This window comes from Triticum aestivum, chromosome 4A (assembly GCF_018294505.1).
Source record: "Triticum aestivum cultivar Chinese Spring chromosome 4A, IWGSC CS RefSeq v2.1, whole genome shotgun sequence".
Classification (NCBI taxonomy): domain Eukaryota; kingdom Viridiplantae; phylum Streptophyta; class Magnoliopsida; order Poales; family Poaceae; genus Triticum; species Triticum aestivum.
In genome coordinates, this window is record NC_057803.1 from 707,829,138 (window position 1) to 707,901,226 (window position 72,089).

Here is a 72,089-nt window from a genome sequence, read left to right on the forward strand (position 1 = left end):
GAAGCTGGCTTGAGTTAGCAAGTTGGAAGAGGAGAATTCGAAGCTGAAGACCGCCATCTCTGAGGCCAATCGGGAGGTCGAGCAACTGAAGAAGGACAAGGAGAACTTAACCAATGGAGTCGGAAGTCTCAAAACCAAGACGGGCGAGCTGGACTCCTATCTGGGATAACTTGCAGCGAAACTGGTCCTAAAGCTTGAAGGTATCATCGTTCGACTGATTAGTTACCGTTGATTGGAACGTCTTGTCATACTATCGACTCACCATTTTTTCCAATTGTGCAGAACTTTGTCAGGACTTTGAGGCTAAGACTGGGCGGGTCGAGACGGGTCTCGACCCCATCAATTGTACTGTTAAAGATGATGTTGCGATGAACTTGCTGCGGTTGGAATCACGTATGCACAGTGTCGTTGCTTATCTCGCCCGACTGAAGGCGGCGATGACTCGGGTTGATGCTGAACTATCTCCCTAGGCGGAACTTTCACAAGATCTCGAGTCACTGATGGCTCGACTGAATCAGATCCCTAGCCGAGTGCAAGAATGGAAGAAATCATCTGCTCGCTGTGGTGCTGACGTTGCCCTGTCATTGGTCCGAGTGCATTGCAAAGACGCCAGAGAAGACAAGATGGCTGCCCTCAAGGTTGTGAACACCAAGATGCATACTTTCCAGTGCTTCATGGACACTTTCCTTCAAGCTGCCACTCGTATTGCAGACAGCATTGATCTTGACAGTTTCTATGATCCAGCCAGCCCTTCTCCTGACGAGTGACTGAAAAACATTATGCCTCACACTTATTTGCCTCGGAATGCCGAGTGATCGTGTAATCTTTAAACTCTTTCAGGCTTGATGTCTGAGTACTCTTGCCCGCTGCAGTTCTGAACTTTTGCAGGGTTTATCCGAACTTGGATTTCTTTGAATATCGTGGCTTTTGCTCTATTTCCTAAACTGTTTCTGATTGTCCCTCGGTTCCGAGTGGACTTGATCTTATCACCCTTTGCCGAATGAAAGTACATTGTACTTATGAAGGAGCTCAATCGCGGTATTCAGTCGACACCTCATCGTCCTTGTGAATAGGGACAGAACATTGTATTTGTGGCGTAGCTCAGAGGTAGTGCTCAGTCGACGCCTTGTCGCCCTTGCGGATAAGGACGGAACATTGTATTTGTGGCGTAGCTCAGAGGTAGAACTCAGTCGACGCCTTGTCGCCCTTGCGGATAAGGACGAAACATTGTATTTGTGGCATAGCTCAAAGGTAGAACTCAGTCGACGCCTTGTCGCCCTTGCGGATAAGGACGGAACATTGTATTTGTGGCGTAGCTCAGAGGTAGAACTTAGTCGATGATTTTGTGACTTAGGCGATTATAGGATCGCAGCTAAGTCTCTGAGTGGGAGGATTGCTCTCCACTCGGAGTGTTTTTTAACTTAGGCAATTACGGGGTCGTAGCTAAGTCCCCGAGTGGGAGGATTGCTCTCCTCTCGGATTGTTTTTTAACTTAGGCGATTACGGGGTCGCAGCGAAGCCTCCGAGTGGAAGGATTGCTCTCCACTCGGAGTGTTTTTTAACTTAGGCAGTTACGGGGTCGCGGCCAAGCCTCCGAGTGGGAGGATTGCTCTCCACTAGGAGTGTTTTTTAACTTAGGCGATTACAGGGTCGCAGCTAAGCCTCCGAGTGGGAGGATTGCTCTCCACTCAGACTGTTTTTAACTTAGGCGATTACAAGGTCGCAGCTAAGCCCCCGAGTGGGAGGATTGCTCTCCACTCGGAGTGTTTTTTAACTTAGGTGAATCGGGTTCGCAGCTAAGCCCCCGAGTGGGAGGATTGCTCTCCACTCAGACTGTTATTTAACTTAGGCGATTACGGGGTCGCAGCTAAGACCCCGAGTGGGAGGGTTGCTCTCCACTCTGAGTGTTTTTAACTTAGGCGATTACAGGGTCGCAGCTAAGCCCCCGATTGGGAGGATTTCTCTCCACTCAGAGTGTTTTTTAACTTAGGCAAATCGGGTTCGCAGCTAAGCCCTCGAGTGGAGGATTGCTCTCCACTCGAAGTGTTTTCTTTAACTTAGGCGAATCGGGTTCGCGGCTAAGTCACCCACTGGAGGATTTGGACACAAGTGATTATGGGAAACCAATCATTAAGATACTGTAACGATCTTATCTTTGTAAAATAATCTGAAATGCTTTTATTACAAATTGACGGGTCGAGTGATTCTAGGTGTAGAAAGGGCGAAGCAGCTCCGCGTTCCATGCACGTGGCTCGTCTATTTTCTTGGCTACGTTGTAGATGTGATACGCTCCATTGTGAAGCACCTTGGTGATGATGAAGGGACCTTCCCAAGCCGGAGAGAGCTTGTGAGGTCATTTCTGAACCACTCAGAGCACAAGGTCTCCCTCTTGAAACGCTCGACCTCTGACGTTGCGGGCATGGAATCGACGCAGATCTTGCTGATAAATGGTCGATCGGACCAAAGCCATCTCGAGTTCTTCCTCCAAGAGATCGACTGCGTCTTCACGTGCTTGCTCTGCTTCGGTTTCTGTGAATAGTTCAACTCTGGGAGCATTGTGCAGTAAGTCACTCGGAAGTACAGCCTCGGCGCCGTACACCAGGAAGAAGGGGGTTCGTTCAGTCGACCGGTTGGGTGTTGTCCTTAGCCCCCATAGGACTGATGGTAGTTCGGTCACCCATGCCTTAGGAGCATGCTTACGATCACGCATCAGACGAGGTTTTAACCCTTGAAGGATCAAATCATTCGCCCTTTCAGCCTGTCCATTCGACTACGGGTGCGTGACAGACGCGTAGTCGACCCGAGTGCCTTGAGATGCACGGAATGCCTTGAACTCATTAGAATCAAAGTTGGATCCGTTATCTGTGATGATGCTGTGAGGAACTCCATATCTGAATATCAACTCTTCGATGAAACTGATGGCAGTGCCTGCTCCAAGGTTCTTGATGGGCTTGGCTTCGATCCACTTGGTAAACTTGTCGACTGCTACGAGAAAATGGGTGAAGCCACTCGCGCCGGTTTTGAAGGGTCCGGCCATATCCAATCCCCAGACTGCAAACGGCCAAACGAGCGGAATAGTCTTCAGGGCAGATGCGGGCTTGTGAGACATGTTGGAGTAAAATGGCAACCTGCACACTTGTCGACTATATCCTTCGCCATCTCATTTGCTCAAGGCCAATAAAACCCTGGTCGATATGCTTTGGCCACGATGGTCCGAGAGGACGCATGATGGCCACAGGTCCCCGAGTGGATATCATTTAGGATCATCTGACCTTCTTCTGGGTGATGCAGCGTTGTGCAACTCCTGTGACACTCTATCTGTAAAGATGCCCTCTTATCACAGTGAAAGCTTTGAATCGACGAACTATCCGGCGAGCCTCGTCTTCGTCCTCTGGGAGCTCTTTTCTGAGAATGTACGCGATGTATGGGACCGTCCAATCAGGAGTGATCACTAAGACTTCCATGATCAGGTCGACCATGGCTGGAATCTCTACCTCAGTCGGGTCGGTTGGACTTATCGGCTACGGGGGCTCGTCTTTGAAGGGATCTTCTTGTACTGACGGGGTATGGAGATGCTCCAAGAACACATTGCTGGGGATAGGCTTCCGAGTGGAACCTATCTTCGCCAGATCATCAGCAGCTTGATTTTTGATTCGCGGTATGTGGTGGAGCTCCAATCCCTCAAACTTATTTTCTAGCTTCCTCACTGCGTTGCAGTAACCTGTCATTGCGGGACTCCTGACATCCCATTCCTTCGTCACTTGGTTAACCACCAAATCTGAGTCGCCATAAACCATTAGGCGTCGGACGCCAAGTGAAATGGCCATACACAACCCATATGAAAGTGTTTCATACTCTGATTCATTGTTTGAAGAGTCAAAGTGAATCTGAAGGACATAATTGAGCTTGTCTCCTCGTAGGGACACTAAAACCACTCCTGCACCAGAGCCATTCAACATCTTGGACCCATCAAAGAACATGGCCCAATGTTCCGACTGAATTTGAATCGGCTGTTGCTGTTCAGTCCACTCTGCGAGGAAGTCTGCAATTGCTTGAGACTTAATGGCCTTCTTTGCCTCAAATTGGATATCCAAAGGAAGAAGTTCAATCGCGCACTTTGCCACTCGACCAGTTGCATCTCTATTATTCAAGATCTCTGACAAAGGAGCATCACTGACGACTGATATTGAATGATCAGAGAAATAATGTGCAACTTTCTTCATGGTCAGGTAGATCCCATAAACAAGCTTCTGATAATGAGGATATCGCTGCTTGGACGGGGTTAAGACTTCTGAGATGTAATACACGGGGCGCTGAACTTTGAAGGCTTTGCCTTCTTCTTCCCGCTCAACCATGAGCACTGTGCTAGCAACTTGTCATGTGGCTACGATGTAAAGCAACAGAGGCTCCTTGCTAACCGGAGCAGCAAGCACCGGCTGGGTGGAAAGCAGGGCTTTGAGCTCTTTAAACGCTGCTTCAGCTTCGTCATTCCACTCGAATTTGTCAGACTTCTTCATCAATCAGTAAAGAGGCAGTGCCTTTTCACCGAGGCGTGAGATGAATTGGCTCAAAGGGGCCAAGCAACCGGTAAGCTTCTGAACATCATGCAGGCGCACTGGGCGCTTCATTCGGAGGATTGTGCCAATCTTCTCTGGGTTTGCATAGATCCCTCGTTCGGAAATAAGGAAACCGAGTAACTTTCCGCCTGGGACTCCAAATGTGCACTTAGATGGGTTAAGCTTGATATCGTACCTTTTCAGGTTGGCAAAGGTTTCAGCTAGGTCAGTCAGCAGGTCGGAACCTTTGCGTGACTTAACCACTATGTCATCCATATATGCTTCCACATTCCGACTGATTTGAGTGAGCAGGCACTTTTGAATCATGCGCATGAATGTGGCACCAGCATTCTTGAGGCCGAAGGGCAGAGTAACATAGCAAAAACACCCGAACGGGGTGATGAAAGTCGTTTTTATCTCATCGGGTCCATACAGTCGGATCTGATGGTACCCGGAATAAGCGTCCAGGAAGGACAGTCGCTCACATCTCGGAGTTGAGTCGACAATCTGGTCAATGCGGGGTAGAGGGAAATGATCTTTTGGGCAGGCCTGATTGATGTGTTTGAAGTCAATACAAATTCGAAGTGAATCGTCCTTCTTGGGAACCATAACGACGTTGGCGAGCCACTCGAAGTGGTATATCTCGCGGATAAACTCAGCAGCCAGGAGCCGAGCCACTTCCTCGCCAATGGCTTTTCTCTTCTCTGTGGCGGACCGATGGAGGTACTCTTTGATGGGTTTTACTTTTGGGTCGACTCGGAAACGGTGCTCAGCCAGTCCCCTGGGCACACCTGGCATGTCAGATGGTTTCCATGCAAAGATGTCCCAGTTCTCACGGAGGAACTGGATGAGTGCTTCTTCCTATTTGCTGTCGAGTGTCGACGAAATATGGGTCAGAGCAGCATTGGGATCGGTCGGGTGAACATGAACTGGCTTGGTCTCTCCGGCCGACTGAAATGCTGACTCTGAAGAAGGCCTCTTAGCACGCAGCAAATCACTCGGATCTGTTGTCTTCTGATACTCTTGGAACTCCACTGCTGCCATCTCCTCATCTGCTATTTGTGCTCCATCTTGAAGATAATCTTCTGCTCTCTGACGGTTACGGGAAACCGTTATCACGCCTCTGGGGCCAGGCATCCTCACCTTGAGATAAACATAACATGGTCGATCCATAAAGCTAGCATAAGCAGGTCTGCCCAGAATGGCATGATATGCACTCTGGAAATCCACTACCTCAAGCGTCAACTTCTCCTTGCGGAAATTCTTCTCGTCGCCGAAAACCACATCAAGAGTGATTTGGCCGAGTGATTCGGCTTTCTTTCCTGGAATGATGCCATGGAATCGCATGTTACTCTCACTGAGTTTGGACATCGGGATGCCCATTCCTTTGAGAACTTCAGCATATAGGATATTCAGGCCACTGCCACCATCCATCAGAACCTTAGTCAGTCGGGTGCCCCCCACGACTGGGTTGACCACCAGCACCTGCCGCCCAGGGGTAGCTACGCGTGCCGGGTGGTCGGACTGGTCGAATGTAATAGGGACCTTTGACCACTTCAGATATCTTGGTGTTGCCGGAGCAACCATGTTTACTTGTCTGTTAATGACCTTCTGTCGACTTTTGCTCTCTATATCGGCAAAAAATCACCAAGGTGGCATTAACATTGGGATAACCATCGTCATCGTCCTTATCCTCTTCTTCCTTATCAGGCTCTTTGTCCTTGCCACTAGGTTTACTTTCTTGGAAGCTCTGAATAAGTAGCCGGCATTGTCGAGTGGTATACTTGGGGAGAATCAGATTTCCCTCCTCGACCTTCTTGGTGTGAATGTGACACGGTAAATCCAACACATCATTTCCTTTCTGATCTTTCACCTTCTTTGAGGACCAGGGCCCTTTAAATTTCCCTTTGAACTTTCCTTGATTTAACACCGCTGCCTCGGCAGGACCTGCTGCCTCAGCCTTTCGCTTCTGCTTCCGACTGGAATTTCCTCCCCGGTGTCATGGGTGACTGTTTTGTGCTTTCCACTCCGGAGTCGGTCTTCCTCTTTGCCGTTAGCGTACTTAGTAGCAATCTCCATCATCCGAGTCAAGGACATATCTCCTGTCCGACCGAATTTTAGGACAAGCTCCCTGTAGCGAACGCCTTCCTTGAAAGCACAGACTGCTTGGTGATCAGACACATTTTCCACTATGTGGTGCAAAGTGATCCTGTTGGGGAACGTAGTAATTTCAAAAAAATTCCTACGCACACGCAAGATCATGGTGATGGAATAGCAACGAGAGGGGAGAGTGTTGTCCACGTACCGTCGTAGACCGTAAGCGGAAGCGTTAGCACAACGCGGTTGACGTAGTCGTACTTCTTCATGATCCGACCGATCCAAGTACCGAACATACGGCACCTCCGAGTTCAGCACACGTTCAGCTCGATGACGATCCCCGGGCTCCGATCCAGCAAAGCTTCGGGGATGAGTTCCGTCAGCACGACGGCGTGGTGATGATGATGATGTTCTACCGGCGCAGGGCTTCGCCTAAACTCCGCGACGATATGACCGAGGTGGAATATGGTGGAGGGGGCACCGCACACGGCTAAGGAACGATCCGTTGATCAACTTGTGTGTCATGGGGTGCCCCCCTGCCCCCGTATATAAAGGAGGGAGGGGGGAGGCCGGCCGGCCCTTGTGGGCGCACCAAGGAGGAGGAGTCCTCCTCCTAGTAGGAGTAGGACTCCCCCTTTCCTACTCCTACTAGGAGGGGAAAGGAAGGGGGAGAGGGGGGAAGGAAAGAGGGGGGTGCCGCCCCCCCCCCCTCCTAGTCCAATTCGGACCAGAGGGAGAGGGGGCGCGCGGCCCACCCTGGCCGCCCCTCTCTCTTCCCACCAAGGCCCATGTGGCCCATTAACTCTCCGGGGGGGTTCCGGTAACCCTCCGACACTCCGGTTTTCTCCGAAATCACCCGGAACACTTCCGGTGTCCGAATATAGTCGTCCAATATATCAATCTTTATGTCTCGACCATTTCGAGACTCCTCGTTATGTCCGTGATCACATCCAGGACTCCAAACAAACTTTGGTACATCAAAACTTATAAACTCATAATAAAACTGTCATCGTAACGTTAAGCGTGCGGACCCTACGGGTTCGAGAACTATGTAGACATGACCTAGAACTATTCTCGGTCAATAACCAATAGCGGAACCTGGATGCCCATATTGGTTCCTACCTATTCTACGAAGATCTTTATCGGTCAAACTGCATAACAACATACGTTGTTCCCTTTGTCATCGGTATGTTACTTGCCCGAGATATGATCGTCGGTATCCAATACCTAGTTCAATCTCGTTACCGTCAAGTCTCTTTACTCGTTCTGTAATGCATCATTCCGTAACCAACTCATTTGGTCACATTGCTTGCAAGTCTTATAAAGATGTGCATTACCGAGAGGGCCCAGAGATACCTCTCCGATAATCGGAGTGACAAAACCTAATCTCGAAATACGCCAACTCAACATTTACCTTCGGAGACACCTGTAGTACTCCTTTATAATCACCCAGTTACGTTGTGACGTTTGGTAGTACCCAAAGTGTTCCTCCGGTAAACGTGAGTTGCATATTTCTCATAGTTACAGGAACATGTATAAGTCATGAAGAAAGCAATAGAAATATACTAAACAATCAAGTGCTATGCTAACAGAATGGGTCATGTCAATCACATCATTCTTCTAATGATGTGATCCCATTACTCAAATGACAACACATGTCTATGGTTAGGAAACATAACCATCTTTGATTAACGAGCTAGTCAAGTAGAGGCATACTAGTGACTATATGTTTGTCTATGTATTCACACATGTATCATGTTTCCGGTTAATACAATTTTAGCATGAATAATAAACATTTATCATGATATGAGGAAATAAATAATAACTTTATTATTTCCTCTACGGCATATTTCCTTCAGTCTCCCACTTGCACTAGAGTCAATAATCTAGATTACATAGTAATGATTCTAACACCCATGGAGTCTTGGTGCTGATCAGGTTTTGCTCGTGAGAGTGGCTTAGTCAACGGGTCTGCAACATTCAGATCCGTATGTATCTTGCAAATCTCTATGTCTCCCACTTGGACTTGGTCCCGAATGGAATTGAAGCGTCTCTTGTTGTGCTTGGTCCTCTTGTGAAATCTGGATTCCTTTGCCAAGGCAATTGCACCAGTATTGTCACAGAAGATTTTCATCGGTCCCGATGCACTAGGTATGACACCTAGATCGTAAATGAACTCCTTCATCCAGACTCCTTCATTTGCTGCTTCCGAAGCAGCTATGTACTCCGCTTCACATGTAGATCCCGCCACGACGCTTTGTTTAGAACTGCACCAACTTACAGCTCCACCGTTTAATAAAAACACGTATCCGGTTTGCGATTTAGAATTGTCCGGATCAGTGTCAAAGCTTGCATCGACGTAACCATTTACGACTAGCTCTTTGTCACCTCCATATACGAGAAACATATCCTTAGTCCTTTTCAGGTATTTCATGATGTTCTTGACCGCTGTCCAGTGATCCATTCCTGGATTACTTTCGTACCTACCTGCCAAGCCTATTGCTAAGCATACGTCAGGTCTGGTACACAGCATTGCATACATGATAGAGCCTATGGCTGAAGCATAGGGAACATCTTTCATTTTCTCTCTATCTTCTGCTGTGGTCGGGCATTGAGTTTGACTCAACTTTACACCTTGTAGTACGGGCAAGAACCCTTTCTTTGCCTGATCCATTTTGAACTTTTTCAAGATTTTATCAAGGTATGTGCTTTGTGAAAGTCCTATTAAGCGTCTTGATCTATCTCTATAGATCTTGATGCCCAATATGTAAGCAGCTTCACCGAGGTCTTTCATTGAAAAACTTTTATTCAAGTATCCCTGTATGCTATCCAGAAATTCTATATCATTTCCAATTAATAATATGTCATCTACATATAATATCAGAAATGCTACAGAGCTCCCACTCACTTTCTTGTAAATACAGGCTTCTCCAAAAGTCTGTATAAAACCATATGCTTTGATCACACTATCAAAGCGTTTATTCCAACTCCGAGATGCTTGCACCAGTCCATAAATGGAATGCTGGAGCTTGCACACTTTGTTAGCACCTTTTGGATCTACAAAACCTTCTGGCTGCATCATATACAACTCTTTTCCCAGAAATCCATTCAAGAATGCAGTTTTGACATCCATTTGCCAAATTTCATAATTATGAAATGCAGCAATAGCTAACATGATTCGGGCAGACTTAAGCATCGCTACGGGTGAGAAAGTCTCATCATAGTCAACCCCTTGAACTTGTCGAAAACCTTTCGCAACAAGTCGAGCTTTATAGACAGTTATATTACCATCAGCGTCAGTCTTCTTCTTAAAGATCCATTTATTCTCAATGGCTTGCCAATCATCGGGCAAGTCAACCAAAGTCCATACTTTGTTTTCATACATGGATCCCATCTCAGATTTCATGGCCTCTAGCCATTTTGCGGAATCTGGGCTCATCATCGCTTCCTCATAGTTCGTAGGTTCATCATGATCAAGCAACATGACTTCCAGAATTGGATTACCGTACCACTCTGGTGCAGATCTTACTCTGGTAGACCTACGAGGTTCAGTAGAAACTTGATCTGAAGTTTCATGATCAATATCATTAGCTTCCTCACTAATCGGTGTAGTTGTCACAGGAACCGGTTCTTCTGATGAACTACTTTCCAATAAGGGAGTAGATACAGTTATCTCATCAAGTTCTACTTTCCTCCCACTCACTTCTTTCGAGAGAGACTCCTTCTCTAGAAAGGATCCGATTTTAGCAACGAAAATCTTGCCCTCAGATCTGTGATAGAAGGTGTACCCAATAGTCTCTTTTGGGTATCCTATGAAGACACATTTCTCCGATTTGGGTTCGAGCTTATCTGGTTGAAGTTTCTTCACATAAGCATCGCAGCCCCAAACTGTAAGAAACGATAACTCTGGTTTCTTGCCAAACCACAGTTCATAAGGCGTCGTCTTAACGGAATTTGATGGTGCCCTATTTAACGTGAATGCGGCCGTCTCTAAAGCATAACCCCAAAACGATAGCGGTAAATCAGTAAGAGACATCATAGATCGCACCATATCTAGTAAAGTACGATTACGATGTTCGGACACACCATTTCGTTGTGGCGTTCCGGGTGGCGTGAGTTGCGAAACTATTCCGTATTGTTTCAAGTGTAGACCAAACTCGTAACTCAAATATTCTCCTCCACGATCAGATCGTAGAAATTTTATTTTCCTGTTACGATGATTTTCTACTTCACTCTGAAATTCTTTGAACTTTTCAAATGTTTCAGACTTGTGTTTCATCAAGTAGATATACCCATATCTGCTCAAATCATCTGTGAAGGTGAGAAAATAACGATACCCTCCGCGAGCCTCAACATTCATTGGACCACAAACATCAGTATGTATGATTTCCAACAAATCAGTTGCTCGCTCCATAGTTTCGGAGAACGGCGTTTTAGTCATCTTGCCCATGAGGCACGGTTCGCAAGTACCATGTGATTCATAATCAAGTGATTCCAAAAGCCCATCAGTATGGAGTTTCTTCATGCACTTTACACCGATATGACCTAAACGGCAGTGCCACAAATAAGTTGCACTATCATTATTAACTCTGCATCTTTTGGTTTCAACACTATGAATATGTGTATCACTACTATCGAGATTCAATAAAAATAGACCACTCTTCAAGGGTGCATGACCATAAAAGATATTACTCATATAAATAGAACAACCATTATTCTCTGATTAATGTGAATAACCGTCTCGCATCAAACAAGATCCAGATATAATGTTCATGCTTAATGCTGGCACCAAATAACAATTATTTAGGTCTAAAACTAATCCCGATGGTAGATGTAGAGGTAGCGTGCCGACCGCGATCACATCGACTTTGGAACCATTTCCCACACGCATCGTCACCTCGTCCTTAGCCAATCTTTGCTTAATCCGTAGTCCCTGTTTCGAGTTGCAAATATTAGCAACAGAACCAGTATCAAATACCCAGGTGCTACTGCGAGCATTAGTAAGGTACACATCAATAACATGTATATCACATATACCTTTGTTCACTTTGCCATCCTTCTTATCCGGCAAATACTTGGGGCAGTTCCACTTCCAGTGTCCAGTCTGCTTGCAGTAGAAGCACTCAATTTCAGGCTTAGGTCCAGACTTGGGTTTCTTCTCTTGAGCAGCAACTTGCTTGTTGTTCTTTTTGAAGTTCCCCATCTTCTTCCCTTTGCCCTTTTTCTTGAAACTGGTGGTCTTGTTAACCATCAACACTTGATGCGCCTTCTTGATTTCTACCTCCGCGGCTTTTAGCATCGCGAAGAGCTCGGGAATAGTCTTGTTCATCCCTTGCATATTATAGTTCATCACGAAGCTCTTGTAGCTTGGTGGCAGTGATTGAAGAATTCTGTCAATGACACTATCATCAGGAAGATTAACTCCCAGTTGAATCAAGTGATTATTATACCCAGACATTTTGAGTATATGTTCACTGACAGAACTATTCTCTTCCATCTTACAGCTCTAGAACTTATTGGAGACTTCATATCTCTCAATCCGGGCAATTGCTTGAAATATTAACTTCAACTCCTGGAACATCTCATATGCTCCATGACGTTCAAAACGTCGTTGAAGACCCGGTTCTAAGCCGTAAAGCATGGCACACTGAACTATCGAGTAGTCATCAGCTTTGCTCTGCTAGACGTTCTTAACATCGTCAGTTGCATCAGCAGCAGGCCTGGCACCCAGCGGTGCTTCCAGGACGTAACTTTTCTGTGCAACAACGAGGATAATCCTCAGGTTACGAACCCAGTCCGTGTAATTGCTACCATCATCTTTCAACTTTGCTTTCTCAAGGAACACATTAAAATTCAACAGAACAACAGCACGAGCCATCTATCTACAAACAAACATAGACAAGCAAAATACTATCAGGTACTAAGTTCATGATAAATTTAAGTTCAGTTAATCATATTACTTAAGAACTCCCACTTAGAAAGACATCTCTCTAGTCATCTAAGTGATCACGTGATCCAAATCAACTAAACCATGTCCGATCATCACGCGAGATGGAGTAGTTTCAATGGTGAACATCACTATGTTGATCATATCTACTATATGATTCACGCTCGACCTTTTGGTCTCCATGTTCCGAGGCCATATCTGTATATGCTAGGCTCGTCAAGTATGACCTGAGTATTCCGCGTGTGCAACTGTTTTGCACCCGTTGTATTTGAACGTAGAGCCTATCACACCCGATCATCACGTGGTGTCTCAGCACGAAGAACTTTCGCAATGGTGCATACTCAGGGAGAACACTTCTTTATTATTAGTGAGAGATCATCTTAAAATGCTACCGTCAATCAAAGCAAGATAAGATGCATAAAGGATAAACATCACATGCAATCAATATAAGTGATATGATATGGCCATCATCATCTTGTGCTTGTGATCTCCATCTTCGAAGCACCATCGTGATCACCATCGTCACCGGCGCGACACCTTGATCTCCATCGTAGCATCGTTGTCGTTACGCCATCTATTGCTTCTATGACTATCGCTACCGCCTAGAGATAAAGTAAAGCAATTACAGGGTGTTTGCATTTCATACAATAAAGCGACAACCATATGGCTCCTGCCAGTTGCCGATAACTTCGGTTACAAAACATGATCATCTCATACAATAAAATATAGCATCACGTCTTGACCATATCACATCATAACATGCCCTGCAAAAACAAGTTAGACGTCCTCTACTTTGTTGTTGCAAATTTTACGTGGCTGCTACGGGCTTTAGCAAGAACCGTTCTTACCTACGCATAAAAACCACAACGATAGTTCGTCAAGTTGGTGTTGTTTTAACCTTCGCAAGGACCGGGCGTAGCCACACTCGATTCAGCTAAAGTGAGAGAGACACACACCCGTCAGCCACCTTTAAGCATGAGTGCTCGTAACGGTGAAACCAGTCTCGCGTAAGCGTACGCGTAATGTCGGTCCGGGCCGCTTCATCTCACAATACCGCCGAACCAAAGTATGACATGCTAGTAAGCAGTATGACTTGTATCGCCCACAACTCACTTGTGTTCTACTCGTGCATATAACATCAACTCATTAAACCAGGCTCGGATGCCACTGTTGGGGAACGTAGTAATTTCAAAAAAATTCCTACGCACACGCAAGATCATGGTGATGGCATAGCAACGAGAGGGGAGAGTGTTGTCCACGTACCCTTGTAGACCGTAAGCGGAAGCGTTAGCACAACGCGGTTGATGTAGTCGTACGTCTTCACGATCCGACCGATCCAAGTACCGAACGTACGGCACCTCCGAGTTCAGCACACGTTCAGCTCGATGACGATCCCCGGGCTCCGATCCAGCAAAGCTTCGGGGATGAGTTCCGTCAGCACGACGGCGTGGTGACGATGATGATGTTCTACCGGCGCAGGGCTTCGCCTAAACTCCACGGCGATATGACCGAGGTGGAATATGGTGGAGGGGGGCACCGCACACGGCTAAGGAACGATCCGTAGATCAACTTGTGTGTCATGGGGTGCCCCCTGCCCCCGTATATAAAGGAGGGAGGGGGGAGGCCGGCCGGCCCTTGTGGGCGCGCCAAGGAGGAGCAGTCCTCCTCCTAGTAGGAGTAGGACTCCCCCTTTCCTACTCCTACTAGGAGGGGAAAGGAAGGGGGAGAGGGGGGAAGGAAAGAGGGGGGCGCCCCCCCCCCTCCTAGTCCAATTCGGACCAGAGGGAGAGGGGGCGCGCGGCTCACCCTTGCCGCCCCTCTCTCTTCCCACCAAGGCCGATGTGGCCCATTAACTCTCCGAGGGGGTTCCGGTAACCCTCCGGCACTCCGGTTTTCTCCAAAATCACCCGGAACACTTCCGGTGTCCGAATATAGTCGTCCAATATATCAATCTTTATGTCTCGACCATTTCGAGACTCCTCGTTACGTCCGTGATCACATCCGGGACTCCAAACAAACTTCGGTACATCAAAACTTATAAACTCATAATAAAACTGTCATCGTAACGTTAAGCGTGCGGACCCTACGGGTTCGAGAACTATGTAGACATGACCTAGAACTATTCTCAGTCAATAACCAATAGCGGAACCTGGATGCCCATATTGGTTCCTACATATTCTACAAAGATCTTTATCGGTCAAACCGCATAACAACATACGTTGTTCCCTTTGTCATCGGTATGTTACTTGCCCGAGATTTGATCGTCGGTATCCAATACCTAGTTCAATCTCGTTACCGTCAAGTCTCTTTACTCGTTCCGTAATGCATCATTCCGTAACCAACTCATTTGGTCACATTGCTTGCAAGGCTTATAAAGATGTGCATTACCGAGAGGGCCCAGAGATAACTCTCCGACAATCGGAGTGACAAAACCTAATCGCGAAATACGCCAACTCAACATGTACCTTCGGAGACACCTGTAGTACTCCTTTATAATCACCCAGTTACGTTGTGACGTTTGGTAGTACCCAAAGTGTTCCTCCGGTAAACGTGAGTTGCATATTTCTCATAGTTACAGGAACATGTATAAGTCATGAAGAAAGCAATAGCAATATACTAAACGATCAAGTGCTATGCTAACGGAATGGGTCATGTCAATCACATCATTCTTCTAATGATGTGATCCCATTAATCAAATGACTACACATGTCTATGGTTAGGAAACATAACCATCTTTGATTAACGAGCTAGTCAAGTAGAGGCATACTAGTGACTATATGTTTGTCTATGTATTCACACATGTATCATGTTTCCGGTTAATACAATTTTAGCATGAATAATAAACATTTATCATGATATGAGGAAATAAATAATAACTTTATTATTGCCTCTAGGGCATATTTCCTTCAGATCCATCTCTAGATATAGTCCCTCAGGGTTTCATTTGGTTTCTGCATGCAATGCTGCAGTTCTGGTAGACCGGCTGGCCTCTTGCAAGTTCCCTCAAATGTTCTAGTGAACACTCGGGCTAACTCATCCCAACTCAAAATACTCCCAGGGGCCAACTGAGTCAACCAAGCTCTGGCAGACCCTTCAAGCATCAGAGGAAGGTGATTCATGGCCACCTCATCGCTGCCACCGCCCATGTGCACAGCCACTCGGTAATCTTCGAGCCAAGTATCGGGCTTCGACTCCCCTGTAAACTTGCTGACGCCAGTCGCCATTATGAAGTTATGGGGTATCTCAGCAGCTCTGATGGCCCTTCCAAAACACTCGGGGCCGGAAACATGGACTCTGCCTCCACTGGGTCTGTCGGGTCGACCAGACCTTGCTTCAAAGCCAGGTTCTCTGGGGTCGACTGGAACTCTGCGGTCATTCCCGTACGGACGCCTGTAGTCATTGCGCCTGGGCGCGTATGACCCATCCCTCGGAAGGGGCGAAGGCGCTCGACGGTAGTTGTCGCGGGCGTACTCACGATCATATTCACCATGAGCCCTTCCCAAGTACCGATCCTGACGGTGATCGCGGCCTCCCTGCCGCAAAGTGGACCTTCGACTGTGAGCCGACTGAACGGTGTCCGCTCTCACTGATCTACTGTGGATTCTGTTCCGCGACTGGGAAACAGTGGAGTTCTGGTCTCCCGCTGCTCGGAGCAGCGCCTTGATCCGTTCCAGGCCTCTCCCTGCCTCTGATCGGGGCGGCTGAATAAACTCTGCAATACGCGCAGCCGATGCCAAATTCTGAATCGGTGAACGGAATACTTGAGTTTCCGGTGGAAATAACTGTTGTGCGCATCGACTGGATTCAGGAATCAGTCGACGAGCACGCTCGTCGAGAGAATATTGGAGATTCTCCACATGAGTGCGTTCATCCAGAGTGGCCAGGCGCACTGCCTCCAAGGCCCGGGCCTCAGCAATTTCCCCTATGATGGGGGTCTGGAGAGCCTCCATGTTGCGGCGGTGCAGCTCCTCCCTCTGCTGCGAGTTGAGAGGTTGAGGCTGGTACTCTTCATGGTCGAGTGACGAGCCGGCACTCCTGCCGCTGTCGCTGCTGCGACGAAAGCCAGGCGGACCGTGAAGGGAGTCGACCATGAGGACTTCCGTCGCGGGATCACAACTCCCGCTTTTAGAAATAGTATCTGTGAAATCAGTCGACAGATCGACCGATCCGCGACATGTCGGGCTCAATAGCCGTGACTTGGGAGTGAAGGCTTGACGAGCCACCACGTGTCTCACCCATCGCTGGATCCGCGAACGGCCAGACCGCTTTCGGCGGCGTCCAGCGGAATGAGTCAACGATGCGATGGCCGACGGGTATGGTGAAGATGGCTGCCTGAGGAGGACACCGCAGGAGCTCGCGCGGAAGTGCGTCGAGCCACGAGTCAGAAGGGCCTCGACATCGACGGGAGCCTCCTAGAGCCAGGCGGAATCGTCGGCGACGAAGATGAACGCGCTGAGCCGGATCTCGCGGCCCATGACCAAATCGCCACCGGAAACCATGCTGATGAAGGTCGAAGAAGATGCAACTTTGCCGGAAGTCGCTAAGACGCTTTGCCCCACGGTGGACGCCAACTGTCGTGGTACTAAGTCTGACAGTAAGAATAGGGGGTACATATGGAGAGGCAAGGTCCTAGCTACGGCAAGGTTGTACGCAAGAGTTTACGAGTTCATGCCCCTCTCGGAGGAGGTAAAAGCTTTACATCTCGATTCCCGGAGGCAGTCGACTGGATTATGAGTATGTGTGTGTTACAGGGAGTGCGAACCCTTGTCCCAGAGGAGGGTGGTGGCTTATATAGAGTTCGCTAGGTCCCCAGCCATCTCCCATTACAGAGGGTTGCACGTATATAAAGATTGAGGCGTTACTGGTAATGCCAACCTTAAGTGACTTTAATGACCTTAAAGACTACGGAGTGAATACCCGCCCGTTGTTGTTCTGAGTGACTTCTGGTCTTCAATAGATCGAGTGATTTATTGTATGGTCGAGTGGTTGACTGGCCGTGTGACTTCGGGAATGAGGGGTATCCGAGTGGTTCATTGGTCGAGTGGATTGCACTCGACACCTTTACTGGGTACCCTTTGTTGTCTCTTGAGCTTCTTTGCTTCTAGGGTAGTGACCTTAGATAGGGCGTATAGGTCAGGCCTGTGACCCTACCCTAGGTCTGTATCCTCATCAGCAGCCTTGCCATTGATTCCATGCAGGAAACCGAGGCATTCCGATGACGACAAGGCGGCGTCTCGCTGACTCGGCGGGCCCGTGGCTCTTTCGCGCTAAAACCGCTCGCCTCGGCACCCCCCGCGCGTCGGGTTCGGGCTGGGTTCGCCGGTGCTGATTTCGGCCCAAGTCGGTGAAAAACGGGCTCTTGGGACGTGACTGGACCGTTTTTTCGACGCCGGTGCGAAAAAATCGCCTTGGGACCATGTTGGGGACGCTGCTGGAGATGCTCTAATAAAAGAGTCTGTCTCTGTCGCCATCTCCACGTGCCCCCCTTCCTCCGCATCTCCAACTTGTAGAAGTTGGAACTCTGCTTCTAGTAGTTGTAGGTGTTAGAGTATACGTGGAATACTGCGTACGGACTGTGTATGTAGCACGACCTCAGGTCAGTGCGTGTGTGTGAGTAGTGGGCACGATGGCTGCCCACGATCGCCCCTGGTAGTGGCACACGATGCCTCTGTAATCTGTATATGCTGACGACCACAGAGCCAATGCAAGTGTGCTGAATCCCATAGCTTCTCTTCCTCCATCATGGTATCAGAGCCCGACGACCGGCTTCCTCCTCCGGCTCCGGTCGACGATCCCGCTTCCGCCGCTATGGTCGATGGCCCCAGCTCTCCTCCTCCTCCCCCTTCCGATGACCCCGGCGCCCCTGTCACCGATGAACCACCACCACCACCTGCCCTGCTCCCAGCCGCCCCAGTTGCGGTTCCTCGCTCGGTCGTGCGCCCCGTCGCCCCGCTCACCACCGTCATCTCCTCCTCGATGTTGCAGACTATCGACATTCGATGCCACGTCCCTGTCACTCTCGACTTGCTGGCCGGCAACTCCGCCCAGTGGTGCCGCCACTTCGACACGGCCATCGGGATGTTTGGTCTCCGCGACCACGTCGACGCCGACGCCGTCCCGCGCTTCGACGACTCCGACTGGGCGATGACAGACCATGTCGTGGTGCACTGGCTGAACAGCACCACCCCGATCTCCTAGACGCCGTCATGGCGGCGGACGACACCGCGCTCACCGTCTGGACGGCGATCAACGGAATCTTCCGCGACAATCAGCTTGCCCGGGCTGTCTACATCGACGCTGAATATCACGCCGTCGTCCAGGGCAACCTCACCATCATGCAATACTGCACCAAGCTGAAGACGTACGCCGACCAACTTTGTGACCTCGGCCAGCCGGTGACGGAGCCGCGACAGGTTTTTCACGTGCTGCGCGGCCTCAACCGCCAGTACCACGGCGCCATCCCACACATCACCGCGCAGTCTCCGCTCCCGTCGCTCCTCCAGACGCGCTCCTTCCTCCTCCTCGAAGAACACTGCGCTGAGCAGACGGCGCGTCTCCAGGGCACACATGCCCTCGTCGCCGGCTGCGGCGCCGCTCCACCACCTCCCTCGGCCACAGCAGCCCCCCCCCCACGGCGCCTGACTCCTCTGGTCGCGCGCGTGTTGGCCGTGGTCATCACCGTGGCCGTGGCAATGGCACCGGCGGTGCGCCTTCGTCGCAACCGCCGCCCCGTGTCCCTGGCTTGCCCGCTCCCGCGCCCGGAACCAACTCCTGGACCGGTCTCATTCAGGTGTGGCCCATGCCCTGGCGCGCCCCTGGCACCGGCGTGCTCGGTCCTCGCCCTGGGACTCCGCCCCAACAGGCCATGTACGCCGCTCCCGTGCCACCCCTGCTCGGCGGCTACGGCTACGGTGGCTACGCTCCTGCTGGGTACGTACCCGGCTATGCTCCACCGCCCACTGGTGCGCCACAACAGCCCCTGGACATGGCCTCCCTCCAGGCTGTGCTTCATAGCGCCACGGCAGGGCCGTCGTCCTCCGGCTGCTCCGACTGGTACATGGACTCCGACGCGGCCGCCCACATGACCAATTCGCCCGGTACTCTCCAGACTTTACTTCCTTCTTCTTCTTCCTCGCACATTATTGTTGGTAGCGGCGAGCACCTTCCAATTACGCACACTGGCTCTGGCTCGCTCATCACTAGCGCATCCCCTGTCCAGCTGCGCAATATCCTTGTCTCACCCTCCCTCATCAAAAATCTTCTCTCTGTCCGCCAGATTTGTCGTGACAATCCCGTTTCCGTGGAATTTGACTTATTTGGTTTCTCTGTCAAGGACCTTCGAACTCGGGCGGTGATCCTCCGATGTGATTCCACTGGCGACCTTTACTCTGTGGCAGCGGCTCGGCGACCTACTACACCTCCTTTTCCCGGCGTCGTCACCACAGCTCGCCTGCACCAGCGGCTCGGGCATCCTGGGTCTGCTCAGCTCCAGCATGTAGCTAGTCATTTCCCCTTTAGCTTCACGAAATCAGCGCCTCATTCTTGCCACGCATGTCGCCTTGGCAAGCATGTGCGCTTACCATTTTCTAAATCTGTCAGCTGTACATATTTTCCCTTTCAGTTGCTGCATTTGGATGTATGGACTTCTCCGGTTACCAGCGTTTCTGGGTATCAGTTTTACTTAGTTCTCCTCGATGATTATACCCACTACGTCTGGACCTTCCCTCTCAAACACAAATCAGACGTCTTCCCTATCTTGCGCGATTTCTACGCCTATGCTCGCACCCAGTTTCAGCTGCCCGTCTTCTCTGTCCAAACTGACAACGGGCGCGAGTTCGACAGTCACACCACACGCGCTCTCCTTGCATCCCACGGCACCGTCCTGCGCCTCTCCTGCCCGTATACTAGTCAGCAGAAGGGCAAGGCGGAGAGAACTCTCCGCACTCTCAACGACAGCATGCGCGCGCTCCTCCTTCACGCATCATTGCCGCCACGGTTTTGGGCAGAGGCTCTGAACACTGCCACTTACCTGCTTAACAGGCGACCATGCCATCACAGTTCGCCGCGCATGCCGCACGAGCTCTTGCTCGGGGTTGCCCCCGACTACAGCCTGCTCCATGTTTTTGGCTGCCTCTGCTACCCAAGCGCTGCTGCCACCGCGCGCCAGAAACTCGCCCCACGCTCCATGGCTTGTGTCTTCCTCGGATATCCCTCCGACCACCACGGTTATCGCTGTCTTGACCTTGCGTCCAAACGCGTCATCACCTCGCGCCATGTATACCTCCACGAGGACACCTTTCCCTACGCCCACGGTGTCGCATCCACCCATTACCCGCCGCCTCTGCCCCTTAGCACGCCACCAATTCTTCAAATCACCGATTCACACTCCTCTCTGCCTGTTCCTCGCCCCTCTTCGACGGGGACCGTCGGATCCAGTCTGGACGGCATCGCGCCTGCGTCTGCTCCTGCGCCTCTGGCTCGTTCAAACAGGGCCATTGGATTATCCCCGGATGGCCTCGCACGCACTTCTGCCTACGCGCCATCTGCTCGTTAAAACGTGGACGTCGGATCTTCCATGCACGGCTCCCGCCTCGCTGACTCTAGCGCGGTCTCTGCCCGTTCAAACTCTGCCGTTACCTCGTCGTCGCTCGGCTCCGGCTCGTCGTCCTCAACACCTGCTTCCCGTGCGTGTCCCCCGCCTGCTGCACCAGCTCCACCCGATCCACCGCGGCGTGTGCTTACGCGCGCCCAGACCGACGTCTTCAAGCCGAACCCCAAGTACTACGACGCCGCCACTGCATCATCCTCCTTCGTGCTCTCCCCTATGCCGAGCTCCGTGCGTGTCGCCGTTCACGACACGCACTGGCTTGCCGCCATGCGTGAAGAGTACGCGGCTCTCATCACCAACCGTACCTGGGAGCTCGTTCCGCGGCCGCCCGGTGCCAATCTGATCAGCGGCAAGTGGATCTTCAGGCATAAATTTTGCGCCGACGACTCTCTCGAGTGTTACAAAGCGAGATGGGTGGTCCGCGGGTTTCATCAGCGCGCCGGCATTGACTACGGCAAGACCTTCTCTACGGTGGTCAAGCTGGCCACCATTCGAGCCGTGCTCACCATTGCTGCCTCGCGGCAGTGGCCCGTTCATCAACTCGACGTCAAGAACGCGTTTTTGCACGGGACACTTGCTGAGGAAATGTACTGCCTTCAGCCCGCCGGCTTCGTCGACGAGCACCAGCCGCACCACGTCTGTCGCCTGAACAAGTCGTTGTATGGGCTTATGAAGGAAATATGCCCTAGAGGCAATAATAAAGTTATTATTTATTTCCTCATATCATGATAAATATTTATTATTCATGCTAGAATTGTATTAACCGGAAACATGATACATGTGTGAATACATAGACAAACATATAGTCACTAGTATGCCTCTACTTGACTAGCTCGTTAATCAAAGATGGTTATGTTTCCTAACCCTAGACATGTGTTGTCATTTGATTAATGGGATCACATCATTAGGAGAATGATGTGATTGACATGACCCATTCCGTTAGCCTAGCACTTGATCCTTTAGTATATTGCTATTGCTTTCTTCATGACTTATACATGTTCCTGTAACTATGAGAATGATGCAACTCCTGTTTACCGGAGGAACACTTTGGGTACTACCAAACATCACAACGTAACTGGGTGATTATAAAGGAGTACTACAGGTGTCTCCGAAGGTACATGTTGAGTTGGCGTATTTCGAGATTAGGTTTTGTCACTCCGATTGTCGGAGAGGTATCTCTGGGCCCTCTCGGTAATGCACATCTTTATAAGCCTTGCAAGCAATGTGACCAAATGAGTTGGTTACGGGATGATGCATTACGCAACGAGTAAAGAGACTTGCCGGTAACGAGATTGAACTAGGTATTGGATACCGACGATCAAATCTCGGGCAAGTAACATACCGATGACAAAGGGAACAACGTATGTTGTTATGCGGTTTGACCGATAAAGATCTTCGTAGAATATGTAGGAACCAATATGGGCATCCAGGTTCCGCTATTAGTTATTGACCGAGAATAGTTCTAGGTCATGTCTACATAGTTCTCGAACCCGTAGGGTCCGCACGCTTAATGTTACAATGACAGTTTTATTATGAGTTTATAAGTTTTGATGTATCGAAGTATGTTTGGAGTTCCGGATGTGATCACGGACATGACGAGGAGTCCCGAAATGGTCGAGACATAAAGATTGATATATTGGAAGCCTATGTTTGGACATCGGAAAGGTTCCGGGTGAAATCGGGATTTTACTGGAACACCGGGGGGTTACCGGAACCCTCCCGGGGGTTAATGGGCCTTAGTGGGCCATGAGGGAGAAGAGGAGGGCCGGCCAAGGCAGGCCGCGCGCCCCCTCCCCCCTAGTCCGAATTGGACAAGGAAGGGGGGCGGCGCCCCCCTTTCCTCTTTCCCCTCCCCCCTTTCCTTCTCCACTAAGGCAAGAGGGGGGAGTCCTACTCCCGGTGGGAGTAGGACTCCTCCAGGCGCACCCCAAGGGGGCCGGCCGCACCTCCCCCTTCCTCCTTTATATACGGGGGCAGGGGGGCACCCCATAACACACAAGTTGATCTACGGATCATTCCTTAGCCGTGTGTGGTGCCCCCCTCCACCATATTCCACCTCGGTCATATCATCGTGGAGTTTAGGCGAAGCCCTGCGCCGGTAGTACATCATCACCGTCACCACGCCGTCGTGCTGACGGAACTCATCCCGAAGCTTTGCTGGATCAGAGCCCGAGGATCGTCATCGAGCTGAACATGTGCTGAACTCGGAGCTCCCGTACGTTCGGTGCTTCGATCGGTCGGATCGTGAAGATGTACGACTACATCAACCGCGTTGTGCTAAAGCTTCCGCTTACGGTCTACGAGGGTACGTGGACAACACTCTCCCCTCTTGTTGCTATGCCATCACCATGATCTTGCGTGTGCGTAGGAAATTTTTTGAAATTACTACGTTCCACAACAGTGGTATTAGAGCCTAGGTTTTATGCGTTGATGTTATATGCACGAGTAGAACACAAGTGAGTTGTGGGCGATACAAGTCATACTACTTACCAACATGTCATACTTTGGTTCGGCGGTATTGTGAGATGAAGCGGCCCGGACCGACATTACGTGTATGCTTACGCAAGACTGGTTTCACCGTTACGAGCACTCGTGCTTAAAGGTGGCTGGCGGGTGTCTGTCTCTCTCACTTTAGCTGAATCGAGTGTGGCTACGCCCGGTCCTTGCGAAGGTTAAAACAGCACCAACTTGACGAACTATCGTTGTGGTTTTTATGCGTAGGTAAGAACGGTTCTTGCTAAAGCCCGTAGCAGCCACGTAAATTTTGCAACAACAAAGTAGAGGACGTCTAACTTGTTTTTGCAGGGCATGTTATGATGTGATATGGTCAAGACCTGATGCTATATTATATTGTATGAGATGATCATGTTTTGTAACCGTAGTTATCGGCAACTGGCAGGAGCCATATAGTTGTCGTTTTATTGTATGAAATGCAAACGCCCTGTAATTGCTTTACTTTATCTCTAAGCGGTAGTGATAGTCATAGAAGCAATAGATGGCGTAACGACAATGATGCTACGATGAAGATCAAGGTGTCGCGCCGGTGATGATGGTGATCATGACGGTGCTTCGAAGATGGAGATCACAAGCACAAGATGATGATGGCCATATCATATCACTTATATTGATTGCATGTGATGTTTATCCTTTATGCATCTTATCTTGCTTTGATTGACGGTAGCATTTTAAGATGATCTCTCACTAATAATCAAGAAGTGTTCTCCCTGAGTATGCATCGTTGCGAAAGTTCTTCGTGCTGAGACACCACGTGATGATCGGGTGTGATAGGCTCTACATTCAAATACAACGGGTGCAAAACAGTTGCACACGCGGAATACTCAGGCCATACTTGACGAGCCTAGCATATACAGATATGGCCTCGGAACACGGAGACCGAAAGGTCGAGTGTGAATCATATAGTAGATATGATCAACATAGTGATGTTCACCATTGAAACTACTCCATCTCACGTGATGATCGGACATGGTTTAGTTGATTTGGATCACGTGATCACTTAGATGAATAGAGAGATGTCTGTCTAAGTGGGAGTTCTTAAGTAATATGATTAATTGAACTTAAATTTATCATGAAACTTAGTACCTGATAGTATTTTTCTTGTCTATGTTTGTTTGTAGATAGATGGCTCGTGCTGTTGTTCTGTTGAATTTTAATGTGTTCCTTGAGAAAGCAAAGTTGAAAGATGATGGTAGCAATTACACAGACTGGGTCCATAACCTGAGGATTATCCTCATTGCTGCACAGAAAAGTTACGTCCTGAAAGCACCGCTGGGTGCCAGGCCTGCTGCTGATGCAACTGACAACGTTAAGAACGTCTGGCAGAGCAAAGCTGATGACTACTCGATAGTTCAGTGTGCCATGCTTTACGGCTTAGAACCGGGTCTTCAACGACGTTTTGAACGTCATGGGGCATATGAGATGTTCCAGGAGTTGAAGTTAATATTTCAAGCAAATGCCCGGATTGAGAGATATGAAGTCTCCAATAAGTTCTACAGCTGCAAGATGGAGGAGAATAATTCTGTCAGTGAAAACATACTCAAAATGTCTGGGTATAATAATCACTTGATTCAACTGGGAGTTAATCTTCCTGATGATAGTGTTATTGACAGAATTCTTCAATCACTGCCACCAAGCTACAAGAGCTTCGTCATGAACTATAATATGCCAGGGATGAACAAGACTATTCCCGAGCTCTTCGCGATGCTAAAAGCCGCGGAAGTAGAAATCAAGAAGGAGCATCAAGTGTTGATGGTTAACAAGACCACCAGTTTCAAGAAAAAGGGCAAAGGGAAGAAGAAGGGGAACTTCAAAAAGAACAGCAAGCAAGTTGCTGCTCAAGAGAACAAACCCAAGTCTGGACCTAAGCCTGAAACTGAGTGCTTCTATTGCAAGCAGACTGGACACTGGAAGCGGAACTGCCCCAAGTATTTGCCAGATAAGAAGGATGGCAAAGTGAACAAAGGTATATGTGATATACATGTTATTGATGTGTACCTTACTAATGCTCGCAGTAGCACCTGGGTATTTGATACTGGTTCTGTTGCTAATAATCGCAACTCAAAACAGGGACTATGGATTAAGCGAAGATTGGCTAAGGACGAGGTGACGATGCGCGTGGGAAATGGTTCCAAAGTCGATGTGATCGCGGTCGGCACGCTACTTTACATCTACCATTGGGATTAGTTTTAGACCTAAATAATTGTTATTTAGTGCCAGCGTTAAGCATGAACATTATATCTGGATCTTGTTTGATGCGAGACGGTTATTCATATTAATCAGAGAATAATGGTTGTTCTATTTATATGAGTAATATCTTTTATGGTCATGCACCCTTGAAGAGTGGTCTATTTTTATTGAATCTCGATAGTAGTGATACACATATTCATAGTGTTGAAACCAAAAGATGCAGCCAGAAGGTTTTGTAGATCCAAAAGGTGCTAACAAAGTGTGCAAGCTCCAGCGTTCCATTTATGGACTGGTGCAAGCATCTCGGAGTTGGAATAAACGCTTTGATAGTGTGATCAAAGCATATGGTTTTATACAGACTTTTGGAGAAGCCTGTATTTACAAGAAAGTGAGTGGGAGCTCTGTAGCATTTCTGATATTATATGTAGATGACATATTATTAATTGGAAATGATATAGAATTTCTGGATAGCATAAAGGGATACTTGAATAAAAGTTTTTCAATGAAAGACCTCGGTGAAGCTGCTTACATATTGGGCATCAAGATCTATAGAGATAGATCAAGACGCTTAATAGGACTTTCACAAAGCACGCACCTTGATAAAATTTTGAAAAGGTTCAAAATGGATCAGGCAAAGAAAGGGTTCTTGCCCGTACTACAAGGTGTGAAGTTGAGTCAAACTCAATGCCCGACCACAGCAGAAGATAGAGAGAAAATGAAAGATGTTCCCTATGCTTCAGCCATAGGCTCTATCATGTATGCAATGCTGTGTACCAGACCTGACGTATGCTTAGCAATAAGCTTCGCAGGAAGGTACCAAAGTAATCCAGGAGTGGATCACTGGACAGCGGTCAAGAACATCCTGAAATACCTGAAAAGGACTAAGGATATGTTTCTCGTATATGGAGGTGATAAAGAGCTAGTCGTAAATGGTTACGTCGATGCAAGCTTTGACACTGATCCGGACGATTCTAAATCGCAAACCAGATACGTGTTTTTATTAAACGGTGGAGCTGTAAGTTGGTGCAGTTCTAAACAAAGCGTCGTGGCGGGATCTACATGTGAAGCAGAGTACATAGCTGCTTCGGAAGTAGCAAATGAAGGAGTCTGGATGAAGGAGTTCATTTCCGATCTAGGTCTCATACCTAGTGCATCGGGACCAATAAAAATCTTCTGTGACAATACTGGTGCAATTGCCTTGGCAAAGGAATCCAGATTTCACAAGAGGACCAAGCACATCAAGAGACGCTTCAATTCCATTTGGGACCAAGTCCATGTGGGAGACATAGAGATTTGCAAAATACATACGGATCTGAATGTTGCAGACCCATTGACTAAGCCACTCTCACAAGCAAAACATGATCAGCACCAAGACTCCATGGGTGTTAGAATCATTACTATGTAATCTAGATTATTGACTCTAGTGCAAGTGGGAGACTGAAGGAAATATGCCCTAGAGGCAATAATAAAGTTATTATTTATTTCCTCATATCATGATAAATGTTTATTATTCATGCTAGAATTGTATTAACCGGAAACATGATACATGTGTGAATACATAGACAAACATATAGTCACTAGTATGCCTCTACTTGACTAGCTCGTTAATCAAAGATGGCTATGTTTCCTACCATAGACATGTGTTGTCATTTGATTAATGGGATCACATCATTAGGAGAATGATGTGATTGACATGACCCATTCCGTTAGCCTAGCACTTGATCATTTAGTATATTGCTATTGCTTTCTTCATGACTTATACATGTTCCTGTAACTATGAGAATTATGCAACTCCCGTTTACCGGAGGAACACTTTGGGTACTACCAAACATCACAACGTAACTGGGTGATTATAAAGGAGTACTACATGTGTCTCCGAAGGTACATGTTGAGTTGGCGTATTTCGAGATTAGGTTTTGTCACTCCGATTGTCGGAGAGGTATCTCTGGGCCCTCTTGGTAATGCACATCATTATAAGCCTTGCAAGCAATGTGACCAAACGAGTTGGTTACGGGATGATGCATTACGGAACGAGTAAAGAGACTTGCCGGTAACGAGATTGAACTAGGTATTGGATACCGACGATCAAATCTCGGGCAAGTAACATACCGATGACAAAGGGAACAACGTATGTTGTTATGCGGTTTGACCGATAAAGATCTTCCTAGAATATGTAGGAACCAATATGGGCATCCAGGTTCCGCTATTGGTTATTGACCGAGAATAGTTCTAGGCCATGTCTACATAGTTCTCGAACCCGTAGGGTCCGCACGCTTAACGTTACGATGACAGTTTTATTATGAGTTTATAAGTTTTGATGTATCGAAGTATGTTCGGAGTTCCGGATGTGATCACGGACATGACGAGGAGTCTCGAAATGGTCGAGACATAAAGATTGATATATTGGAAGCCTATGTTTGGACATCGGAAAGGTTCCGGGTGAAATTGGGATTTTACCGGAACACCGGGGGGTTACCGGAACCCCCCCCCCCCCCGGGGGGGGGGGGGGGGGGTTAATGGGCCTTAGTGGGCCATGAGGGAGAAGAGGAGGGACGGCCAGGGCAGGCCGCGCGCCCCCTCCCCCCTAGTCCGAATTAGACAAGGAAGGGGGGGGGCGGCGCCCCCCTTTCCTCTTTCCCCTCCCCCATTTCCTTCTCCACCAAGGCAAGAGGGGGGAGTCCTACTCCTGGCGGGAGTAGGACTCCTCCAGGCGCTCCCCAAGGGGGCTGGCCGCACCTCCCCCTCCCTCCTTTATATACGGGGGTAGGGGGGGCACCCCATAACACAGAAGTTGATCTACGGATCGTTCCTTAGCCGTGTGCGGTGCCCCCCTCCACCATATTCCACCTCGGTCATATCGTCGCGGAGTTTAGGCGAAGCCCTGCGCCGGTAGTACATCATCACCGTCACCACGCCGTCGTGCTGACGGAACTCATCCCCGAAGCTTTGCTGGATCGGAGCCCGGGGATCATCATCGAGCTGAACGTGTGCTGAACTCGGAGGTGTCGTACGTTCGGTGCTTGGATCGGTCGGATCGTGAAGACGTACGACTACATCAACCGCGTTGTACTAACGCTTCCGCTTACGGTCTACGAGGGTACGTGGACAACACTCTCCCCTCTCGTTGCTATGCCATCACCATGATCTTGCGTGTGCGTAGGACAACAGCTTAAACAAGCTCCCCGCGCCTGGTTCCAAACCTTCGCTGGCTTCGTCAAGACGATCGGCTTCAACGCAACACGCTCCGACAACTCTCTGTTCACCTACACCAGCGGCAATGACGCGGCGTTCCTCCTGCTCTACGTCGACGACATTGTCCTCACGGCCTCCACGCCGGCGCTCCTTCATCGCATCGTGCATCGGCTCGCTGACGCGTTCGCCATGAAGGACCTTGGTGCCCTGCGCTTCTTCCTCGGCATCCAGGTCACGCGCACGCCGGCTGGCTTCTTCCTTTGCCAGAAGCAGTATGCTGAGGAGATTCTCGAGCGCGCGGGCATGGACACGTGCAAACCTTCGCGCACTCTGATCGACACGAAGGGCAAGCTTCCTCAGGCTGACGGGCCGCGCGTCACCGATCCCTTGGAGTACCGCAGCCTCGCCGGGGCTCTACAGTACCTCACCATCACCAGGCCCAAGCTCGCCTATGCCGTGCAACAGGTCTGCTTACATATGCACGACCCGCGCAAGTGTCACCGTGCTCTCATCAAGCGCGTGTTGCGCTACGTTCGCGGGGCGCCCGCCCACGGTCTGCATCTCCGTGCTTCTCCGACGCTGGATCTCCACGCCTACACTGACGCTGACTGGGCGGGTTGCCCCGACACCCACCGGTCGACGTCTGGCTTCTGCATCTACCTCGGCGACGCCCTCATCTCCTGGTCGTCCAAACGCCAGGCCACGGTGCCGCGCTCCAGCGCAGAAGCAGAATATCGCGGCGTTGCCAATGCTGTGGCCGAGTGCGTCTGGCTTCGTCAGCTCCTTGGCGAGCTCCTCCTCCCCGTCCGCACAGCGACCGTGGTCTACTGCGACAATGTCTCCGCCTGCTACCTCTCCGCGAACCCAGTGCATCACCGGCGCACCAAGCACGTGGAGCTCGACATCCACTTCGTTCGGGAGCGTGTGGCGCTGGGCCAGTTCAGAGTTCTTCACATCCCCACCACGCAGCAACTCGCCGATGTCATGACCAAAGGCTTGTCCACGGACGTTTTTCTTCAGTTCAGGGCCAGTCTTTGCGTCGCTCCGGCCGACGTCAAGACTGCGGAGGGTGTTAGAGTATATGTAGAATACTGCGTACGGACTGTGTATGTAGCACGACCTCAGGTCAGTGCGTGTGCGTGAGTAGTGGGCACGATGGCTGCCCACGATCGCCCCTGGTAGTGGCACACGATGCCTCTGTAATCTGTATATACTGACGGCCACGGAGCCAATGCAAGTGTGCTGAATCCCATAGCTTCTCTTCCTCCATCAGTAGGTCGGATCAGATCGCGACGTACGGACGATCGCTTTGCATCCAGCGCGAAGCAAAAGCCCCCCGCCACGCCAACACGGCCGGCTTCCCTCCGCTACCGTGTCCCGCCACGCGCCCCGGCCGAATCCTATATACACATGTCGCTCTCCTTGCTCACTCCCGAGTCCCGACCATACATACAACCTCGATCACAACCCAGCGCCATTGTTTTAGCTAGCAAGCTGCAGATAATAAGCAAACGATCGTCGCCTTGCCTTGCAAGATGGACCGGTGCGGCGCGGGCCTCTACGGCGTGGTCGACGGCGGCGGGTACGCCACGGTGACGTCGGCGCCGCCGAAGCGGCCGGCGGGGCGGACCAAATTCCGGGAGACGCGCCACCCGGTGTACCGCGGCGTGCGGCGGCGCGGCGCCGCGGGGAGGTGGGTGTGCGAGGTGCGCCAGCCCAGCAAGAAGTCCCGCATCTGGCTCGGCACCTTCGCCAGCCCGGAGGCCGCCGCGCGCGCCCACGACGTCGCCGCGCTCGCGCTCCACGGCCGCGCCGCCTGCCTCAACTTCGCCTACTCGGCCGCCCTGCTCGCCGTCGACCCGGCCACGCTCCGTACGCCCCAGGATATCCGCGCCGCCGCCATGGCGCTCGCCCGGGCCGCCTGCCCCCACGACGGCGCGCCCTCCTCTGCTCCCGCCCTGCAGGCGGCCTCCGCGCCGGCGCCAGCGATGGTGATGATGCAGGATGCCGCGGCGGCACCCGTACGACAGCTTCGCCATGTACGGCGGCTTGGCGGACCTGGACCAGCATTCCCACTGCTACTACGACGGGATGAGCGGCTGCGGCGGCGACTGGCAAAGCATCGCGCACATGAACGGAGCCGACGAGGACGGCAGCTACGGCGCAGGAGACGTCGCGCTCTGGAGCTACTGATTGCGTCGGGTCGATCGAGCAGTTTGTTGCGCTCGATTTGCTTGCTCCCGAGTCTTCCTCCTGCTCTTGCACAACGCCGGCGTAGGACGAAGAAGATGAAACAGAGTTGGTCGGGAAGACAGATCGATCTGCGCCACGCGCGTGAAGACAAGATAACGATCGGCAGTAAGGACTGCTTCAGGGAGGTCGCGCGGTCAGGCACTCGGGCTGAGGTCGGAGGAGAGTGTCGTATGAGCCCACGCCACTGAGCTAGTTTCAACTCAAACACGCCTACTCTGCTTTTCCCTCCCTGTTCTTGAATAGTGGCGCTAAAACCAAACAGCACACATGAGCAAGTTTTGCTAGGAAAGATGTGCAACTCAGATTGATGAGTGGTTACAAACAATTTAAACATCACTTTTTTCCCTTCCATGTAAATAGCTCTGTCAAAAGAAATATATCTTGTAAATATTGCACAAGCTTAATTTGGTATATCTTTTTGCGAAAAAAATGATATTTTCACGGAAAGTACAAAGCATCTCAATCATAATAAAAATTACATCAAGGTCCATACCACCAAACACTGCCTCCGTAGAACTAGTTGTTGCCGCCCCCATATCGCAACCGACCTAACCTTTTTAACGAGTTGTTGCCGCCCCCATACCGCAACCGACCTGGACTTTTTATGACATCGGGGAAGTCTTTATGCACGTGTCCCTATAGGGCAACCTTTTTTGTGACATGAAAAAGTCTTTATGCACGTGTCCGTAGACCTGACCTTTTTTGTGACATTGGAAAAGTCTCTATGTACGTGTCCCTGCGGACACGTGCTTCAGAGCCGCAGTCATCGTTATTGAATACTTGAATCAATTTGAACAACCTAACATAAAATCTCGCCGTTTGTGTACACAAGATGAGAACCCTTAAACTCGTCACCCCAAGGAGATGACAAGAATCAATTCCGAAACTCCGTATAATCACCCCAGGAGACCCCTCATCTCTCTCCTCACTCCCACAGGTGGTAGATACGCCTTGCTTCCCTCATTTTGACCATGACGAGTAGCGTGAGCGGTTCGGCTGGGTCCGGTTTAGTAGAGGGACGTGTCCTTGGGTTTAGTAGAGATACGCCTTGCTTCTAGTGGCGTTATGGAGTAGGGGGACGTGTCTTCATCGGGTCTCCTTCGAGCGACATGATCTAGTGTGGGTGTGCGAGATTGGCGGGACGGTGGCGTCGAACTCATCGGTCCTTTTTGTTCTCCGGCTTCTCCATCGGCTTGGTGGCGCCCCTCCACCGCCTCCGAGAGGCTATGAGATCCTGTATTGGAGCTTTGTGGTCGATGTTGGTAGTCTTTTTGGCGATCTCAACGGCCAACGAGAGGTTTGGTTCTCCAGTGCGTGATAGGTTGTCACAGGTACCAGCTCCAGCGGCTCTCCTTCAACTTCGTCGGATGGAAGAACCGGTGCCAGCACTGAGATGCACAAGGGTTTACCCGGATTGACGTGCCACATCGGTAGTGCTTCGTCGTTCACGGCGGGAATTTTCATCGACTCACAAAGCCGGATGTGGGCGATGGCCCGTTCTTAGTTTCTGTGATTGCAGAGGCCTCCGTCTTCTTCTAATGGTAGTTCCCGTGGCGGCGGTGGGCACCAGGCGTTGGTTGGTTTGCAGAAAGCTCTACAAGGACCCGGTTCTATTTTCTTTGTTTAGCGGGAGCATTTTTGTAGTTGTACTAGGACATGTGTGTGTATGCCAAGTTTGACCCTATTTGTTACTAGCAGAGTGCCCGTGCGTTGCTACGGGCTATGATATATATAAATGAATTGAACAAATGATTAGGGTCGTCTCCAAGTCCGACGCTCATTTCTCTCTTGTACGCCCGACCATGTTCGGACATGAAACGGGGGCCTAGCGGGCTTCTCAAAATTCAACCGTCTGGACAGTCCATCCTACCCCAAATCCAGACCATATGTGTGAGAGGAACATGGTGGTCCGCCATGTTATATTCAACACACTGGCCCAACACAAAAGAAAACCCATCCCACGATGGGCCCTTCTCTTTTTTAGTGGACCCTCCTCTTCTTGCTCGGTATCCCGCTGTAGCGGGACATTGCTCGCTAGAACCCACTCCTTTAAAACCACACGATGCCCATATCATCTTCCCCATGACACCCTATCTCCTTCACGCCATATTTCCCGATGGACCGCCAAGGAGGAGTATCCCGCCAACCACCACGCTCTCTGCCCTGAACCCCCCTGCCCCTATTCGTGTCGATCCACCACCGCCTGTTAGGTATATATGCATATATCGGTCGTAGAAATGCATGTTAAATGCATTTTTAAATGTTATAAATAATTCCCAAAAAATTTATCGTCTACATCTCTGCAAAAATATGTGCGCGACACCAGTTTTTTTGTCTTTTTTGCACACGAAAAAAATCCTTCGAAACTTTTGGCACACACATAGAATGTGAAGCTGTACATGTGCAACAATTTTCAGTTTTTTTTAAACTTGAAAAGGTGTCTTTCGAAGTGGGTGCAATTGTACTTAGGTTCATCCATGTATTTTCCCATCCAGAGCTAGCAGCATACAACTCATTTTGACCGTCCCATGTAAAAATAGACAAGCTACAAGCCACACAGAAAATCAGGCCACCAACGGAGGCTGTAAGGACCAGGCCACCTGAAGTCTCCCACAAACTACAGTTCTTTCGCCAGGCGCAGCGGAGCTCGCCACAATGTCTAGTTATAATTAAACGTCTACAGTTGCATCTAATCAAGCTATAAAAAGGAAGACACCATCTAGCATATATCGTGAGCGCATCCATATAACACAAGTATGCATACAGTCAAGGCATCCAAGAAATGTGTTGCATTTTGAGACCAACATAATTCATCTGTGTGTACTAATCAATAGTTAAAAAATAGCTAGAAACTATTTAGTCTAGCAGATAACTGGAAGTCTAGTCTACCAGGAAGCTAATCACAAAAACATGATAAAAATCAAAACCATAGTCTTTCTATTCCTGGCAATTGATCATCCTATACAGGAAGATATAGTTCATATACCATTAGCAAATAATCTAGGCATATAGGTACAGAAGAGCCACAAGACTGATCCGAGTTTCAGCTTAACATCAACCAATTGCTTAACAGTCCAGAATAAAGTCACAAAATTGCATCAAGAACAGGATCTGACACTTGCATTGTGGTGTTTTCCCACTGTATATCTGACACACACACTACATGCACTCAGCAGATATGTATCCAACCGGCTATACTCTACGCTCTATGGAATTTGCGGACTTCTTGGCCATGTTAGGTAAAGAAGCTCCGTAAGTGTCATTTCGTAGCAAGATTGCAGCCACTCGTGCCTCCTCCTATATGTAGTACTTGAAACCTTCACATGAAGACTGTCATTAAGAAAATGGCTGTATCAAAGTGAATCTTGTGAAGAGAGTCAATTCAGCTCTACAAATAATGTATACTCTCTACACATGCAAAAAATGTATATCTAAACGGTGAACAAAAAAAGAAATATACTCTCTACAAATAAATGATCAAAGTTTACAAATGCTTGGCTTGTGAACTGCTTAGTTACTCCCTGCTACTAAAAAAAGTCAAGCATACAACTAATATGCCCAAGTTTGAGAGAGACACAATCCAAATGAATTGCCAAAGAGAAGAAAGAACTGCAGAAAAACATGAAAGATCCCCCTGTACAACAGATTGCAGAAAAGACCAATGCATTCTCAAATTATTTGCTCCTTCTGAGCTAAAAAACTCCCTGCGGAGCAAATGGTCGAGCTGGCCGTAGGAAGGAACACACTAAAACATGCCAAGAAAAGTGCATTGGTAAAAACAAAACAAAAAGAAAATATAGGAACAACCAGGACGGGGTTAATGGTTTGGGAACTGAGAGAGTTGATGGGAGGGACAACCGGAGAAGCAAACCTAGCAGAAATTCGCATCTGCTTTTCCAAGATGATGTGCTGCTCGGTGGATGATCATCATCATGCATCCACTGTAAAGGTCCTCGATTCTTATATGCATTCAGTTTCTGCAAGTTCAAAAGGTAGTTCTACATAATCACTAAACAGAGGCACTAACCTGGTACTGAATTTATAGAATAAGTGCAGATCCTTTGTTGAGTCCTCTGCAATCTCAATACTCTGGATCCAACTAATGTTCTTGTCTTGCCCTGCAAATATATACATGATTCGATCTATTTTCAGAAATTTGGATTTCTATTTTCTATGCGATCCACATAGAACATGGGGAATCACCTAAGCTTAGCTGCTGCATCAGACCCAGAACATTCACTAATGCAGTTAAATAGCTGTACAAATATAAAGAACATGAACTTACAACTTCATGGTTCAGTATATGGACAAAAAGACCCACGTCTAGAGATCTAGAGAGAGAGGAACTAAAGGCAAACCATGAACCACGTCCAGCTCCTTGCTCTTGCTACGATTCGTGTTCGACCCACTCCTTGCATGCACCAGTGACCTCATCCATGAGACAAGGGGGGAAAGAGAGGGGGAGGAAGATAGAGACAAACCTGAACCGCCTCAACCTTCTTGCTCCTGCTGCTCCGACCAGCAAGTCTCCCTCCACGGTCGACCCCGCCCACATTCGCCACTGCACCAACTCCGCTGTTTTCCCCATCAAGGCAGAGCTCCCGTGCGCGTCTTGTTCGGAGGGGCTCTCCGAGGCCTCGAGGTCCTCATCAAGATCTCATCTCCGAGTACTTCACCCCATACTTTTCACCTAATGTTCTGTACACCTGAATTAGCATTAAGAACACAAGCCATATTAATCAAACCACCGTATGCATACCCAATTAACAGAGGAAAGGGAGATTTTTATCAGTAATTCGTTATGCATGGAGAAACAAATCCACACAACCCAGAAATGAACAGCAGAAACAAATCTGCCCAGGTTCTCACAACCCGAATCTACGAACATACACGAACGGAACGGGCTACGGGAGCACGGATCAGGTCGATCCAAACGCCATGCATTGTCTCAGCATGTGCACCGCATAGAAAACATGCAGGCCTCCGTCAACCATGGGAACGGCCAGCAGAATCGAGCGGAACAAACAGAGGAACATGAATTGGAGCTGCGGTATATGGGGGAAGGGCGTAGGCCGACCTGGGCCATGGGCTCGGTGGGGCGAGGAGGGTGCCGGCGGCGTCGACATTAGAATGAGGACCTATTTTTTTTAAACTGAGTTTTTAAAAGACCATGTTTCCGTAACTCACAACCAACCTTGCAGCCTCGCGTGGATGTTCATCGACAGAATAGATCGAACTACTATGGTGAGAATGCAGTCAAAAGATATGTGTACCGGTAGAGAGTATGGACCTAGGACTGCCGATCGATGGCTTGACACGCCGGAAGACCACGGGCTGACACAAAAGTCATGGATGAGCTTCTCAACCAGGCGGCTCCTCCCCTCGCCGGTGCTGCAGACCCGTCTCGAACCACAATCACAGATCAGTGGTGATGGCACGCGTCGCACCTTAGATCGATGCAGCGGTGCCAGCGCTTGGTACGTGCGGCGTCGGGGCCGGGGCAGGTAGGGTGGAGTGGGTCGTCGATGGCTGTCAATGCACGGCGAAATCTGGCGGGCGGTGTGAGGTGGAGTGAGGGGAAGGAGGTGTCGTCCTGGTGATCCGCGACGGCCGCGTTCTGGTATTCCGTGATGTATCCGAGGCGCCGGCGGCGGTGGCGTCCTGGTGATCCGCGATGGCGGCGGCGGTCGCCGGCGTCGCGGCGTTGACTCCCTGGATCAGCGTCGGCGTCTGCGACTGCGTCTCGTCCGGAGACGTGGAGTAGCGGCTTGGGATGAGATCTACGGCAAATTGTGTTTTTTTTCAAACATTAGGTGTAGAGATAAATGCTGGCACGGATGTCCCAAATATAGAAATAAACACCGCATATTTTTCTTCTTTTCCTTCTCACCGTTCCTTTGGCTGATGCATATGGCAATGCTTGATTTCATGGACAAAAGTCAATTATCTCTTTCTTAGGAAAATCATAACTCCTGATTGCATGCGAAAATCATAACCCAAATTTTAGAACAAACTTTCCATCCTTTTTCTCTCTGTCTGATGCATATGGAAATGATTGATTGATTTCATGTACAAAAGTCAATTATCTCTTTCTTAGGAAAATCATAACTCCTGATTGCATGCGAAAATCATACCCCAAATTTTAAAAGAAACTTTCCATCCTTTTTATCTCTGTCTGATGCATATGGAAATGATTGATTGATTTCATGGACAAAAGTCAATTATCTCTTTCTTAGGAAAATCATAACTCCTGATTGCATGCCAAAATCATACCCCAAATTTTAAAAGAAACTTTCCATCCTTTTTCTCTCTGTCTGATGCATATGGAAATGATTGATTGATTTCATGGACAAAAGTCAATTATCTCTTTCTTAGGAAAATCATAACTCCTGATTGCATGCGAAAATCATACCCCAAATTTTAGAACAAACTTTCCATCCTTTTTCTCTCTGTCTGATGCATATGGAAATGATTGATTGATTTCCCGTATGTACAAGGGAGATAGGGCGGCCGCATCGGGTGGATCGAGAGACGTTTTTTTTTGGTTTTGCACGGTTTATTTGTTTCCTTAAAATCTATTATTTGTTTCCTAAAGAAATTTGCAATAATGAAAGGTATCGGTTGATTTGGATAAGTTAGTAAATTTAGATCCGTGATTGCGTGCACGTTTGGAAAGTGCTGATTTGCAAGGAAAGAACTGAGGGGTAAATAAACCGGTGAATAAGAAACCAGTATCGAAAAAGATCTACGACGGTTAACCTACGAAAAAAAACCGGACGAAAGTGGTGGGACGAAAAAAAACCTGGAAGCGAGACTACCAACTGCTCCATTAAGAGTAGAGATGGACGTCGACAAGTCCGGTACACTCGGGATTTTGCGATGGCAAATCGAATGTTGTCTATAGGAATTTACATACGCGGGGAATGGCCAATTTAGTTGATAAGCACGGCAATTTTGTACTCAGTTTCTTTTTTGTCGGTGAACTACGGTGCTTGTCAACTAAACCTGTCATCCTCATGGCAACTAAAGTTGCCAATAATAAAAGTTCGCTCAAGTTAACTTCCGAAGACAAAAAGTAAACATGTGAAAAATCTGCTAAAATCTGCTAAACACTATAACGTGAAACCGAAAGGGTAAGGAAATCCACCCTAAAAAATGAACGTGTCAATCCCATGATTTTCCATTTTGTTTCGTAGCTTGACCTCACTCTAAGAAATAGTCTGTATCCATGGATGGTGTGAGTAGACACGTGTCCCCTACGAAGGAAAATGCATTGCTCCCCGGACTTTCTTTTCATCGCCGTCCGAAAAGCGTACTACTGTGTGTTTATATGCCTGTGACCGTGACTTCACTTGTCTCTTTCTCTCCGGACTGACGGTGACTCTTCTCTGAATAAACAAGGCGAGCGAGACGGGAGTGCCCGAGACGTCTCGGCACATGCGACGTGCCCAAGATTCATTCACCGACCGAATCTATCCGGCCCCGCGAGGAGTGCATACGTCACGTGACAGTTCGTGCACCGCTGGGCCGCCCGCGCAAACTTAACGCGTCTTCGTGCTGCCCGATCCATCATCGACCGACCGTGGCCGGTGCCAGTAACTAATCGACACTTGCCAGATAACTACTCCTCCTCCTACTACTAGTACTATTCTCAAACGCCTCAGGAATTAAGCTCGAGTCCGTGGAGTCGTACGTTGCACGTGCACGTGCACCGCCCGTTGAATTAAGCAGTCACAGCAGACACTCCGCCTCCACACTCCACTCCACGGCTTGGGTGCAATGCAACAGTGACGTCATGTTTGCGGTGTCCGAGTTCAGAGTGCAATGATCTTCTAGTAGTAGAACATAAATCTTGCACAATTTCATCGAAAGTTTTTAGACTGCAGACCCAAAAAAAAGGGGGACGGAATTTGCATTCTGCTTCATTCCTAAACTATTTGGATGAAATTACTTCTCGTGATATTTTCTGCACTTTATTCTTCTTTCAGTTTGAAGTGTGCAGGGCTGATAATTTGAACTCTTTTTCTTTTTATTGCGGGGAAGCTGATAGTTTGAACCGACAACACACTTCTCCGCAACAACAAATAACACTTGTTATACTACTACTACTACTACTACTCAGCTTAGCTTAGCAGTGGCCAAAGTTCAGGTGCAACAAAGTGAAGCCTCGGCAAAATTTCACTTCAGATATATATTAGTAAAGCAGAGTTGGTCTCTTATTACTCTACTACTCCAGCACATGTTACAAAAATTTTCTTGCCAACAAAAAAACATCAAAAAATGAAAAAAAAAATTAAGGAGGGAAACAGGCTGATGCAACTTGCATTCCCGTGCCCTCTCTGCTTTACGAACACAGAACTAGTACTAGTACTACTTCAGAACTGAAGCTCCCGTTCCCTCTCTGCTTCTTCTTTATCCTACGCTGAGTGATGTTGTACGGCAGCCCCATCGGAGAAAGCTGACCGGGCTGGAGAATGGCTCAATCGAGCAGCTCGATCAGTAGCTCCAGAGCGCGACCTCGCCGGCGCCGTAGCCACCGCTGCCGTTGCAGTCGTCGTCGGCTCCGTCCATGTGCGAGCCGCTCGGCCAGTCGCCACCGGCGGCGCTCAACCCGTCGTAGTAGTAGGAATGCTGGTCCAAGTCCCCAATGCCGCCGTACTGCATCGCGTAGTCGTCAAACTGCATCATCGTCATCGGGGGCGCCGGCGCGGACGCCACGGCGGCGGCCACGGACGACGAGGACGCGGGCGCGGCGGGGCACGCGGTCTCGGCGAGCGCGATGGCGGCGGCGCGGATGTCGTCGGGGGTGCGGAGCGTGGCGGGGTCGACGGCGAGCAGCGTGGCCGAGTCGGCGAAGTTGAGGCAGGCGGCGCGGCCCCGGAGCGCGAGCGCGGCGACGTCGTGGGCGCGGGCCGCGGCCTCGGGGCTGGCGAAGGTGCCGAGCCAGATGCGGGACTTCTTGTTGGGCTCGCGCACCTCGCACACCCACCGCCCGGCCGCGCCGCGCCGGCGCACGCCCCGGTACACCGGGTGGCGCGTCTCCCGGAACTTGGTCCGCCCCGCCGGCCGCTTCGGCGGCGCCGACGTCACCGTCGCGTACCCGCCGCCCTGGCCGTTGTCGCCTACGCCGCCGGTGGTGCTGCCGTAGTAGGCCACGCCGCCGCCGTAGTTGTACTGGTCCATGGTGGTCGTGCACGAGGTGGTGTCTGGCCGGTGTCGATGGGTCGAGTTGCTCTGAAGTGCGGCAATGGTGGTGAGTGAGGTGAGGTGAGGTGATGTTGGTTGGGTGTTTGTGTGGGTGAGCCTTGAGATGGGAGTGAGGAGACGGGGATGTATATATAGGATTCGGCGGCGGGGGGAGGGAGAGCAAGGCGGGTTTGAATTGGGAGGTAGGGGCGGCGCGTGGCGGGAGATGGGGGAGTGAGGTGTGAGCTGGAAGGGTGTCCATGGCGCGGGGAGCAGAGGCCGCGAGACGGGTGGATGGATGGGGAAAGCGTGTTGGCGTCAGAGTTTCCTTCGCCCGGGATGCATCGCTCGGGGAAAGCCAGCAAAACATCTGGATATCTTCTATTTCCGGAAGGGAAGGAGGCGGGAAGGGGGGAGGGCGACGTGGAGATGGCGACAGGGGATGCCTTTTCCGGTCTTGTGGGCGGCTGCAAATCTTTTTTTTTGGGGGGAATGGGCGGCCGAATTTCGTGTTTTGACTCTTTTTGATAGTATTTCAGGATCTGACACCTATTTGAATTTTTTTTCGAGATTTGACCCTTTTGCTACCGCCAGGGCCTATGACGGTAGGGTTAGATAGCCTACCGCCACGGCCCATGGCGGTAGGGGTGCGACGGAGGGGGACGGCGGCCGTTTGACTGTGCTGAACGTGGTTAAGCACCTACCGCCAGGAGCTCTGGCGGTAGGCAGTGCGACCCTACCGCCAGAGCCCATGGCGGTAGGGTCCTGCTTCAGTGTAATGTTTCTGTAACGAAGAATTGAAGGGCCCTGGCGGTAGGCTGTGCGACCCTACCTCCAGAGCCCATGGCGGTAGGGTCTTGTTTTTTCAGTGTAATGATTCTGTAACGAAGAATTGAAGTGCCCTGGCGGTAGGCTCTCTGACCCTACCGCCAGGGTCCTTGACGGTAGGGTCCTGTGTTTTATGAATTTAAGTTCAATTGCTTGCTTCTTTTCAAATTCAATATGACAATAATATTATAGCAAGTTTCACAAATATGACAACAATATCACAGATCTCAAACAATTAAACTTGGGCATCACATACACATTAACAAATTTGAAGTGCATAGAACATTTCAAACGAACTTCAACTAATTAGTAAACAGAGTTCCACATAGTTTCACAAATAGCAAACACATAGATCCACAAATAGCAAACACATAGTTCCACGTAGCTTCATAACCACTAGAAAAGTTCAATCAAACGAAGTTCAACCAAACTAAAAGAGCCAACTATTGAAGAACATAATCAGTTGCTCCTTCCCCTCTTGGAGGTACGGTCCTCGTTACTCTTTGAACGATTCTCTTCGGTCTTCTTCTTGGGCCGTCGAGGAACCGGTCTCTGGAAAGGTTCCGGACTCAGCAAATCCTTCGTCTTCGGATTCCTCTTCTTCGGCAGCTGAGATGCTTGAGACGTTTGAGTTGCTGGAGGTCCATAATCTTCATCGTACTCCTCCTCCCCGTTGCTCTCATCCTCCTCCTCCCCTTCTTCATATGTGGCCTCCTCCTCCTCCTCCTCCTCCTCCTCCCCAACCAACCTAGACGACGAGGGAGCATGGCTCGATGAGCCGATGATACCCTGTGTGGCTACAGGCTGATGAGCTTCAACTGACCCAGCTCCAGCACACCCAAGCAGCCCTACCAGCTTGCGACAACGTTGCACGAACTTCTGCACTCACAATGAAGCAAGGTTATAATAAGTATCAGATCGACTGACTGCATGTGAACAAGATGCATCTGTTCTGAGGAGGCTGGAATTGTATCTTCATTGTCCCCCTGACTCTGGTCTCAGATTGTACGCTCCCGGGAAGATGACCTAGTGCATCTGAGGCTTCAAAGATGCATCAGTTCAGCTCACCGGACTGCAACGGCATAAGTCAGTCATGTTGACGAATAAAATATTTTAAATACGACCGTCGGTTCAAACGTACCACTGTTGATGAGGGGTGCAAACTCCCTAAATCCACTGTGCATGTCTCTGATGCCGGTCTGGTATGCCTGTTCATCGGGGTCAGCCCACTCCAGCTCCGCGATGTCTTCCGCCGTCCATCGAGGCCTGAGACGAAGACGGTGCTTCTGGCCATCATCGTACCACCTCATGTGTCGGCCCATGTAATCATCCCAGTTAGTCACTCTCCTCTCCACGTCTTTACGCCACCTCCGTCGGTTCCACTCCGTCACATGAATCTTATGCTCCTCTCCCCAGTCTGTGATCGACTGATTCTTCTGCCGGCTCATGCTGCAAGGCATAAGCAACAAGAATCATCATAAGCGCAATGAGATCATCATAAGCAACAAGAAACATGATAATCTCATGGAGAACAAAGAGCTCACAGGTGGAGCGCGTGGCCGCCGGTGTCGGTGGGCTGGCCCGGTGGGGTATGCTGATAAATCCCAAACTGCGTGGCCACACGTTGTGGCAAATGCCACTCGACGGCGTACACACAGATCATGGGCACGATGTGAAGGAAATATGCCCTAGAGGCAATAATAAAGTTATTATTTATTTCCTTATATCATGATAGATGTTTATTATTCATGCTAGAATTGTATTAACCGGAAACATAATACATGTGTGAATACATAGACAAACATAGTGTCACTAGTATGCCTCTACTTGACTAGCTCGTTGAATCAAAGATGGTTAAGTTTCCTAGCCATGGACAAAAGAGTTGTCATTTGATTAACGGGATCACATCATTAGGAGAATGATGTGATTGACATGACCCATTCCGTTAGCCTAGCACTTGATCATTTAGTATGTTGCTATTGCTTTCTTCATGACTTATACATGTTGCTGTAACTATGAGATTATGCAACTCCCGTTTACCGGAGGAACACTTTGGGTGCTACCAAACGTCACAACGTAACTGGGTGATTATAAAGGAGTACTACAGGTGTCTCCAAAGGTACATGTTGGGTTGGCGTATTTCGAGATTAGGTTTTGTCACTCCGATTGTCGGAGAGGTATCTCTGGGCCCTCTCGGTAATGCACATCACTATAAGCCTTGCAAGCAATGTAGCTAATGAGTTAGTTACGGAATGATGCATTACGTAACTGTTAGAGTATACGAGTAGGACTCGTATTAGACTTGTACTCCAAGTTAGTTTAGCCTAGGTCGCTTATCCTATGCACTATATAAACATTGTAATCCGGCTGTATCAATTAAGCAATATACAAGTTTACACAATCTTACATGGTATCAGATATTCGGTCCTAGGGCATGGCCGTCCCACCTCGGCCGCCGCCGCCGCCGCCGCCGCGCGGCTACTTCGAGTGGCGCGCCGCCATGGCCGCTGCTCCACCCCCCACCCAAACAGCTACCTCTACCTCTCTAACCCTAGCCCCTACAATTTCTTTCGCTGATACAATCTCAGATGTTACCCCTCTTATCCCAATTACCCTAGACCTTGCAGCCCACAATTACTACCATTGGTGCCACCTCTTCGACATACACCTTGGCCGCTGCAATCTGCGCGCCCACATCGCCGCCGACTCCGTTCCGCGCCTCGATGATCCTCGCTGGGTCAAAGATGATCTCTCCATCATCCAATGGATCTACACGCGCGTGTCTACCAAGATTTTCAATCTTGTCTTCCGCGAGGCCTCTACCGCAGCCGCTCTCTGGGCTGCTCTTCGTCGTCTCTTCCAGGACAACACCGACGCTCGCATCAACACCCTCAACACCGAGATTCGCAACACCGTCCAGGGAGCATCTTCTCTCAGCAACTACTGTCAGCGCCTCCAGATGATGGCCGATGAGCTTCGCGAGTTGGGTGATCGCATGGATGATCGTCATCTCGTCAACATCTTACTCCAAGGGCTCGGTGATGAGTTCAGGACGCAAGCTGCCTTCATACCTCTCATACGGCCTTATCCCTCCTTTGCCGAGGTGCGCTCCCTACTTCAGTCTGCCGCCGACGCAATTGCGCGCAAGGAATCTCGGCCCCAGGTCTTCGCTGCCTCGCCACGGCCTCACCCTCCTGCCGCGGCAGCGCAAGCTGGTCAAAACCCTGCCGCGGCAGCCCCGGCGGCACCACCACCTCCCGTGCACCCACCCCCTGGATGGCGCCCGAGTCCGAACTACCGCGGGAAGAACCCCATGTACTTCCCCCCGCGGCCTACCCCGGCGTCTCGACCTGCAGCACCGCCTCCCGCTCCTCCCACTGGTGCCTCGACATCAACATCGGCCTCTCTAGCCTGGCGTCCTCCTCATGATCCATGGACAGGTCTGGTCCAGGCGTGGCCCATGCCGTGGTCCGCACCCTCTCCCGTCGGCGCTCCTCCCGCATATTCAGGTGCATGGCAGCCGGGGATGCGCCCACACACCGGCACTCCTGGTTTCCTCGGCGTACGTCCACCTGCTCAGGCCTATTATGATGCCCCCACTATGGCTCCTTTTGCTGCCGCCCTGCCTATACAGTATGGTGCTCCCATGTCAACTCCAGTCTACCATACGAATCATTCAGGAGTCTACTACCAGCCGATGCAGCTCCCCACGTATGCGGCAACACCACCTGCGCCCGCACCTGCACCACCACCAGCGCCGCCCTCTACCAACGTCACGAGCTGGGATCAAGCTGCGTTTCTCCAGGCCATGAACAATTTTGCTGCACAAGGTAACACAGGTACTGCTTGGATCTTTGATTCTGGTGCATCTAGTCATATGTCTTCATCCAATAATATGCTGTCAAATTGCACTCCATCCTATTTTTCTTCTATAACGCTCGGTGATGGTTCCTCCACTCCTATTTCATGTGTTGGTCACACTCAACTCCCATCTACCACCAAGCCACTTCTTCTTAGTGATGTCTTAGTTGCACCAGCACTTATCAAAAATTTAATTTATGTTCGTCGCTTCACCATTGATAATTATGTCTCTGTCGAGTTTGATCCCTTTGGTCTTTCTGTAAAGGATTTCAACACCAAGACGGAGATCGCACGCTTCGATAGCTCCGGCGACCTCTACTCCATCCACGGTGCTCCCACTGCTGCGCTTCCTTCTTCCATGCTTGCTACGGTGGATCTTTGGCATCAGCATTTAGGTCATCCCAATAGTGCCACACTGTCGTCCATACTTAGTGATTTTTCCATTCCATGTAATAAAGAACCTCATAATTCCTCTCTGTGTATTTCATGTCAACAAGGAAAACATGTTCGGTTACCTTTTAGTTCTTCTAGCTCTTCTAGTACGTTTCCCTTTGAGCTTCTTCATTGTGATCTATGGACCTCTCCTATTTCAAGCATTTCTGGTTTTAAATATTACCTTGTCATTCTAGATGATTACACACATTTTATATGGACTTTTCCTCTAAGAAATAAATCTGACACACATACTGTTTTAACTAACTTTCAACGTTATGTCGCTACTCACTTCCTTCTTCCTATTCGTTTTCTACAATGTGATAATGGTAAAGAATTTAATAATATTGCAAACAGAGACCTTTTCCTCACACACGGCATTCTCCTTCGGTTCTCTTGTCCATACACCTCACCCCAAAATGGCAAAGTTGAACGCTCTCTTCGCACAATCAATGATATTATTAGAACACTTCTTATCCAGGCATCCATGCCACCCAATTTCTGCGCTGAAGCACTGCGTACTGCCACTTATCTTTTGAATATTCGCCCATCCAGTGTAAATCCTAAAACCACTCCCTTTTACTCTCTCTTTCTTTCTCACCCTAACTATAATGAGCTACGAGTCTTCGGTTGTCTTTGCTTCCCCAACATCTCCGCCACAACAACTAATAAGTTGTCCCCACGATCTCTTCCGTGTGTTTTCTTAGGATACTCTGATGAACACAAAGGCTATAGGTGTCTTGATCTTGTTTCTGGTCACGTACATATCTCTCGTCATGTAACTTTCGATGAAACGGTTTTTCCTTTCTCTACTACCTCCATAGACAACAAACCTAAATCTGCATCCAAACCATCTCATTCTCCCTCTAAATTCCCTCTCTTTACTCATCTCATACCTGAAAATCCTGCCCCGGCAGTGCCTCCACCTTTCGCCACGCTGACCTCTACCGCGGCAGCAGATTCTGCCACAGCCGCGCCCCCATCACCCCCATCTCCCACCATCGCCACGCCACTTTCTGCCGCGGCAGCCTCGCCCATGTCCGCACCCTCCGCTGCGCCGGACAACTCTCCCTCTCCGTCACCACCAATTCTACCACCCAATGCTGTCCCTGTTCCTGCTCCTCTCAATGACCACACTATGCACACCCGTGCCAAATCAGGTTTTTCTCAACCAATTAAGAAGCTTAATTTACATGTTACTACTAATCTCTCTCCTATTCCTAAAACTTACAAATCTGCTCTTCTTGATCCTAACTGGGCCGCTGCCATGCGTGATGAATACAATGCTCTTCTCTCCAACAACACATGGCATCTGGTTCCCCGTCCTCCTAATGCAAATATTGTCTCCGGTAAATGGGTCTTTCGTCAAAAATTTAACTCTGACGGTAGTCTTTCTAGGTATAAAGCTCGTTGGGTTTGTCGTGGCTTCTCTCAACAACACGGTATAGATTATGATGAGACGTTTTCTCCTGTCGTAAAACCTAGCACTATTCGAACCATTCTTAGCATAGCAGTCTCATCAACATGGCCAATCCATCAATTAGACGTTAAAAATGCTTTTCTTCATGGCTCTCTTAATGAAATTGTATATTGTCAACAACCCTTAGGTTTCGAGGATTCTACATCTCCCAATCATGTTTGTCTTCTTCAAAAATCCCTCTATGGCCTTAAACAAGCTCCCCGTGCATGGTTTCAACGCTTCTCTACCTTCCTTCAAACTATCGGTTTTTCTCCTTCTCGTTCAGACTATTCTCTTTTTGTTTATCACTCTAACAGCCACGTTGCCTATCTTCTTCTTTATGTAGATGATATTGTTCTTACTGCCTCTTCTACTGACTTTCTTCAACACATTATCTCACTTCTTCAGCACGAATTTTCCATGACTGATTTAGGTTCTCTCCATCATTTTTTGGGTATTGCTGTCACACGTGATCATAAGGGTCTTTTTCTTTCTCAACGTCAGTATTCTATTGAACTTTTAAACAAGGCCGGTATGTTAGATTGTCAACCCTCTCGCACACCTGTAGATACCAATTCTAAACTCTCCTCCGATGGTGAAACTTTTTCTGATCCCACACTTTATCGTAGTTTAACCGGTGCTCTTCAGTATCTCACACTTACTCATCCTGAACTATCCTATGATGTACAACAAGCCTGTCTTTTTATGCATGATCCTCGTGTCCCTCATTATAATCATGTCAAACGAATCCTTCGTTATGTCAAAGGAACTCTCGATCACGGTCTCCACATCAATTCATCTTCACCTGCATCATTGACAGCTTATTCGGATGCTGACTGGGCTGGTTGTCCAGACACTCGTCGATCCACTTCAGGATACTGTGTTTACCTTGGAAACAATCTTATTTCTTGGTCCTCGAAGCGCCAACTTACGGTCTCTCGTTCGTCGGCTGAGGCAGAGTACAGGGCTGTTGCACATGCAGTTGCGGAGACAGTTTGGTTGCGCCAATTACTTGAGGAACTTCATCATCCTCTTCATCAGGCCACGGTGGTTTCCTGTGATAATATTTCTGCAGTCTATATGTCAGGCAATCCAGTGCAGCATCGACGCACCAAGCATATTGAGATCGACATTCACTTTGTTCGTGAGAAAGTTGCTTTGGGACAAGTCCGTGTTCTTCATGTTCCTACACGGCACAGTTCGCTGATATCTTCACCAAGGGGCTTGCAACCGCGCCATTTACAGATATTCGCTCCAGTCTCAACGTCATCGAGCCTCCCGTTGACACTGCGGGGGGATGTTAGAGTATACGAGTAGGACTCGTATTAGACTTGTACTCCAAGTTAGTTTGGCCTAGGTCGCTTATCCTATGCACTATATAAACATTGTAATCCGGCTGTATCAATTAAGCAATATACACGTTTACACAATCTTACAGTAACGAGTAAAGAGACTTGCCAGTAACGAGATTGAACTAGGTATTGGATACCGACGATCGAATCTCGGGCAAGAAACATACCGATGACAAAGGGAACAACGTATGTTGTTATGCGGTTTGACTGATAAAGATCTTCGTAGAATATGTAGGAGCCAATATGGGCATCCAGGTTCCGCTATTGGTTATTGACCAAGAATAGTTCTACGTCATGTCTACATAGTTCTCGAACCCGTAGGGTCCGCATGCTTAAGGTTTCGATGACAGTTATATTATGAGTTTATGAGTTTTGATGTACCGAAGGAGTTCGGAGTCCCGGATGAGATCGGGGACATGACGAGGAGTCTCGAAATGGTCGAGGCGTAAAGATCGATATATTGGACGACTATATTCGGAGTTCGGAAAGGTTCCGAGTGATTCGGGTATTTTTCGGAGTACCGGAGAGTTACGGGAATTCGCCGGGGAGTATATGGGCCTTATTGGGCCATACGGGAATAGAGGAGAGAGGCCGAAAGGAAGGAGGCGCGCAGCCCCCCTCTAGTCCGAATTGGACAAGCCCCCCTTTCCTTCCTCCTCTCCCCCTCTTTCCCCCCTTCTCCTACTCCAACAAGGAAGGAGGGAGTCCTACTCCCGGTGGGAGTAGGACTCCCCTTGGCGCGCCCCCTCCTAGGCCGGCCGCACCTCCCCCTCCCTCCTTTTTATACGGGGGCAGGGGGGCACCCCATGACACACAAGTGGATCTACGGATCGTTCCTTAACCGTGTGCGGTGCCCCCCTCCACCATATTCCACCTCGGTCATATCGTCGCGAAGCTTAGGCGAAGCCCTGCGCCGGTAGAACATCATCATCGTCACCACACCGTCGTGCTGACGGAACTCATCCCTGAAGCTTTGCTGGATCGGAGCCCGGGGATCGTCATCGAGCTGAACGTGTGCTGAACTCGGAGGTGCCGTACGTTCGGTGCTTGGATCGGTCGGATCGTGAAGACGTACGACTACATAAACCGCGTTGTGCTAACGCTTCCGCTTACGGTCTACGAGGGTACGTGGACAACAGTCTCCCCTCTCGTTGCTATGCCATCACCATGATCTTGCGTGTGTGTAGGAAATTTTTTGAAATTACTACGTTCCCCAACAGTGGCATCCGAGCCTAGGTTTTATGCGTTGATGTTATATGCACGAGTAGAACACAAGTGAGTTGTGGGCGATACAAGTCATACTACTTACCAGCATATCATACTTTGGTTCGGCGGTATTGTTGGATGAAGCGGTCCGGACCGACATTACGCGTACGCTTACGCGAGACTGGTTTTACCGCCATGCTTTGCACATAGGTGACTAGCGGGTGTCAGTTTCTCCAACTTTAGTTGAACCGAGTGTGGCTACGCCCGGTCCTTGAGAAGGTTAAAACAGCACCAACTTGACGAACTATCGTTGTGGTTTTTATGCGTAGGTAAGAACGGTTCTTGCTAAGCCCGTAGCAGCCACGTAAAATTTGCAACAACAAAGTAGAGGACGTCTAACTTGTTTTTGCAGGGCATGTTGTGATGTGATATGGTCAAGACGTGATGAGATATAAGTTATTGTATGAGATGATCATGTTTTGTTGAAGTTATCGGCAACTGGCAGAAGCCCTGTGGTTGTCTCTTTGTTGCATAAGATGCAAGTGCCAAATAATTGCTTTACTTTATCTCTATGCGATAGCAATAGTTGCAAGAGCAATAGTTGGCGAGACGACCATGTGACGACACATTGATATAGATCAAGATGATGAAGATCATGGTGTCGTGCTGGTGACGATAGTGATCATGACAGTACTTTGGAGATGGAGAACAAAGACTGTTGGGGATATTACCACTGGGCGTAAACCGGCTTACTTGGGCCGGGTTAACGTCATAGTGGTATAAGCAGGTGAAGGCCCAAGGCCTATAGTCGGTTTAGAATCTGTATCAGTAAAACCGACCTGATGTATAGCTTGTATTGTAAGTTAGGAATAGAGAGATACCGACCGGGATACGAATATGAACCGGCTGGGACTCTATGGACGGACGGGCGTCACCCGTGTATATAAGGGGACGACCCGGCGGCGGTTCAAGGGAACAACCACAACTCGGGCCTAGGCGAAGCTTGTTTGCTCCCTAGCCATCGAGACCACATCAATTCTATCACAACTAGACGTAGGCTTTTACCTTCATCGAAGGGGCCGAACTAGTATAAACCCCACGTGTCTTTGTGTCCGCTTTAACCCCTTCAAGTAAACTCGTAGCGATGGCTCCACGACTAAGTCCTTTCGCTAGGACATCTGCCGTGACAAATCCACGACAGTTGGCGCCCACCGTGGGGCTATCGCACGATGGTTTGACGATCTTGGAGGGCAAGCTCAAAGGACTCGAAGGCTATGTTGTGGGCCGGATGACCAAGAGTCGTCGGGGCAGGATCTACATCGATGATGCAGGATGGGGTCCGGAGGCCGATTCAATTGAGTATGGTTACCGGGTCCCCTTTGGCAGCGTACACATCTTCATCGGCAAGATCGGTGAGCCTGGGCCTGAGCCGGACATCTACACCAACCCCGTCGAGACGGCTCAGCGTGCGAGCTTTACTCAGGTTAAACCGGCCATGAAGCGTGCCTTCGTTGGAGTCATCTATGGAGGAGGGCATGAGGACGAATCAGAGCGCGATAGCGAGACTGTCGTCTATTCTGGCGACGAGTCCTCGACCGGAGAGACCGAGTCGCTATACCGGATGCAAGACGATCAAGTTAGGGGTTGTTCCGATGGCGACAGTATTCCGGACCCCCCAGGCCAGATCAACCGGGTTGGAATATTCATGGCTGGCACCCAGGCGGCGAATTATTCTTCGACTGCCGCAGCAATGCTCTCCGGATCCGCAGCGGCAGCGGCAGCAGGGGCAGGAGGCCTTGTGCGCCCGCCGGTTCAAGTTCTATCTGATCTGTTTGACGCACTGGCCGCGCTTATGGCAGAGGATGACCCGGCGGATCAAGATGCTCATAATGCAGAAATCGCGAAGGTGAGAGAGCAGATCGTGCAAGCCAAAGCGGATCTGGCAGCAGAAAAAGACCGGATGGCCGCAGAGCGGGCCGCTTTGGACGCACAGGCCTATAAACTCATGCTTGACCAGAATGCATCACAGGAGGTTTTAAAGCGAAAGCACAGATCACGCCTGCCGTTAGGGTTTGACCCCCGAAATCTCTTTCACACTCCGGGAGCTGGACCCAGTAATCCACCGCGGTACCAGGAGACAAACCGGATTGAGGCGCCAGGGCCAGGAGCGACGGTCCAACCTCGCCTGATGGAGCCCCCTCAACAAAATATTGCGATGCCTCCACCGGTGCAGACGCCCCCGGGTCATTATTCGAATCCTATGGACAACCTTGTTGCGGCCGCAGCACGGTTAGAGGCCATCCCGGTCGAAGGGGATTCTCCGCAAGCAGTAGAAACGCGCCGGGTTAAGGAGCTTCTCCGGACCGCGCTGATGCAGCAGGAGGCATACTCATACAGCCGTGATCGGATTCATTCTACGCCCCGTCCGAGCCGGAGTTACAGCAGGCGCATAGATGAACCGGCCATATCAAGCAATGCGCACGGCCGTGAAGTGGCCCGTGGTGATGACCCGGCGGGTGGTGTTGTCGATGCTCGGGATGCGGTGAACCGGGCCCGGGCACAAAGGGAGGCCGAGTTAGCAGCACAGGATAATGCGGGCCAACTTACACCGGTTCGTTCTGCCACCTTTGCCGGACCAGGAATCACATCCGCTCTGGGAGTGCCTTGCTTGATCCCTGCTTTGCGTAGTGTGCGCCTGCCTAAGGATTTCAAGGGCCCACGCAAGGTGCCGAATTATACCGCTGATTTACCCCCTGAAGCATGGATAGAGAGTTATGAGATGGCCATGGAAATGCTGGATGTGGATGAGGCTGCATGTGCCAAATATTTCACCATGATGCTCGAAGGCACGGCTCGTACTTGGTTAAAGAGCCTACCGCCCAATTCTATCAGCTCTTGGGCCCAGTTGCGGAGCCGGTTTATACAGAATTTCAAGGATACATGTAAGCAGCCCAAGTCCATAGTAGACCTGGCGGCTTGTGTCCAGGAAGAAGGAGAATCAACGACCCACTGGGTGCGTCGCGTTTCGGAAATTTTGCACTCGTCTGACAGGATTAATGCTGACTCTGCGGTCTTAACTCTGGAAGGCAACTGCCGGTTTGAGCCTCTAAAATTGAAACTGGGACGCATGAAGCGACTCTGTAATGACATGGGAACCCTCATGGCTGCCCTAGTGAAGTATGCCGATTCGGACAGTACCAAGGATCCCGAGCTTAATGATAATGAAGCAGGGAAGGGAAAGAAGGATAGCAACTCCAAACAGCAGCAGAATAAACTAGTGGGTCATGGAAACGGAGGCAAGCGCAAGGCGGACGGCAGCGTGGACTTTGTGGCTAACACTAACGCACAGGACAGGGGGCAGCGGCGCAGAGGTAAACCGGCAAATCATAACGGGGCTCCCAATCCTAGTGCAAGCCGTTTGAACTATTTGTTGAATCAGCCTTGCCCAAAGCACGGGACGAAGGAGGCACCGGCTAGCCATCTTTGGAAAGATTGCTACATCATGCAGGAGTTCAAGAACTCTAATGCTTTCCGGTATGATCACGGATCAGGTGGCGGTTCAGGATCCGGTTTCAGCGGGCCGGATCACGATGGGGTTTCCGGTTCAGGACGTAATCAGGGCGGTCACAACTACCAGAATAATCAGAACAGCCAGCAGCAGCAGCAGCAGTCAGGCTATCAGAGCCAGCAGCAGCAGCAGCCGTCGGGCTATCAGAGCCAGCCGAAGCAGTTGAGCAATGGGCAGTACCATGTCTTCACAACGGGCTTGGATAAGCGTGACCGAAAACTCCACCAACGAGCGGTGAATTCTGTTGAACCGGCCTTACCGCGTTACTTACGCTGGTCAGAGCAGCCCATCGTGTGGAGCAGAGAAGATCACCCGCTCCGGGTTGATAATCCGGGTCAGTTAGCATTAGTGGTGGACCCTCAGGTGGGGGGTTATAAATTCACCAAGGTACTCATGGATGGAGGAAGCAGTATTAACATACTGTATTATGAGACATTCAGGCGCATGGGACTAACTGACAAGGATCTCAGACCATCAAATACGGTGTTCCATGGTGTTGTGCCAGGCAAATCTGCATATCCTGTTGGTAAAATAGCTCTAGATGTGACTTTTGGAGACGAGCATGACTCCCGGTCGGAAAAATTGAGCTTCGAAGTGGTGAAGATCCAAAGCCCGTATCACGCCTTGTTTGGGCGACCGGCTTATGCCAAATTCATGGCGCGGCCTTGTTATATCTACTTACAGCTCAAGATGCCGGGTTACAAGGGGACGATAACGGTTCACGGGAACCGTCGGATCGCTTTGGAATGTGAAGAGGGTGATGCGGCTTACGCAGAGTCGGTCTGTGCCACGGAAGAGTTGAAGTATTATAAGGACAATGTCGATCCGGCGGATATGACCCCTTTAAAGAAGCCAACTACAGAGCATGATTCAGATCTGAAGTTCAAATCGGCAGCTGAGACCAAGCTTGTTGACTTCGTGCCCGGCGATTCATCCAAGCAGTTCACTATCAGTGCCAACCTGGATCCCAAATAGGAAAGCGCGCTCATCGAGTTCATCCGTGAGAATCGGGACATTTTTGCATGGAAGCCATCTGACATGCCAGGTGTACCGAGGGAACTCGCTGAGCACACTCTTAATGTGGATCCTAAGTATAAACCGGTGAAACAGTTCCTCCGCCGGTTTAACGAAGAAAGACGCAAAGCCATTGGAGAGGAAGTGGCCAGGCTTTTAGCAGCTGGTTTTATTATTGAGGTGTTCCATCCAGAGTGGCTTGCTAATCCGGTGCTGGTTCTTAAGAAAAACGGCACTTGGCGTATGTGTGTGGATTATACAGATCTTAACAAAGCCTGTCCTGCAGACCCTTTTGCCCTCCCCCGTATTGATCAGATCATTGATGCCACGGCGGGTTGTGAGCGTTTGAGTTTTTTGGATGCATACTCTGGATATCATCAGATCAAGATGGCGGTTAAGGACCAGGAGAAAACAGCATTCATCACTCCCTTTGGAGCCTTCTGTTATGTATCTATGCCCTTCGGGCTCAAGAGTGCCCAAGCCACCTATCAACGGTGTGTACAGAATTGCCTGCATGAGCAGATCGGCCGCAATGTGCACGCATATGTAGATGACATTGTAGTAAAATCAAGGCAGAAGGAGACACTGGTGGATGATTTGAAGGAGACCTTTGACAACTTGCGAGCTTACAGGATGATGCTTAATCCGGCCAAGTGTGTTTTCGGTGTTCCAGCAGGCAAGTTGCTGGGTTTCTTGGTGTCTAACAGAGGAATTGAGGCTAACCCGGAGAAGATTACGGCTATTACATCTCTAGCTAAACCGGAGTGTATCAACGATGTTCAGCGTTTGGCGGGCCGAATCGCTGCGCTGAGCCGGTTTATCAGCCGCCTCGGGGAGAAGGCTATCCCTTTGTACCAACTGCTGAGGAAGACAGACAATTTCGTCTGGAGTACAGCTGCTGACGAGGCATTTGAGGATTTGAAGCGGCAGTTAGCCAATCCGCCTGTTCTTGCAGCTCCGGTCGACAAGGAGCCACTATTATTATACGTAGCGGCTAATGCTCGGGCAGTTAGTGTGGCTATTGTGGTAGAGCGCAAAGAGGCAGGCAAGGAATATCCGGTTCAGCGGCCGGTTTATTATATCAGTGAGGTGCTGATTGAGTCCAAGCAAAGGTATCCGCATTGGCAGAAGCTGGTCTATGGTGTTTTTATGGCCAGTCGAAAATTGAAGCAGTATTTTCAAGGGCACCCCATCACAGTGGTCAGTTCAGCTCCCTTGGGTGATATTATACAGAATCGGGAGGCGACTGGCCGGATTGCCAAGTGGGCTATAGAGCTGGGGCCACACGGTCTGAAGTACGTGCCTCGGACGGCCGTGAAGTCTCAAGCACTTGTTGATTTCATCAATGATTGGACGGAATTACAGGCACCAGAGGAGAAGCCGGATCACACATATTGGACTATTCATTTTGATGGGTCCAGGCAATTGGAAGGCTCGGGGGCTGGAGTCGTATTAACTTCCCCGCGAGGTGATAAGTTTTGTTATGTTCTCCGCTTAATGTTCCCTTGTACTAATAATGCAGCTGAGTATGAAGCCTTGCTCCATGGTCTGCGGATGGCTAAAGAGATGAATTTAAGCCGGGTCAAGTGTTTTGGTGACTCAGACCTAGTGGCTCAACAGGTGTCTGGCACTTGGGATTCTAAGGACCCGCTCATGGCTGCATATCGTCGGGAAGTGGATAATATTGCAGGTTGTTTCAAGGGTTATCAAGTGGATCATGTGGACCGTCGGAAGAATGAAGCGGCGGATGCTTTAAGCCGGTTGGGCTCTCAGCGTAAACCGGTCCCGCCTAACGTCTTTTTGGATGTGTTGCACAATCCGTCAGTCAAGCTCCCAGGTGAAGCGGATTTGGCCATTCCTGATCCGGAGTCCCAATTGGTGGCAGCCCTGCGTGTTATTCCGGATTGGACAGTTCCTTATCTTGCGTACATGACAAGGGGGGAGCTGCCAGAGGATGAGATTCTGGCCAAGCAGATAGTCCGGCGATCCAAGTCTATGACGATTGTCAATGGTGAATTACATCATTGCAGTGTATCAGGGGCGTTTCAACGTTGTGTCTCTCCTGAAGAAGGCTGTGAAATCTTAAGAGAAATCCATGAAGGGGATTGTGGGCACCACGCCGGTTCAAAGTCTCTGGTTGCAAAGGCGTTTCGTCATGGGTTCTACTGGTTGACAGCTCATGCTGACGCGGAGGACTTGGTTAAACGGTGTGATGGATGTCAGAAATTTTCAAGGCGTGCTCATGTGCCGGCTCAGGAGTTGAGGATGATCCCAATAACATGGCCGTTTGCAACTTGGGGGCTAGACATGGTTGGACCTTTTAAAAGATCCAAGGATAAGAAAACTCACCTTTTGGTGGCAGTTGACAAATTTACCAAGTGGGTTGAAGCGGAGCCTGTCAGCAAGTGTGATGCAGCAACAGCGGTACAGTTCATCAAGAAGGTGATTTTCCGGTTTGGTTTTCCACACAGTATCATTACTGATAATGGTACCAATTTATCCAAGGGTGCTATGAAGGAGTTCTGTGAACGTGAACACATCCGACTTGATGTGTCGTCAGTAGCACACCCCCAGTCCAATGGACAGGCAGAACGAGCTAATCAGGAAATCTTGCGAGGCATCAAACCCCGGCTTTTGGTCCCATTGCAAAGAACACCAGGATGTTGGGTTGAAGAGCTGCCATCTGTATTATGGAGTATCAATACTACGCCAAACCGGTCCACAGGATACACGCCGTTTTTCATGGTCTATGGAGCAGAGGCGGTTCTCCCTAGTGACATCCGGCACGATTCGCCTCGTGTGGCAGCTTATGTTGAGGCAGATAATGAGACAGCACGACAAGATGCTTTGGACCTATTGGACGAAGAGCGTGATATAGCGGCTGCCCGTTTGGCGATTTACCAGCAAGATCTTCGTCGCTATCACAGTCGCCGGGTTAGAACCAGAACTTTTCAAGAAGGAGATTTGGTGCTTTGATTCATCCAAGATCAAACGGATATGCACAAGTTATCCCCGCCTTGGGAGGGACCTTTCGTAGTCAGCAAGAATCTGCACAACGGGTCGTATTATCTGATTGATATTCGAGAGCATCAAGACTCACGTACATCAGAAGAGGAGACCAACAGACCGTGGAATATAGCTCATCTTCGGCCTTACTATACTTGAGCCATTGGCTCTATTTATGTACATATCATGACAATGTATATATTATCTTTGATATATCAAACCGGAGCCTCAGCCGAAGCGGGGTCTTTGTCTTTCTCATCATGCGAGGTTACACGGATTGGTTCTGTCTAAAGCGGCCTCCGGTTTACCCTTTGACATTTGTTTTATATCACTGGGGGCTTTGGTCGTGTCCGAACCAACGAACACCCTTTGATAGGCGACAGCCACCAGACCATTTGGGGACTGAGTCAAGTTTGAACCAGTAATGCCTCTTGGTCGGCCTAAGGCCACAATATCACTGGGGGCTTTGGTCGTGTCCGAACCAACGAACACCCTTTGATAGGCGACAGCCACCAGATCATTTGGGGACTGAGTCACGTTTGAACCAGTAATGCCTCTTGGTCGGCCTAAGGCCACAAAATCACTTGGGAGCATGGTCGGGCCCGAGCCATTGCTACGCCTCTTGATTTGGCATATATGCCACGAGTCATTTGGGGACCTGGCTGACTTGAATCATTGTCACCCCTATTGGGGGCCTTGATCCTGTCCGACCATGGTAATGCCATCTGAACAGCTTAATATAGCATATTTTTGCGAATGGTTTTTATCATTACTTTCGTTTCCATCTTGTTTTCATGGTTTGTTCGTTTTTGCTTTTGCTGGATTTCTTTATGTCGACAAGCATATTTTTTCCGGTTCAGCCAATGATTTTTGATCCCCCTTCTAATCCGGAGGAGTCTCCCGGTTTACCTTTTCCCTGTTACACTCATGGAATAACCAGGGGGCTTGTATTAAGTCAGCACGGTTTGTACGGGGGCTACTTTCTCCCTTTTTTGACGGTATTGGTTTATAAAACCACCGCTTCAGGCTTGGGTAAACCAGCTTTATACCCAAACATGGAAGGTATTTGTGTATCATGTGTTTGTTATATTTCTGATACACATATCAAGATCATAATCCGGCTGCGGTATAACCGCTACCGAAGTTCAAATTTTTTCTGATTGCAGGAAATATGAATTAAAGTTTTTCAAGCAAAAGCTTTAGTACTTATGCACGAAGGCATATCCCAGGCAGAAGTTTTCACTATCCTATTACAAGGCAGCATGGTGCCCAAACAAAATCGTTGTTTTTGTAGAAGGATGTTTCAACTAGCACTTCAAACCGGCTTCCGGTTCAAGCTTGCTCCTCGTCCTCCGCCGCTTCAGCTTCCTCGTCTCTACCCATTGGCTGGAAATCAACAGTGGTCCAGTCGATTCCCATTAAAGCTTGGAAAACAGCTTCTTCATGGATCAGGGAAGACGGTTCAATATCAGGGGCGTAAGTGTGCTTACGGATTGGAGGAATCAGATTCTCCGCTTCAACAGTTGGGGCAGGCACTCGCTTGTTTTGATCATTGTATTGCGCTTGATAATGCGTCAAATCCGCCTCTTCAGCTAGCTGGCAAGCCAGAGGGCGCACTGCACGGTTTATAGCCCTTAAATCTTCTTCGTCGAACTCAGAGCCGTCTTCTTTCAGACTGGGATAGCCTTGAGCTGCTTCCACAGGATCAAAGTCGGGCACCCATGCCTTTGCCCGGATTAAGGCATTGATGGCTCCGGTTCGGGCAGCAGATTTTTTCAGCTCCTCAATCCGGGCTGGAAGCATTGACAACTTGCTAAGAGTGTCCTGGATTAAAGAGGGCGCCGGATTGTTGTGAGAAGCTGTGCTGATGATCCGTTGGGCTCCAGTGTACAATTGTTCTATCAAGGTGTAGGCAGCTTTCAGTTTCTTCCGAACATCATTTCCTAAGTGCCCAATACGTGTGCCTACAAAAGGATTGGAATGGTCTCAAACCGGACTTATGATACAGCAGATTCAAATTTATTACAGAAGTTACAAGGAGCTTACCAAAGATAGCAGCAGTCATGGAGTGTATTTGCCGCTGTACGGCCGTCAGTTCATCTACCACCGGTTTAAGGGCCGCTTCAGCATTTTCTGCTCTTTTGGTTAAACCGGCCTTATCAGTGGCCCAGTCAGCTCGCTCTTTCTTAAAATTTTCTTCAGCCGTTCAGCAGTGTTCAAAGCGCTGGTTAATTCTTCCTTGGCTTTATCTGTTTCAGCTTGCTGGGTCTTCAGGGCCTCCTGCAAATCGGCAATTCGGTCCTCCTTGATTTTAATCTCAGCCTGCATACAGATGACATTTTAAAGTTTTTCACAGTCAAGACAAGAAATTGAAGTATCAACCACATAAACAAAGTTATATGCCTGATACTTGGGGGCTAATGTATCTTCAATTTTTTGTATATTGCTCAACTACAAAGTCCCAAGCTCAATACAAGTATTCAACTTGGCACTTGGGGGCTAATGGCTATTTGATCAAGTTCTGTTTTAAGGACAGCTTTTTTAGCCCCGGTTTGATTATGCTAAACCGGCCCTCGAGGGTTATACCGATGGATTTCAATAATTATATATTCAGGATCAAGTCCCGGTTTGACCAAGGTCACAAACCGGCCCTTGGGGGCTACCGGGATGAATGCAAGAGCAGACGAGAAAGAAGGAATTTACCTCAAATTTATCCCTCATCATTTTGACCAGGCCAGCTTCACAATCACGGCTAGTGTAAAGCCGGTTTAAATAGCCAGAATGAAGATCTTGCGCATTCAGAGCGGCATATGTTTCCAATTCGACATCCCATTTTCCTTTGTTCAAAGAGGAAGAATCCTCTTTGATGGTATGCCTGGTAAGAGTGGCAGGATTCCCGGGTTCAGAATGGCCTACACCGGTAATCACAACATCATCATCTTTTGATTCGCCAGTTTGGGTTGGTGCGGCCGTTTTGTCAGCAGGAGTGTGGGATTTTTCAATCTGGACAGAACTGGCAGGCGGATCAGCAGACGCTGGAGCATTAGTAAGACCTTCTTCAGGGATAATGTCATCTTGCAGAGGAGGATCATTGGGGATATCTTCAGAAATAAACACTTCATGATCCGGCGCTTGGTCATGTTCCGGGGCCACATTTTCTTCAGCCGCTTTATCCAGGCGGGCCTTCTTGCTTGGTTTCGGTTTAGCCCTGGAAGAAAAGATAAAAATTAAGGAAAAGTGTAAACCATTGCGCAGCATACTGGAAGCATATGATCGGTTTAACTTACCCAGCAACTGTTTTCAAAGGTGGTAGCTGGGTGGCTGACGATTCACCAGATGAGGAATGAGAAGTGACCTGATAATCGGAGTCGGATGGATTAAGAGGTTGACGGAAGAAACCCGCTTTACGATTTAAATCAATAAAAAGGTCGGAGACCTCGGAGCGGTGTTTTCGAACCGGATTGTTTGGTAAACCGGCAGAGGTAACTACCTGGCCACTGTGCCGGGTTGTGCGGCGAGCTTCGTGTTGCTGGGTCTTCATAAGAAATTGGGAATCCAGATAAGCAAGAGGATGAGAAAATTTAACTTTCCGGTTTGCCCGGCGAAATTTTAGGCAAAGGCAAGATTTCTGAATCGGAAGAGAGAATGGTTACCTCAACGAAAGCCGCATTGCTGGCTTCAGCATCATCCTGACAAACATCATCATCAATAAGGCATGTAAAAAGTAAGCCAAGTGAATCAAGTTCTATCTCAAGATCCGGTTTACCCACATCATCATCAATGGCCGGGTCAGACGAAGCGGTGGTTTTTCTCTTATGAGCTGGTTTTTTGACAACCTTGGTCTTGGGCCGGGTTGGCCGTCCTGCCTTTTCCGTTTTGTCTTGAGGAAGTTTCTTACTCCAGAACGGATTATCACCCTGGATCAGCAGCAATTAAAATGTTGAACATATAAAATAGTAACTCGGATCAACAATAAAGCAATTGAAATATTACCGCTGGCGGTTTGTTGGTGGTGCAATACGGAAGCAGACCGGTTTGAGCACAGAGGTGCTCCGGTTCATTCACCATCTTCTTCACAGATTCTGTGACTTCATCCTCAGGGAGTTGGATTTTAGTGTGTCGGAGTGGGTCATCGACACTATCAGTATACTCACACATCAAATTTGGGCGCCGGCTTAGAGGCAAAATACTCCATGATATCCAGCAGCGTGCAAGGTCTATTCCTGTTAAACCGTTGGCCATGAAGGCCCGGAGCTTGGACAGTTGAGGAGCATATTTAATTCTCTCCTTGGCGTTTAGCCTTTGTGGAAAGGGGTGAGTGTTGCTGAGCCGTTCCGGACGGAAGCCAGGCAAGGGATTTTCGTTGTCAGGAGATGTATCCTTGCAATAAAACCAAGTTACGTTCCATTCCTTGGGGTGAGTATGGAGTTTGACGTGAGGGTAGGTGATTTCTTTCCTCTTCTGAATGGCCATACCGCCCAGTTCGGTATTAGGGCCGTCAGTGAATTCAGTACGACGGTTCAGATGAAAGAGATCTCTGAATAACTCAACGGAAGGCTCCTCTTGAAGGTATGCCTCAGAAAGTACTTGAAAGTGACATAGGTTGGTGACGGAGTTGGGGCCAATATCCTGTGGACGGAGTTGAAAGTTGGCTAACACGTCTCGATAAAATTTGGAGCCGGGCGGTTTGAAGCCCCGGGCCATATGATCTGTGAAGACCACGACCTCTCCTTCCTGGGGTGTAGGAGGACATTCATCTCCAGGAACCCTCCAATGAATCGTGTCTTTGCTATCCAAAGCACCAATCAGGACTAGGTCGTTCAGCTGTGATTCTGTGACACGGGAGGGAACCCAATTGCACTCGTACACTTGTTTGGCCATGACAAGATCTACAAGGAATAAATGATCCGGTTCAAGCATATGCCGGATAAAACGGTGGTGATCTAATTACGGTAAACCGGAGGCAGTACCATAAACCGGTCTTCTACAACGCAGCATCAGATGGATTCTGGCGGTTCAACCAGGGGACTAATGACATATATACCGGTCTAGCTATTTTTTCTCTATGGTGAAGTTAAACCGCCTGGCCTAAGTATCGGAAGCAATCGAAACTATGGATAACTAGTTATGCAGAAACAAGTTTCACAAAGTTATGTTACAGCCACGGATCTACGGCAAGCTCATAAAAAACAGGAAGTATTTTGAAGACTAAGACGGAAATAGAAGTGAACCATTGAGTGGATAGATACGGGAGATCTATAAGTCTGGATGAGAAATGGTAAGCGGGTGCTAAAGGGATCGCTACTAAACACAGCAAGAGTTCACGGATGCATTCAAGATCAGAGAGCAGCTATGAACGCGCGATGAACATAGCAAAAACATGGAACCCTAAGAATAGATCTAGGTTAAGAGGGAGAGAGAACTTACCAGGAACGGAGAGGATGCGGAAAGACGCCGCGACACTCTGGTACATGCAGGTTGATGCAGCGGCCTGAGACGAGGCAGAGGTCGACGGTGGTGGCGGAGCTCCAAGGCCGGCGACGTAAGGAAGAAGAAGAAGAAGGGACGAAGGGGAAGAGAAAGGAAATGACCCTTCGGTCTTATTTATAAGGCAACTGAGCTAGGTCAAATGCGCGAATCCAGGAGCTGTCATTAAGAGGGCGTTATGAATTTCATAATGACGTCATGCCGGTTTATAGTAGCCAAAACTGATGACGTCATGCCGGTTTACAGTGACCAAAAATGATGACGACATGGAGATTTGCCAATTAACAGAAGACATCCAAGACGCAAGATGGTGTGAAGGATTGACATGAACCAGTTCAAATCAATCTGGGGCCTAATGTTGGGGATATTACCACTGGGCGTAAACCGGCTTACTTGGGCCGGGTTAACGTCATAGTGGTATAAGCAGGTGAAGGCCCAAGGCCTATAGTCGGTTTAGAATCTGTATCAGTAAAACCGACCTGATGTATAGCTTGTATTGTAAGTTAGGAATAGAGAGATACCGACCGGGATACGAATATGAACCGGCTGGGACTCTATGGACCGACGGGCGTCACCCGTGTATATAAGGGGACGACCCGGCGGCGGTTCAAGGAACAACCACAACTCGGGCCTAGGCGAAGCTTGTTTGCTCCCTAGCCATCGAGACCACACCAATTCTATCACAACTAGACGTAGGCTTTTACCTTCATCGAAGGGGCCGAACTAGTATAAACCCCACGTGTCTTTGTGTCCGCTTTAACCCCTTCAAGTAAACTCGTAGCGATGGCGCCATGACTAAGTCCTTTCGCTAGGACATCTGCCGTGACAAATCCGCGACAAAGACGCAAGATGATCATGGCCCTATCATGTCACATATTTTGATTGCATATGATGTTTATCTGTTATACATCTTATTCTGTTTTGTTTGACGGTAGCATTTTAAGATGATCTCTCACTAATTATCAAGAAGTGTTCTCCCTGAGTATGCACCGTTGCGAAAGTTCTTCGTGCTGAGACACCACGTGATGATCGGGTGTGATAGGCTCTACGTTCAAATACAACGGGTGCAAAACAGTTGCACACGCGGAATACTCAGGTTAAACTTGACGAGCCTAGCATATACAGATATGGCCTCGGAACATGGAGACCGAAAGGTCGAGCGTGAATCATATAGTAGATATGATCAACATAGTGATGTTCACCATTGAAACTACTCCATCTCACGTGATGATCGGACATGGTTTAGTTGATTTGGATCACGTGATCACTTAGATGACTAGAGAGATGTCTGTCTAAGTGGGAGTTCTTAAGTAATATGATTAATTGAACTTAAATTTATCATGAACTTAGTCTTGGTAGTATTTTGCAAATTATGTTGTAGATCAATAGCTTGCGTTGTTGCTTTCATATGTTTATTTTGATATGTTCCTAGAGAAAATTGTGTTGAAAGATGTTAGTAGCAATGATGTGGATTGGATCTGTGATCTGAGGTTTATCCTCATTGTTGCACAGAAGAATTATGTCCTTAATGCACCGCTAGGTGACAGACCTATTGCAGGAGCAGATGCAGATGTTATGAACGTTTGGCTGGCTCAATATGATGACTACTTGATAGTTAAGTGCACCATGCTTAATGGCTTAGAATCGGGACTTCAAAGACGTTTTGAACGTCATGGACCATATGAGATGTTCCAGGAGTTGAAGTTAATATTTCAAGCAAATACCCGAGTTGAGAGATATGAAGTCTCCAACAAGTTCTATAGCTAAAAGATGGAGGAGAACTGCTCAACTAGTGAGCAAGTGCTTAGATTGTCTGAGTACTACAATCGCTTGAATCAAGTGGGAGTTAATCTTCTAGATAAGATAGTGATTGATAAAGTTCTCTAGTCACCATCACCAAGTTAGTAGAACTTCGTGATGAACTATAATATGCAAGGGATGATGAAAACAATTCCCAAGCTCTTCGCAATGCAAAAATCGGCGAAGGTAGAAATCAAAGAAAAACATCAAAGTGTTGATGGTGGACAAGATCACTAGTTTCAAGAAAAAGGGCAAAGGGAAGAAGGGGAACTTCAAGAAGAACAACAAGCAAGTTGCTGCTCAAGTGAGGAAGCCCAAGTCTGGATCTAAGCCTAAGACTAAGTGATTCTACTGCAAAGGGACTGGTCACTGGAAGTGGAACTACCCCAAGTATTTGGCGGATAAGAAGGATGGCAAAAGTGAACAAAGCTATATTGGATATACATGTTATTGATGTGTACTTTACTAGTGTTTATAGCAACCCCTCGGCATTTTGATACTGGTTCAGTTGCTAAGAGTAGTAACTCGAAACGGGAGTTGCAGAATAAACAGAAAATGGTAAAAAGGCGAGGTGACAATGTGTGTTGGAAGTAGTTCCAAGATTGATATGATCATCATCGCACACTCCCTATACTTTCGGGATTAGTGTTGAAACTAAATAAGTGTTATTTGGTGTTTGCGTTGAGCATGAATATGATTTGATCATGTTTATTGCAATACGGTTATTCATTTAAGTAAGAGAATAAATTGTTGTTCTGTTTACATGAATAAAACCTTATATGGTTACACACCCAATGAAAATGGTTCGTTGGATCTCGATCGTAGTGATACACATATTCATAATATTGAAACCAAAAGATGCAAAGTTAATAATGATAGTGCAACTTATTTGTGGCACTACAGTTTAGGTCATATTGGTGTAAAGCGCATGAAGAAACTCCATGCTGATGGGATTTTGGAATCACTTGATTATGAATCACTTGATGCTTGCGAACCATGCCTTATGGGCAAGATGACTAAAGACTCCGTTCTCCGGAACAATAGAGCAAGCAACTGACTTACTGGAAATAATACATACTGATGTATGCGATCCATGAGTGTTGAGGCTCGCGGCAAGTATCATTATTTTCTGACCTTCACAGATGATTTGAGCAGATATGAGTATATCTACTTGATGAAACATAAGTCTGAAATAGTTGAAAGGTTCAAAGAATTTCAGAGTGAAGTGGAGAATCATCGTAACAAGAAAATAAAGTATCTGTGATTTGATCGCGGAGACAAATATTTGAGTTACGAGTTTGGTCTTCAATTAAAACAATGTGGAATAGTTTCACAAAATCACGCCACCTGGAACACCACAATTTAATGGTGTGTCCGAACATCGTAATCGTACTTTACTAGATATGGTGCGATCTATGATGTCTCTTATCGGTTTACCACTATCGTTTTGAGGTTATGCATTAGAGACAGCTGCATTCACGTTTAATAGGGCACCATCTAAATCCGTTGAGACGACACCGTATGAACTATGGTTTAGCAGTAAACCTAAGCTGTCGTTTCTTAAAGCTTGGAGTTGCGATGCTTATATGAAAAAAAGGATTTCAACCTGATAAGCTCGAACCCAAATCGGAGAAGTGCGTCTTCATAGAATACCCAAAGGTAACTATTGGGTACACCTTCTATCACAGATACGAAGGCAAGTTATTCGTTGCTAAGAATGGATCCTTTCTAGAGAAGGAGTTTCTCTCGAAAGAAGTGAGTGGGAGGAAAGTAAGAGCTTGATGAGGTAATTTGTACCTTCTCCCGAATTGGAAAGTAGTTAATCACAGAAATCAGTTCCAGTGATTCCTACACCAATTAGTGAGGAAGCTAATGATGATGATCATGAAACTTCAGATCAAGTTACTACAGAACCTCGTAGGTCTTCCAGAGTATGGTCCGCACCAGAGTGGTACGGTAATCCTGTTCTGAAAGTCATGTTACTAGACCATGATAAACCTACGAACTATGAGGAAGCGATGATGAGCCCAGATTCCGCGAAATGGCTTGAGGCCATGAAATCTGAGATATGATCCATGTATGAGAACAAAGTATGGACTTTGATTGACTTGCTCGATGATCAGCAAGGCATGTTAAATAAATGGATCTTCAAGAGGAAGACGGATGCTGATAGTAGTGTTACTATCTACAAAGCTAGACTTGTCGAAAAAGGTTTTTGACAAAGTTCAAAATGTTGAATACAATGATATTTTCTCACTCGTATCGATGCTTAAAAGTCTGTCCGAATCATGTTAGCAATTGCCACATTTTATGAAATCTGGCAAATGGATGTCAAACTGCATTCCTTAATGGTTTTCTTAAAGAAGAGTTGTATATGATGCAACCAGAAGATTTTGTCAATCCTAAAAGTGCTAACAAAATGTGCAGGCTCCAGCGATCCATCAATGGACTGGTGCAAGCATCTCGGAGTTGGAATATACGCTTTGATGTGTTGATCAAAGCATATGGTTTTATACAGACTTTTGGAAAGGCCTGTATTTACAAGAAAGTGAGTGGGAGCACTACAGCATTTCTGATAAGTATATGTGAATGACATATTATTAATTCAAAATGATGTAGAATTTTCTGGAAAGCATAAAGGAGTGTTTGAAAGGAGTTTTTTCAAAGAAAGACCTCGGTGAAGCTGCTTACATATTAAGCATCAAGATCTATTGAGATAGATCAAGACGCTTGATAAGATTTTCAATGAGTACATACCTTGACAAGATTTTGAAATAGCTCAAAATGGAACAGTCAAAGAAAGATTTCTTGCCTGTGCTGCAAGGTGTGAAATTGAGTAAGACTCAAAGCCCGACCACGGCAGAAGATAGAGAGAGAATGAAAAGTCATTCCCTATGCCTCAGTCATAGGTTCTATAAAGTATGTTATGCTGTGAACCAGACCTATTGTATACCTTGCTCTGAGTTTGACAAAGGAATACAATTTTGATCTAATAGTAGATCACTGGACAGCGGTCAAGAATATCCTTACTGAGGACTAAGGAGAGGTTTCTCGATTATGGAGGTGATAAAAGAGTTTTTTGTAAAAAGTTACATTGGTGCAAACTTTTACACTGATCCAGATGACTCTAAGTCTCAATCTGGATACATATTGAAAGTGAGAGCAATTAAGCTAGAGTAGCTCCATGCAGAGCATTGAAGACATAGAATGTTTGCAAAATACATACGGCTCTGAATGTGACAGACCCGTTGATTAAGCTTCTCTCACAAGCAAAACATGATCATACCTTAGTACTCTTTGGGTGTTAATCACATAACGATGTGAACTAGATTATTGACTCTAGTAAACCCTTTGGGTGTTGATCACATGACGATGTGAACTATGGGTATTAATCACATACAGATGTGAATATTAGTGTTAAATCACATGGCGATGTGAACTAGATTATTGACTCTAGTGCAAGTGGGAGACTGAAGGAAATATGCCCTAGAGGTAATAATAAAGTTATTATTTATTTCCTTATATCATGATAGATGTTTATTATTCATGCTAGAATTGTATTAACCAGAAACATAATACATGTGTGAATACATAGACAAACATAGTGTCACTAGTATGCCTCTACTTGACTAGCTCGTTGAATCAAAGATGGTTAAGTTTCCTAGCCATGGAAAAAAGAGTTGTCATTTGATTAACGGGATCACATCATTAGGAGAATGATGTGATTGACATGACCCATTCCGTTAGCCTAGCACTTGATCGTTTAGTATGTTGCTATTGCTTTCTTCATGACTTATACATGTTGCTGTAACTATGAGATTATGCAACTCCCGTTTACCGGAGGAACACTTTGGGTGCTACCAAACGTCACAACGTAACTGAGTGATTATAAAGGAGTACTACAGGTGTCTCCAAAGATACATGTTGGGTTAGCGTATTTCGAGATTAGGTTTTGTCACTCCGATTGTCGGAGAGGTATCTCTGGGCCCTCTCGGTAATGCACATCACTATAAGCCTTGCAAGCAATGTAGCTAATGAGTTAATTACGGAATGATGCATTACGTAACGAGTAAAGAGACTTGCCAGTAACGAGATTGAACTAGGTATTGGATACCGACGATCGAATGTCGGGCAAGTAACATACCGATGACAAAGGGAACAACGTATGTTGTTATGCGGTTTGACCGATAAAGATCTTCGTAGAATATGTAGGAGCCAATATGGGCATCCAGGTTCCGCTATTGTTTATTGACCAAGAATAGTTCTAGGTCATGTCTACATAGTTCTCGAACCCGTAGGGTCCGCACGCTTAAGGTTTCGATGATAGTTATATTATGAGTTTATGAGTTTTGATGTACCAAAGGAGTTCGGAGTCCCGGATGAGATCGGGGACATGACGAGGAGTCTCGAAATGGTCGAGACGTAAAGATCGATATATTGGACGACTATATTCGGAGTTCGGAAAGGTTCCGAGTGATTCGGGTATTTTTCGGAGTACCAGAGAGTTACGAGAATTCGCCGGGGAGTATATGGGCCTTATTGGGCCATACGTGAATAGAGGAGAGAGGCCGAAAGGAAGGAGGCGCGCAGCCCCCCTCTAGTCCGAATTGGACAAGGGGTGCGGCCCCCCTTTCCTTCCTCCTCTCCCCCTCTTTCCCCCCTTCTCCTACTCCAACAAGGAAGGAGGGAGTCCTACTCCCGGTGGGAGTAGGACTCCCCTTGGCGCGCCCCCTCCTAGGCCAGCCGCACCTCCCCCCTCCCTCTATATACGGGGGCAGGGGGGCACCCCATGACACACAAGTTGATCTACGGATCGTTCCTTAACCGTGTGCGGTGCCCCCCTCCACCATATTCCACCTCGGTCATATTATCGCGAAGCTTAGGCGAAGCCCTGCGCCGGTAGAACATCATCATCGTCACCACGCCGTCGTGTTGACGGAACTCATCCCCGAAGCTTTGCTGGATCGGAGCCCGGGGATCTTCATCGAGCTGAACGTGTGCTGAACTTGGAGGTGCCGTACGTTCGGTGCTTGGATCGGTCGGATCGTGAAGACGTACGACTACATCAACCGCGTTGTGCTAACGCTTCCGCTTACGGTCTACGAGGGTATGTGGACAACACTCTCCCCTCTCGTTGCTATGCCATCACCATGATCTTGCGTGTGCGTAGGATTTTTTTTGAAATTACTACGTTCCCCAACACGATGCACCGCCAGGTACCACGGTCCGCTATGCATATCACGTTCAGATCAAAGTCCCACTCTCGTTCTTGTCGATACGGCCACCAGATTACCTATTACATATACCTTGGTAAGTTCGCACTCTCGGTCAATAGCGGAATCAAAGAGAAAGGTGTTGGGCGAGTTCATATACCTGCGTATGCGTCAAAGCGTCCAACTCGTTGGTGTAGGTCTTGTACGAAGTCTTGTTTAGGCCCGTGTAGAGTTTGACAACGTCCCACTCGTAAGCTATGGTGGGGTTTCGAGTCTCGTTGCCTTCTTCGCCATAGTCTTCCCATGGGCGTCTTGGCAACTTCTCCGGACGCCCCACCGGCAGCCGCTCCCACATCCAAATGGAGAAGGCCCAGACAAAGCCACCCATATTGGACTTGTCTCCCGTCCTCTGCGTTGCGTCGTCAAGCTGCAAAACATCAAATGAGGATCAGATATAAGAAAATGTCATGGACACACTTTCGTAGGTAGGTACGCAATTAGACACTCTCTTACCGAACGATATAGGTAGGCGAGAGATGTCGTCCCCCAACTGTACCCTGCATCCCAGTTCGCTAGGAAGAACAGATACGCCCAGTTGGCAGAGTTCCCGGAGCTGTCTGGAAACACGACCTCCGAGAGAATATACCACAGATAGGCCCTCGCGTACAACTCCACAGTCGCCTCATCTGCGCCTTGGGGGCATGTCCTCCGGTGCTCCGAGAGCCAGATCAACGGCACACCGGATGTACGGTTACTCTTGGCACCGGGGCAGTCGCAGATGAGGGTGGTGACCCTCTCCTGCCAGTTGGCCCTCTCCACTCGACCGGTGAGTGCATGACCCTCAATCGGCATTGCAGTAATCATCCCCCAGTCCTCTAGGGTCACCGTCATCTCCCCGCATGGCAGATGGAAAGAATGGGTCTCCGGTCTCCAACGGTCAATCAGAGCTGTGAGAGCCGCGTGGACAAGCGTCAGCGGCTGACGCTTGAACTGCAGCACGAAACCCAACAGACGGTCTCTCTTGAAGAACGGCGTGTAGCGCTCATCGTAGTCCATATGCCCATGAACCCCGTGACCCCTCATGCGCAGTGGCTGGAGCATCTGTCAAAAAGTGAACGCCAAAAAGTTAGGAAATCATTTTCATCAATCCGAGAACTTTGATCGAAATTTCTTTCATATCACTTACCTCTCCGTTCTCTATGAAACGGGCACGATGACCCTTGTCGAATGTCCAGTCCAGCATGCAGTACCGTGGGCCGATGTTGTCCGCAAGGGGTGGCCGCCTTAATAGAGTTTCATAAACAAAAGCACCATAAGCATAAGCATACATAATTTTAAGCATATTCCTCCAACAACATCTACTACACATGATGGATCAAATCATATCAACATGCATCATATCAAAAAAAACCTCCAACATACATCATAGCTTCATATTTTTAAACAAAATTTTCCAAACAACATCTTCATATCATCATATCAACATGCATCATCAAACTAGGGTTCATCTTCACACTAGATCATATCATCATATCACATGCATCATCAAACTAGGGTTCATCCCTTTATCAACATTACATCATAATTTTTTTAACAAAAATATTATGAACTAGGGTTCATCTTCACACTAACATATGAACTATTGATTAGAGTACATATCCAATACCACTACTTACTAAAGAACTAAGAACTACAACTACAATCAATCTTAGGTGAAAAAAAATCAATCTTAGTTCAAAAACATGAGGAATTTCAAGCAAATAATGCGTTGAATCGGTAGCAAGTTTGCAAAAACTAATTGGAGGGATTGGAGGAGCTTACGGTTCTCTCCTCGGGGCCATCTCGATCCGCCAAAACGGTGAAGAATCGGTGAAGATCCAAGGGGGGGGGGTGGAGGAGATGAGAGAGGAAGAGAGGGGCGACTTGGGGGAGAAAAATAAGAACCGCCGACGAGGAGGAGGGGGAGGGATGGGGAGAAGGGAAGGGGCGCGGGGGCTCCGGGGCAAATAACTGCCCGGACCCTACCGCCAGGGGCCCTGGCGGTATGCCGGTATGGTTAGACAGTCTACCGCCAGGGCCCCTGGCGGTAGGGTGCGACGGAGGGGGACGGCGCCGTCTCCGCGCGCTGACGTGGATAAGTGAAGCCCGTCTCCACGACAAAAAACACTGACAATGCCGCCTCCAGGACCTAGAAGGAATCGACATTGGATCACCGTCTAGTCCGTCTCGACAGACGAATATGAGAAGTGAAGCCCGAAAGACTGATTCAAACTTATATTATTCATTTCATGGATCCGTCCATGCCTGAATAAAGGAGGAT

General features: G+C 48.6%; 1 protein-coding gene and 1 pseudogene across 1 annotated transcript; one reads left to right on the forward strand and one right to left on the reverse strand.

The window, feature by feature from the left end:
• Window positions 1-30,360: 30,360 nt before the first annotated feature.
• LOC123083271 (dehydration-responsive element-binding protein 1C-like) lies at window positions 30,361-31,443 on the forward strand (annotated as a pseudogene).
• Window positions 31,444-39,597: 8,154 nt separating this feature from the next.
• LOC100037613 (dehydration-responsive element-binding protein 1C) lies at window positions 39,598-40,683 on the reverse strand. Its single transcript, XM_044505352.1, has one exon. The coding sequence runs from the start codon at window positions 40,538-40,540 to the stop codon at window positions 39,854-39,856; it is 687 nt and encodes a 228-aa protein (XP_044361287.1). The 5' UTR covers window positions 40,541-40,683; the 3' UTR covers window positions 39,598-39,853.
• Window positions 40,684-72,089: the final 31,406 nt, after the last annotated feature.

What these genes read in the sequence shown, in the direction of transcription:
- LOC100037613 (XM_044505352.1), bottom strand. Translation starts at nt 40,540, where the DNA reads ATGGACCAGTACAACTACGGCGGCGGCGTGGCCTACTACGGCAGCACC.